Raw genomic sequence first — 72,089 nt, 5'->3', positions numbered from 1 at the left:
CTGTCTGTCCTTTGCTTCCAGTTCTCCCGATGACCTTCTGCCTCTGAAAACAAGCAGAAAGTTTGTTTCTGTTTCCAGAGTTGTCCGGCTACTCATTACTGGGAAGTCACAAGCCTTCAAATGGCAATGGATCCGTCTGCAAAAAAGATTTCAAACTTCTTACACTCCAGTCCTCGGTCTAAAGTGACTTAAATAAATCTCTGCCTGAAATGCTGGCTGAAAGATATTTAGATCGAGTCCTTCGGCTTTTATTTGTACGGAGCTCCTCACTAACTTTTTCCCTTCATATTCTAACTCAATCAGGGCACATAAGAGTTGCTCCTTCACCTCTTGTGGGAATTCTGGTTTCAAAGAGCAATTACTCATGTATCGTCTGACTGGAACAAACGCAGTCCTCATCAGAAATCTAATTTCTATAGTGATTCCTGCCTTCTGAGACCTAACCCTTTTTGTCTTACAACCCTCACCTCTGTCCAACAGAGTTGATAGTGGCACAGCTGTTTTAATTGTTTGCATTAGTAATCTGGTAGGATTGTGGGGAAAACCAGCTTGTAAAAGGAAAACCAGCTTGGCAAAAAAAAAAAAAAAAAAATGAGAACAGCAAAGGAGGCATACGCACAAGAGTGCTGATGTCCTCGACCCTTCCCAAGACTGCCGAGTACTGTGAATTCCTGTGTTCTGTTGTGAAACTTCAAAACTCATTTATTTTATGATTAATTATGGAGAATATTCAACTGACTAAATCATCTCCCCCTAGAAAATGCCTTTTCCTAATAAATACTTGCTGCTGAAGCTGAAATAGTCCTTTTAAAGTTGATAAGTGAAACTTTAAGAAATAGATAACTTTGTGAAAGTTCTCCAAAAGACAAAGGATGGAAGGAAAGGAGGGAGGGAAGGAAGAAGGAAAGAAGGAAGGAAGGGAGGAAGGGAGGAAGGGAGGGAGGGAGGGAGGGAGACCACGAGACTACGAGAGTCATCATATAAGCCTAATAACTTGCTATTAAATTTGGATACGGACACTATAAAAGAAAATATAGTCTTAGGCCATTTTTCAATACAGATGGCAAAATGCTAAAGAAATTATTAACTGAATAAATCTGAATTCATTAAGACTAGAACAACGTGAAGAAGTAATGAATGTCAAGGAACTGTTTACTGACCAAAGCACAATCAATGTAACCCCTCATAAGAGCAAGCTAACTGAGAAAAATAATTCCAACAGATGTAAAACAAAAACATTTAATAAAAGTTTTCACTTAATGACAAAAGAAATGAAATGTGGGGAAATCTAGAAGCAAACAGGATACTTCTGTCTTGAGATCTGCCACTGTCTCCATGTGACACCAGACATTTGGGGGTCTTTTATTTAATTTCATTTTTTTATTTTTTTCCCCTCATACCTATTGTCAAAGTCTCTGGATACCAACTGGGTGCTCAAAAAATTCAGATCAGTGGTCGGGAAGTGGTGGTGCATGATGCCTTTAATCCCAGCACTCGGGAAGCAGAGGCAGGTAGATCTCTGTGAGTTGGAGGCCAGCCTGGTCTACAGAGTGAGTTCTAGGACAGCCAGAACTACACACAGAGAAACTCTGTCTTGAAAAACCAAAAAAAAAAAAAAAAAAAAAAAATTCAGATCAATTCTTACCCTAACCTCAAGTTAATGCACTCAATACCACTTAGAGGCTTCAACCCAAAGGACTGCCCTCCAGTCTAGACTGATACTGCCAGTCTCAGACCACCTGTAATTTTGACAGCTCTAATGCGAAATTTCCATGAGCTAATGTTTGACAGAAGCAAGAAAGGCTCACAGAGCTCAGCAAGACGGTCTCTTCACACACTCTAGCTTATTACAAAAGAGACAATTTAGGAAGAGCTGAGGAGGTGATCCAAGGCAAGGTCCCAGAGAAAAGGCAGACAGGTCCCATGTCTTCCTTAGCATTACTACCATCACATAGATATTGTCCCCAACCAAGATGTTCCCCAAACATCTGTCCAAAGGTTTGGTTGAGCCCAATCTTCAGGCTCATTTATTTCCCTTACCAATAGGTTCATGAGTGGAGTTAAGTGTTTCCTTCTTCTAATCATTTGGTCTTATTAATGACCAGCTCCACGTGAACCTATCTAAAGAATCTCTCTTCTAAGCCACCGTATTAATATGAGCCCAGGCAAGTGTGAAAGGAGCCCACTCTGAAAGACAACTGGCAACTCAGGAAATTACGTTTTTTAGAAGATCCAAAATCAAACTTTGTTTTTACTATATTCAAAAAAAAATCTCCTTCGGGAGTTGGCTAGATGGTACATATGGAAAAAATTTAAACTTAATAAGATAAAGATACCTTTCACCAATGCTATTTATTGTTCCATACAGTGAAGAAGGTAGTAGCCAATCAAACATGACAAGAAAATAACTACCAATGATAGGAATTGGAAAGGAAAAGATGAAACAATTGTCATTCACAGATAAGTAAATGGTCTTCAGTGAAAAACCAAGAGAATAACCAAATTAATGTAGCACACAAGTGGAGTAAATGAAACCACTAGACATAAGATAAACTTCAAAAATACCCTAGTTCGAGAAGGCACCATATGAACTTCCAAAGGAGTGAAGCAACCAACAGTCCTTCCCAGCTACGACACCTATGAACAATCAATGACTCCGTGAGACAATAACACCACAGGTGCAGCGGTGGCCCACATACCTTGGGGGTCACCAACAGCTCTCTAATTGGACTGAAGACCTGCTCAACAAGAGGGATCACATGCCTGGTGCTAGAAACCCAGCTAAGTACTTACTGCTACAAAATCATGCTTATTGGAGGAGAATTTATTTTTTTACAATCCTAGTCTTAAAATATTAGTTCCCCTAAGTCTGACAAATAAAACCTTAGTCCTCGTCTTTAAAAGGCAAGCCAATCATAGTGGTGGTGGCACACGCCTTTAACCCCAGCACTCTGAAGGCAGAGGCAGGTGGATCTCTGTGAGTTCAAGGCCAGCCTGGGCTACAAAGTGAGTTCCAGGAAAGGCACAATGCTACACAGAGAAACCCTGTCTCCAAAAAACCAAAAAAAAAAAAAAAAAAAGAACTATTATACATTTTATATTTAGTTATTTATAAACTACAACTATGTATTTCATGTACCTTAAAGAGGCTAAGAGCAGGAGTGCCTGAGATCAAGTCTTGAGCGTGCCACTTACCATCTATGTGAATTTACATGCAAGGTGCACTCAACATATATTTAATACAATCACTACACATTCAGTTGTGATTCTTTAATACTACTACACTGGTTTGAACTAGAATGTCCCCACCAAAGGGCAAATTAAAGGCTTAATTCTTAAGCTGGTCCAATGGGATGGTAATGGTAACTTTAAAAAAATAGGGCCTAAAGAGGGTTCCTAAATCATTAAAGTATATGACCTAGGAGGAGATCTGTGACTCTCGTCCCTTCTTCTCTTGCCAATTCTCATAAGGAATTAAAAATAATCATACCTACAGGGACTGAAAAGATAGTGGTTAAGAGCAATGGCTACTGTTCTTTCAGAGGATCAGCTTTCAATTCCCAGAAAGTACCTGGCGCTAACAACCATCTGTAACTCCAGTTCCAGGGAATCCAGTTCCCTCTTCTGGCCCCTGTGGGTACCACACACATATGATACACAGGTGATACACAGACATACATGTAGGCAAAAAAAAAACCTGCATACAGATAAAATAAAAATAAATACATCTTTGAAAATAAGTGTATATGGGAGTGCTAATATTTCCCTTACTAATTATGTGTATACATTTTACAATGGAGTTCAGAGACAAATGCAGTTAAAACTAGCTAAAATTCTAATAGAAAATAATATGCTACACAAAATGTCAGTCTAAACCACCAAATAAGTAGAAACTAAGCCAATTAAAAAAAGAAGCAAACTGTATTCACAGAGAAACATAAATTTTTGAAGTTAATCAAATGAAACTTAATAAAAAGAGTCACATTAATGTGGTAAAGCTATTAATTTCCCCCAAATTTATCTATAAATTTAATGTATTTATAATTAAAGTCTCATCAGAATTCAGTAGGAACTTGAAGTAATTCTAAATATAACTTTAAAGTTTAAATAGTCGTGGAAAGCTTAGCAATTTCAAGAAGAAAAACTAAAAGTAGAAACTCACTTTAAAAGATATCAAGGCATACTATAAGGCTTCAGGAAGAGAAAATAGCCTAGATTAAGCTGTGTGTGGTAGAGCATGCTTATAGTTCCAACTACTTGGGAGTCTGGGCTGACAAGATCACTTGCATCCACAAGTTCGGGACAACTTGCTTAAGATAACAGCTCAAATGAAATAAATGAATAAGTATATAGCATAGAGCTGGTGTAGGGACACATAGATCTAATAAAACAAAAGAAAGTAACTGAATATATCATAGAATTTTTATCTATGATACCATCTCTTTCTCTCTATCACTGTATATGTGTCATCTTTGACAAAACGTCTAACTGTAGACACAAGCATGTTGATCATATCTCCCTAGATTATGCAGCATTAACATCCCATCCTAAAGTCTCAGTGGCTTTTGACAATAAACATTGTTTTTCAAAAACAAATTGGTGATCAGATAAAAGAATACATTTTCAATTTAATAAAAGTTATTCAATGGCCTGTATTGACAACACACAGTAATTTCTGTACCCCTTGATGAAGATAATGGTAACACCAAGGTCGCCACTTCTGTAGAAAAAAAACAAAACAAAACAAAACTATTTTTATTGAAAATGTTTCAACTTGAATTTGAAAGGAAAAAAAAAATCCCTCTTGGAAGAATTGGACAGCCCCAACTAGAATAAAAGTACCACAAACACAGATGACACAATACTTTGTCAGAGGAGCTTTATGTAGAGGGGGCACAGGTTAAACTGGCAGTTTTGATGTTGACTTTGCAAGCTGACAACTACCACCTATACACCCCTGGTCTCCTCCAGATAAAAATATCTAAACTCAGCTGCTCTTTTGCAACATTGGGAGTTTGTGTAAAACAAGGAAAGTGTCTAAATGTTTTTTGTTACTAGGCATTCTACTGTTCTTTGGTAGTTTAATGTTAAAACTTTCTCTTAATGTTCATAAACTGGAGACTTTTCACTGAAAACACCTGCATCTAGATATGCTCGCTGCTGACAATTTCCTTGATTCAAAGATCAAGCTAAGAGGTGCTGCGGGATGGTCTGTATGTCAAATGTGTTGCTCTGATTGGTCAAAAAAATAAAACACTGATTGGCCAGTAGCCAGGCAGGAAGTATAGACAGGACTAACAGAGAGGAGAATTGAGAGAACAGGAAGGCGGAGGGAGACACTGCCAGCCGCCGCCATGACAAGCAGCATAGGAAGATGCCGGTAAGCCACGAGCCACGTGGCAAGGTATAGATTTATAGAAATGGATTAATTTAAGCTATAAGAACAGTTAGCAAGAAGCCTGCCACGGCCATACAGTTTGTAAGCAATATAAGTCTCTGTGTTTACTTGGTTGGGTCTGAGCAGCTGTGGGACTGGCGGGTGACAGAGATTTGTCCTGACTGTGGGCCAGGCAGGAAAACTCTAGCTACAAAGAGGGCTTTGAGAGAGAATGGATATTAATATACATGTAAACATATTCAAGTAACTTATGTAAAAGACAACTTTTCCTGTGTTATACTGTTGGCATTCTAGGTAGGAGTTTCCTCGAAGACCTTGAGAAGTTCCATAATCCAAAATATGTCAAAACATAATACTTAGATGGAAGGTTTGGTGGTTTGAATGAGAATGTGCCTTCCATGGGCTCATATGTTTAAATGCTTGGTTCCTAGTTGGTGGAACTCTTTGGGGAAGGATTAGGAGGAGTGGCCTCGCTGGAGGAGATCTGTCACTTGGGGGTGGGCTTTGGGGTTTTAAAAGCCCATGTTGGGCCCAGCTCTACTCTTTGCCTCCAACTTGGTGATAAGACATAAGCTATCTGTTACCACTCCACCACCATACCTGTCTGTCTGTTCCCATACTCCCTGCCATGATGATCATTCACTTACCCTCTGAAACTATAAAAATCTCCCAGTTAGGTGCTTTCCTTTATAAGTGCCGTAGTCCTAGTGTTACTTCACAGCAATAGAAAAGTAATTAAGACAGAGAATTTTTTAGGTTGTCCTTAATATCCTTGTGAGGCTGATTGTAGATGAAATTCTAAACGGTCTTATTAAATAAGAAACACAGAGCCAAATACAGAGTCAAAAGCCCAAGAGATCAGAGTACTAGCGAAGAGCCAAGACCATTTTATCTTACCACCTGGTCACTGTTGCTTCCCCAGAGAGAGAGAGACCTTCTTCCTGCGTGACTTGTCTTTTTATAGCCTTTCTGTTCTACCTTCTCATTGGCTCTAGACCCAACCATATGACTTCCTCATCACTGCCTATCTATACAGACCTCCAGGACTCTATGGTTGGTACTGGGATTAAAGGTTCGGGTCACCACACTTGGCTGTGTCCTTGACTATGCAGAGACTCTGCCTGCCATGTGATCAGATTAAGGATGTAGGCTACAACCACCTGAATTCTGTTCCTGGTTCACTAATGATCTCTGATCTCCAGGCAATCTTTATTTATTAACATACAAATAAAATCACATTTCAGCACAATTAAAATATCACCACAACTGATTAAAGATTTTATTCTTTTCCACTCAACAATTTGAGTTGTTGATAAAAAAAAAAAAATCTGGTTGTGAGCCAGGGCAATATAATTGATAATGTTGAAACTATCTGGTTGACTATAGCTTGCCTGGTCAATCCCAAATCTATAACCTTGCATAAGTAATGGGGCCTCTGTGTGTCTCATATCCTTCACTTGTAAATGACAGTGACAGTTCTGACCATAATGGATTATGGGGAAGATGGAAGGAAAATGCTTATGAAATATCTTGACTATCACCTTACGCTTAGAATCAATGAGAACATGGGATAATTATTAGGGGCAATCTTGCAAAGGACAATCAGACTGCAACCCACAGATCCAGGGAGGCTACCTAGCAGGGAGGACCCTAGGATAGCTGTGGCTTATATTAAGTTTTGGTTTTACCCAATCACTGGGCAAGCTTTAGTGAAACATTTCAGCATTAGGATAAGAATTTGTACTGTATTAAGCTGATAAAGAATATGCTGACTGTACTTTCAGGAGGGGAGGCTAAAATATTTTTAGATTATGGATTAGCCTACAAAAAATGTCTGCTGTAAATCAAACAGTGAAGGGGAAGATGAATAGGAATCTCACTTACACAACTTAAGTAAAACATATCTTTCTGAACAGATGAAGGTAGGTTTCTTCTGTATCCCAGAATCTAATCAATATTTATATTATTTGGCTTAAAAGGCCTTATTGGGAAATGTTATCATTTTTACTATTTTCTATAGAGAAAATATTTTCCAGTTTCAAATAACCCTGGATTTTTGAATTATAACCTGTTTTTATGTTCAAGCTATCTGTGTATTATTTCTCCTGCGGTTGTATATAAAATGTTTTTACGTTAAAAAAAGGACAAATACTATAGAATTGTATTACATGAAATATATAGAATATACAAATTCACAGAGACAGAAAGATTAGATCTTATGTCAAGATGGAGAAGAAAGGAATATAGAGCAATGATTTCCTAAGTAGAGATTTTCTGTTTTGTGTGATGGAAAAGCCCCACAAATGATAGTAGTATCAGGACATAATATCATGAATGTAATAAATCAAAATAATTCATGTAATTAATGAATATCATAAATTATATGTGTGTATGAAATTGAAGACAACGATGTTCTAAAATAGAAAGTGGTGATGGTGTCATGAGCCTATAAGGATGCTGGACTAAAGTCTATCAAATTGTGCAAAAAGACATATGGTGATATTTTATTTGTGGTGAAATGTGATTTTATTTGTATGTTAACAAATAAAGTTGCCTGGGGATCAGAGCTAAAAGCAAGCCATTTAGCAGAAGTCCAGCAGTGGTGGCACATGCCCTTAATCCAATCACATGGCAGGCAGAGTCTCTGCATAGTCAAGGACACAGCCAAGCAGTGACCCTAACCTTTAATCCCAGTACAAACTATAGAGACCTGGAGGTCTATATAGATAGGGAGTGATGAGGAAGTCATGTGGTTGGGTTTAGAGCCAATGAGAAGGTAGAACAGAAAGTCAATAAAAAGACAAGTCACACAGGAGAAGGTCTCTCTCTCAGGGGAAGGATGGTAGCAAGTGGTAAGCTAAAGGCCAGTGTTCTGATCTCTTGGGCTTATAACTCTGTATTTGGCTCTGTGTTTCTTATTTAATGAGACCATTAGAATTTCATCTACACAGGCAAATTGTATACTATCTGAATTATTTGTCAATAAAGATTTTATAAAATGTAAAAAAAAGGAAAAAAATCTCCAAACTATTATGAATTCAGCATCATGAAGGAAAGTAAACCCATACCTGTCACTTGCAACTATCCTTAAAGAAGAATAAGAAAACCCATATCCAAACTACAGCTTTAGCTCATCTCACAGCTGAATGCTATTCTGAATTTAAGTTTAGTGAATTAGGTAAGTCAGGATTTCAGATTAAGAAAGTATTGAAATTTGTAAGTTAAGGACCATTATACCTGCCCAGAAGCTTCACTGACTGTCTATTACCCCCCAAAAATGAATTTAACTTTTCTTTATCCTAAATTCTCTATAATATACTCACTACTAATCTTTCCAATGCTATCCATCCCTTCCCTGCTTGACATTATTGCATTAATCACCACCACGGCTCAAATATATCACATCTTTGACCACATTAGCCTTGTTATGGACTCCCTTAGTTGACCTTTCTACTTGCCTGGAGCTCCCATTTCTTAAGGCCACTCAATTCCCAAGGCTTTCTGAGCATTTTCCTTCAACGAATTCTCCACGATCTATATCCTTGTTTTGTATACAGAGTGACTGAGACTTCTTTTACTTTCATTGCAATTTTTAAAAATGGCATTATCTCTAACCACACTTTAATGTCTTTACCTGCAAAGGTTCAGCTACAGAACTTTGTGCCTCAGAATCTGGCTTCAGACCTCACAGAGAACACATTTGTTTGCCTGCTTGTTGGTTTGTTTTGTTTTGTTAAGATAAAGTCTTCCTATGTAGTCGAGACCGGCTTCAAACTTACTGTGTAGTTCTTACTGGTCTTGGATCTTCCATGCCCAGTCCTCTTGCCTTAGCTATTTAGTGCTGGGATTATAGTCTTGTGTCAACACACCAGTGTCAAACAAATATGCTTTTTTTTTTCTTGGTAATGAAGCACTTCAAAGTAAATTTGACATTTATGTTTGTCTTTCATCTATCTCTTTCTAGCAAATTCTTCTGCCATTTAAGAACTGTTTAAACCAGTACTATATAGGTGCTGTACTCTGACTGCTTGAGGTCAGAAAGTAAACTATCTCTCCTCATATGTCAGATATGTTTATTTGATCAATGCCTGTCCTCTAAGTGAAAGAATTCTGGTTAAGAAAAAAAATCAGAAAATTTGGTTTCTATTTCCATATTGGTCCACACATGCATTTGTTACATTTTGTGTTGGCAGGGTACAATAGCTGACCAAACAACTTGGGGGATGGCAGATTTATTTTGGATCATTGTTTACATTTTTAAAATAGGGTTATTTATTTTATTTGACGTGTATGAGTGTTTTTATGCGTGTATATATGTGCAGCACATGAATGCCTGCTGCCCAAGGAAAATGGGATCAGGTCTGGAATTAGGGTTATGAATTGTGAGCTTCCGTGTGGGTGCTGAGAATCAAACCCAGGTCTTCTGAAAGAACAACAATGGCTCTTAAACACTGAGACATGTCTTAAGCCTCACATTCTTGGTGATTTAAAGGGTTCAAATCCTCCATGGTTGTTTGACCTCATGCTACACATCATGGGTGGCAACAATGTGTGGAGGAGATATTTTCCTTGATGAGGACAGGAAGCAGAGAGGAGCCAGCAGGAGACCAGGGTAAGAAATGCCTTGAAAGACATACTGTCTATTAACTACTGCCTCCAATCAGACCCTAATTTCTATGCTTCGATCACTTCCCAATAGTCTATTACATTTTGAATCCATTAATGAATTACTCTATTGATTAGATTACTGTCCCATGATCTGGAAACACCCTCACAGATACTTTTAGAGTTAAACTTTCCTGATGTCCTAGACAGTTCTTAATCCAATCAAGTGAACAATCAAAATTAATCATCATAATCAATTTCTCTACCTGTAAAAAATTAATGACATCTATTCTGACTATGCTACAAGGTTATTTGAAGAAAATGCATATAAAATGATATATACAGCCGGGCGGTGGTGGCGCACGCCTTTAATCCCAGCACTCGGGAGGCAGAGCCAGGCGGATCTCTGTGAGTTCGAGGCCAGCCTGGTCTCCAAAGCGAGTTCCAGGAAAGGCGCAAAGCTACACAGAGAAACCCTGTCTCGAAAAACCAAAAAAAAAAAAAAAAAAAAAAAAAAAAAAAAAAATTGATATATACAAATGGCTGTTCTCACTATAGGTCTGGTGTCCCATGGAATAACTAAGGTTACAGGTTCACTGACCTTGTAGATCAAGTATATTAAAGGATAATTTTACCTATTATCTAATTTCAATAACATTTATTTTAGAAATAGCTTATGAAAACATTAAATTTTACTTTAAGTAAATAATATTAGATATATAAAAATATATATAGCTAACATGAAGGGTATTTGGGGAAAGGGTATTTGGGGAAAGAAATCCAAATGTTTTTAAATTCCCTGTTTGTGGAATGTCTATTATGTGCCAAAGAGCATCCTAGGGCTATGAAAAGCAAAAGGATGAGCAGGATATCCACTTGTCATCAAGGAAGGAGAATCTATTCTCATGAAAGCCCACCATACACAAACTAATATAAAGGTGTTTTGGTGAATTCTCTAAAGGACAAGCTACACAGCACAAGAGACTCATTCTAACAGTATCTGGAAAGATTTCAAGAGGAGATCCTGTAACTATTCTTTGAGATAAGAATTTCAGTAAACTAGGATGAAGAGGAAGGTTTTAAAAAGAAAAACAAAGAACAAAAACCAAACCATTAGACTATCCAGGCATTTGTGGTATGTGACTGTAGCACTCAAGAGGTCTTAAAGAAGGATTATCAACAGATGGGGGCCGACTTCGGCTACATAGCAAGACTCCATCTCAGATAAACATATAGTTAATATTAATTATCACCTTGACAAGATCTAGAATCATCCATGAGATAAGCCTCTCTAAGTACCTGTGAAAGACTTTTCTTCTTTTGATTAGGTTATTTGAGATGGGAAGATTCACCATCAATGTCTTCAAGATTTTCCAGTGGCCCATACAGAAGAAAGTCCAAGAAACAAGTGATTGCTTTCTAACAGTGCCTCTTCATGTCTTGTTCATCTTACTGTCACGGCCCCTGATGCTGCTATCCTTCATTGACTTCAGAACTCAGCGTCTTTTAGCTTCCAGTTACCAAAGACCAGTGGCTCTCTGGGACTTCTCCAGGTCTTTAGCCTCAGACTGGGACTGCTAAGGTATCTGGCTTCATCATGACCTGAAGAGCTAAAGGGTTCTCGGTCTGTACAGTGTGCAGACAGCCATTGGTAGACCACCTAGTCTGCATTGTATACACCAATCTAATAAATTCCCTTTTTATATAGTCATACTATTGGTTCTATTGCTCAGACTAAAAAAAAATAAATAAATAGATGGATAAAAAGTTAGAATTACTACAGAAAAGTAGACATAGAAAGAACAAAGTGTATTCTGGGAAGAGAGAGCAGAGCTGAATTCCTTGACTTTACAGAGTTTTCCCAGAATTTGAAATAATAAGCAATGTTTATAGCAAAGTGTCTCCATGTAAATGAACCCTGTTGGAAGTGGATCTCCTAGCTAGAGTCAAACCTACCTTGTAACCTTTAGAGAACTGTGGAGCCAGAAACATCCAGCTTGACTTTGCCAACTTATGACTCACAGACACTTTTAAATAAGAAATGATGTCATTCATTAGATAAAGATAAACAATACGAAGGTAAAAAGTGAAAAGGCTGTTTCAGACTTTTCTCCATCCGTGGCCAGAGATCAGAACTGAATTTGAGTTAACCAGAGTCCAGACAGTCTTGAGTCTGATGTAGACAACTATAACCACTTAGCACTCTCCACTAGCAAGCCACTAGGCAAAATCTCCACATTGGTTTTTCCACTTTAACTGCAGTACAGTGCTGGGCCTTTATGAAATCACACACTGACGTTGTTTTAATGTGCTGTGTTTCAGCTCAAAAAGGAGTAAGTTCTTTGTAACTTACAGACTTTGTCGTGCGCCTAGAATCACATATGAAGACATGTGTTCACCTTTGCTCAGCATTGTGGGTAGTTTGAAAAATCGGGTATTCTCCCCCCCTCAAATTTATATAAGAGTTCTTCTTTATAAAACGGGGAAAAGGTCAAATTAATATTCACTCAGCTCACGACAAAAACAAAATGGACGTATGGTTTTGGGGTGCAGCACACTTAGCTATCTGAAAGTAAAGAATTCTTTAATACAGACAATATTGTTTGTCTCCTAAAATTGCCTCTCAGCTTTTGTCCTGCCTCTCAGGTTAGAGTAAGGCTTATCAAGCATCGGTCTGCCAGACTGTCTTCAATAACTTAGCATTTTAGGGCTGATTAAGAGGTTGGTTTAGGAAGAGTGCATGGGCTGAGCAGCTGGAACAGAGTTTCTAAGTGTTCAAGTCCCATTTCCTCGCGTTCTTACATTAAGCCTGGTTCTTTGCACTGCTTTCACTTTGCACTGGATCCAGACCGAGGTGTGTGTGACCCGGCAGCGCCTGGGGTGGTGCGAGCTACAGGGTTCCAGGCAGAGTCGGCACTCCTGGGCGGGGCGTGGACGCCGATAGGCGGGGCTTGAGTTCTGGTGGGCGGGGCCTAGGGGGCCCTAGGCGGGACCGGGCACGCGGGAGATTTGAACTTTCATCCCGCCCGGTCTGTGCTAGCCGGAAGTGAAGTTGCTTGGTTGTTTTTCAGTCAGGCCTTGCAGCTATCAGGAGCTCAGGGCGGGTTCCAGAGATGGTGGAAGGGCCAGGCTGTACTCTGAATGGAGAGAAGATTCGGGCGCGAGTGCTCCCAGGCCAAGCGGTGACTGGCGTGCAGGGACAAGCTCTGCAGAGCCTGGTGGGCCCCGCGTTGCCCCCAGCAGCCTCTCTGGCTGAAGTCTCTTCCCAGGTGAGTCAGTCCTACGTCCTGCTTGGAGTTTGCAGTGGGAAGATGAGTGAGAGCAGAAACAACCTGTTTCTGGCATCCGTGGCATCTGCATCTACTCCGGTCCTGGTGTTCTTGGGCCTGTGTTTTCCCAACATTTATCGTTACCCAAGAAGTGAGTCCTAGCCAGAAGCTGGCTAACACTGCCAGTGCTAGCTCCTTGGATGATATTTTAGTTATAACAAGCCGCTTCTGTAAGTCAGTCCTTAAAAGATGTTTTCTGGTGTTTACCGTCTACTTTCACTGACGGTATCATCAGATTTGTGCAGCGTCTGTTTTTCTTCGCATTGTAAGACTGAACTTTCCACATAAAATTCTAGCCCTTTGCTTGCCTGAAAAATCTGCAGTTGATAAGTAATATATAATTCTAAAATTGCACATGGAAAATTTAGCACTAAATACTCACTCAGCTGAATATTGCCATCTAATGAAAGGGCAGTAAAACCTAGTTCTGGTTTCCTTAAGTGAATTTATTTCTTTTTAAAATAAATTGGAGCACAGCTTCTTGCCACTCAGGCATACACTGCAGATGGCTAGACAGTCATTTGGTAAGAACTCAGAATTGTACTGAAATTATTCTGATTAAACTATCATGCTTTGAAAGCCCCTTAGACGTGTGGTTGATTGTTTTTCGTGGATACATGCAATATTGTGCTGCACTTCAATTTCTCTTGCAAAGCTTCGGTATCGCCGCTGGTCCAGGGAAGAAGTTTTCTGCCCTGAAATTAGCATATGTTCCCAATTTGAAGGAACCGAGGAAAACATATTTTCAAGCTGAGTAAAAAGAAATGTTTTGGATCTTTGAACAGTTGCCCTTCTATTTATTTTGACTTGATATGTCAGCAAGTGCTCTGTGCTTTTTTTTAAAAATTATCATGTTTCTCGAAATTATTTCAGAGTACTCTAGAGATCTATGTTAATGGTTTCTCTAAAGTACTAATGTTGATGAAGATCACTCTTTCAGCAAAATTTAGAATACTCTTAAAGTACCAAAGTACGGGAAAGTGAAAGTAAGTTTATTTTTATACTGTAGTTGGGAAAGTGCATAGCCATTCCATTAAGGATAACGTAAAGGATTACAAATTGTTAAGTTTTCAGAGGGAGAATGTGATTCTCTGTTAGGACATAGAGAGAGACCTCCTAGGGAGGTAACACAGCTGATATATGAAGGGGGCATATGTATGGAGATAAAGAGTTCCTGGAATGAAGCTGGGCCTCTGCAGAAGAATAGCATACAAGGGCCTGAAAGAAAATCAGTGTGTATAAAAGAGTGAGATAAGAAGGTGGTTTGATATTAAAGCTGACAGGCAGATTATAAAGAACTCCATATACCACAATTGGGACTTGAATTTCTTTGAGTGTAATTTTATTTTTTTGTGTGTGTACTTGTTTATGTGGTTGCCTGTGTGGCACAGCATAAGTTGGGACAACTTGCAGGGTTAGCTCTCTTTCTACCTAGTGTGAGTTCCAGGGACCAAGCCAAACGGACAACTTCAGCCTTAGGTGCCTTTACCTGCAGAGCCATTTCAAATGCTTCACGTTAGGGACTTTTTCTTTATCGTGACTTTATCATGATGGCTTAGTCATCATGAGAAACCTTGAATGGTAGTGGGATTTGTTTCCAGTTTGGATAGAACCCTGTATACTGAAGAAGCAATAAACTGGAAGAAATCTCAAGTAGGCATGGCAGTGATCCAGGTGAGGAGCTTGCGCTCAGCTGCTGATGGTAGAGATTAAGTACAGGAAGCCAGTCACCATATTAGAAGTAAAGACTGTATGCAGCCCTTAGCAATGCCTAAGATATGAGCATCCTCATTGATACCAGGGTTTATATTATTCAACAGTGTTTTGTGATACACTCTGCGCTAGTGGCTGGGGAAAATAAAACCAAATAAGGTTCCTGTTGCAAGAAACCAAGATTATGTTTTAAATAATCATCTCATTGGGATTTAGGCAAAATAGTATTAACAATTTCTTTTAAGTTTACGCTGATGACCTGTGATAAAACGTGAAGTACAGTTGGCCGTGAGAAAGACTGTACTATAATAAAGATAAACCAGATGCTACAGAAAATGAATATGGGGGCTCAAGGTGAGCTTAAATCAGTTGAACACTATCACATGTAGAAAGGGGTTGGGCCAAGGTTTGATCTCCCTTCAGGCTCCAAAACAAATACTTTTATGTATGCTAGAGCTACTCAGTAATAAAAGATTCAGTAATAGAGTGGTTAATGCAATGGCCCACCATAAGGCCCTGCACGTGATAGCAATTTCTTATTAACTGAAGAAGTATGACCTTGGGTTTTGGCGGTGTCCTCCACCACTTAAATTTTGTTCACCTCAGTCAATTATCTGCTCTGATAATTCTCTTCTTTCCTGTGTTCAGATGGCACCAAAGAGTGCATCTTGATAACCTAATATAAGTGCTTTATTAATGGTTGAGCAGTGATTAGAGTCCCTTGGCAACAGTACTCACTAAGCTATATTCCACAAATAAATAGCCCTGCATTTAAAGCTATTATGGATAATGCTGTAATAGAAAGAAGAACTAATTATTGGAATAGAGCCTTGTGATTAGGATGAAGGATCTAATTCTATTGACATTGGATTGAAAATCAATATGGAATTAATAATGTTGTGGCTTTCCGTAAAATTCTAAATACTCTCTTGTGGCTTCATTTTCTGGGCCTTTGATCTAAAAAAGCATAATAATAACCTTTGTAAATATCAGCAGTCTTTTGCATTTGAGAGGGATGTTGGATCTATACTAAATTTCATTAAAATATGGACCATTGTCACAAACTTCTGGCAAGATCATTATTGTAATAGATGATCCCCTGTTTCTTAGGCATATATGCCAAAGAGCTAAAGCTATTTAATGTTTCTACTGCTGGCTTGAAATGATTAGTTTTCTCAAAGCAGCATTTAAAAATAATTGCATACTGTATTCTTTACAGTACAATAAATATGAAAAAAATAACAAAGGAGAGCTAAAGAAATATTAAGTGGCCATTTAAAATAAAAGATTTGAACTTCAGATAATCATTCCTAAAACCAAACATAAAATGTCTTACCTCAGGAGCTACTGCCAGAATGAACCACTGACTCTGTTTATCATACAGCATTTCTCTTTGTTCTAATTTAAAGTCCATAGAAAAACCCACTTATTCCCCTCCCCCTGTGACAATTGCTCCTTGTTTTGAAGAACACTCACTGTAGAAGATCTTGGCATCTGCCAGTCATCCACACGCTGTATTACTTTTCTAAGTTGTGGCCCACTGTCTTGTCAGCTTAAAATCAAGCAACCGTGTAAGCACATTGCATCAAACTCTGCTGGAGCTGGTGGGACCTTATGGTAAGAAACAATATCAGAATGTAAATGAACATGTTCGGCTAATGAGCTTTGAAGAGTCAATCCTCCAATTTTAATTTTTGGGTTGATATAGTATTTTAGTGAAATCAGTATGTAATCTGCATGTGTTTTTAGTTAATCTCCTTTCACAAGAATGAAACTGTCTATTCATAAACATTCATTGATTTGAAACATGCATTGATTATTCTGATGATCCCTTAAGATTTCATACATCTATTTCATATGTTACCAACATTTAATTTATCTGTATGATACGTTAGAGCATCATGAACAGGCTAAGCATTTAAATAGTAGTTGGCTGGATGGAGAAAAGCCAAGCTTTGAATATTGTAAAATGGCTAAGTATTTTTTTTAAGAGTCTGTCTGAAGTCTCTTATTATGACTATGTGAACCTTTACTTGTATGTGTCATTTGGAGGCATGTATTGCTACATCATAGTACAGAAACCCCATAGTAAAAATCTCCCCGTGTTCAAAGTAGGAAAAAAAAAAAAACTATAGATTTTTTTTCTTGCCTTTTATTTGAAAGGACAAGCTAATCAAGTATCCAAAAGGGTTTCCTATATATTTTGTAGGACATGCATCATATACTTCTTGTCTTTTAAGTGGATACTGATAATGACTTTTCCAGAGACTCGAGGTCATTATTATTAGTACCCACTATTACATGGACTCAGGAAAGGAAGGAGGATGAAGTAGATTCTATTTATTCTACAGATGAGGGCCATGAGTTGTCTATGGCTGTTGTAGCTTTGATCCAACATCAAACAGATGCTGTAGAGAACATCCAGTCATCTGTACTTTTGTTACATCCTCATGTGGAGATGCTTGTCCTCATATCTTACTTCATTTGATCAAGGGTAAGTTAGAGGACCTAAAAGCTCTTTGCTTAGTAGTTAGCAAAATAAACATTTTTGTGATTGCTCCTCTTTTTCCTGGAGCACAGCTTTCTCAGCAGACCCGCTTACATTAGAATATGTCAGAATGTCCTCTTCTTTTACGAGGAGTGTATGAGCCCTTGATATCATCAGGTGAGGTACAGCTTATTTAGTCTTCGCAAAAGTTCTCAAGGGTGTAGAACACATTTTCATGTATGGTCCTAAAGACATTATTTTGGATCTTGGAAATCATTTTGAAATTAGGGTTTTTGAGGGTTTAGATTGATAGATAAGTGACCTATAATTTTAAAAAGTATATTACTGAGACTATGAGAGTGAATAGAACATTCTCTGTGGCAACAATATACAACTGAATGAGAGTCAAAACATTTGTCTAGGAAAGTCTTATTTTTCTCTGAAAAGTTCATCTTCCTGGTTCACCCACGGGTAGGCAAGATAAATGGTAATCAGCACAATAAATCATGGGCTGTCTCTGGAAATATATGTTGTTTTGAAGATTTCATATTATTAAGCCACTTGAAAATGGGAAGGTGAACCCTACTCAATCATACTTAAAATTGTGGCAAAGGAGATTTTCATCTCTATTTCAGACAAAGAAAGAAAAGGTCCAAATGTTCAAATAACACAGTAACAAGATTATAAGGGTCAACATGAGAAAGTCAAATACGTATTGGGCAATTGTGTATAGTTATAGCAAAGATAATAGCTTTCTGGAAATTAATTTTTGAATTTGTCTGGGCAGTAGAAGCTTATAGAAAGAGGTGATAACCTTTGATTCCATAGCAGGACGACTGAATATCTTGTAAATATCTTAGGTTTATTGCAAAAGCCTTGCCCATTCTGTACGCAGAAACTCACAAAATGAGATGGTACAGAAGAAGAAGCAGTGAAAAATATATGAAGGGACTTGTGAGAGCTAGTCAAGTATAGTTGAAACTTTTCTTTTGCCCTGAGTGTTCTGGATAGTTGATTATTTAAAAGTGACAGTGTCTTGGGAATCAGTTGTCTTGGGCAAAGCACCTGCATAATGGATAACCCAAATTTAAAAATGATCTTTACATGTCACTTTTCTCCAAAAATGAAATATCTGAGTACGCTTTTTAAAGCTGTGTTTGAATGCCAAGTAGACCAATCAGAAAGGGGGGAGGCACAGCGGGATAGGGTTCTTTGGGGATTGGTTGCTAACCATGAGTCAATCTGATTGGAAAAGGTCACATAGCATATAAAGTTCTCTACTTCCTGGGAAATTTGAAGGACTGATTATAGAACTTTACTTTCATGTAGCATTTGACAATCATTGTGTTTCTTCCACTGCAGATAATTAGAAAATAAAAGATTGGTTTTTTTTTCTTTTTCTCTTTCTTTTTCCGTCAAGAAATTTTGGAAATAGTAATTATAAAAAGGGCACCGTGGTGGAGACAGTAGTCGTATATTTTAAATCCAGTCCTGATTTTAGAAGGGAAAGGACAAAGGTTCTATTTAATTCCACGGATGTTACAAATCTCCCCAGACACTGTAGAAAGCCCCTGAGGATATTAGCTAAACAGAGTCCCTGTCCCCAAGGAACTTACATAGATGGGAGAGAAATACAAGTCACAGACATATAACAATTCAGTGTAATAAGTACCATGGCAGTGGATAAGAAAGCAATCTGCCAAGATGTGGCCAGCAGAAAGCTTCCCCAGGTAGGCAATGGGGAAATGTGAGAGCCATCGAGGTCTAAACTATGTATATAAACAAGGAAGGCATTTGTGTCAACATTTCCCTTTAATTCCTAAGTACCTCATTAGGTTACAAAAAAAAAAAGGCCAATTCTTTAAAACCTATTCAAGCTAAGGTCGTACAGCATCTGTGGCTGGATGAATTTCTGCTGTGCTGAAGTCATTTGATAGTTTCAGGTCATTGTTTTTCCCTAAGTAAATATTTTCCCTGTCTCTGTTCACTCCTTGCCTGCCCTTCTCCTACCTCCTACATTACACTTCGGACGTTCGTAGGGCTATGAACATTTTCTCAACGTGGTAGAACCTTTAATTTCATAATGGCTTTCGTCTTTGATGTCATAATGTATACTGTCTTTAGCTATGAAGAATAGGCTAAAATACCAGTAGAGCAAGTGAGATGTGTTTTACACCTTTAAGAATTTTGTTTGAGGCTCTCAGAGGCTCTCTCAGCCACGACAACATATTTCACTTTCCCCTGACAGCTGTGTGGAGATATATAATGGTCTCATGCATTTTAAGTATATTGGCCTTTATATTTCTGGATTCCTCCTCCTAGGCACAACAGAATTGATTTGCAAGGGCATATGGTCTCCTCTGAGTTGTTAATAAGTAAGTGGTCCAGGAATCATAAAGGTTTGAAGGACAATCCATGAAGGCTTTGTCTTATAATACTAAAAGGGTAAAATTTTCATGTTTAGATGTTCCTACAGTTTCTGATGGTTAACAGTAGATGTGCTAATGGATGCTCTAAGACAACCCTTGCTTCCTTGAGTGACTATACCGTGTGTGTGTGTGTGTGTGTGTGTGTGTGTGTGTGTGTGTGTGTGTTTATATGTATGCATAGAGGTCTATAGTGCAACAAAAATTTGTTGAAATCAACCCCTGAGTGTGATGCTTTAGGTCCTCTTCATAGACTATATGGGAACCATATTACCCACTTTATGTGTTCTGTATAGTAAGTTAGCACATGGTTAGAAATTACTTGAGAAAAATCTAGAATAGTTATTAGTATGAGGATGATTTGGATCTCTCCCTAACTGGTATTATTATAGCCCTGGGTATTTTAATAGCCAAAAGTTCAGACTTCCATTAAAACTCATATTTTCTTTTCTGTAAGATATTTCTGAGATATATGTCTGAATTATAGTGATGTAGCTTTAAGAGGTACCAAAAATTAGATATGAATTTTACTTAAATATTTTGGTCCTCCAGTTACAACAATAAACAGTGGTATATTGCTGCTGAATTAAACTTCAGTGTTCTGACAGTGGGACAGTTGTCCTTATAGGGTATAATATATCTGTCAGATATTGGCCAGGTTTTCAGAATTTATAAAATTAAAAAAAAATCAGGAGAGTTATGATGTAGATAAACACAAGATTAACTAGCTTAACAACCTAGAGCATTTTCTTCCAGTGAGATTAGGACAATTAGTTAATGAGCTTTAGTTAGGATAGGTAGGCGTGCCCTTGGTGCTATCCAGTGAGATTTCAAGGCCATCTTTTTCATAGATGTCTTTTGGCAGATTTTAAATGAGAGGATGGAACTAGTGATACCATTTGTGTGAGGACATTGGCTTCAACCTGAGGATGATGAGATGGCGTAACATTATCACATACTATACATAATTTTTGAGGATCCGGTCCCTGTATTTCTCTTAGTTGATGATCTTGTTTCCCAGTTTACTCAGAAAACTTAATCAATCAGTAGATAAGTAGGACAGGCATGACTCCATACTGACTATCCTTTATACCTGTATTGTCTGCCCTCCATCCTGATATTAAAGTGGTCTCCATCCAGACCAACACATTGCGTGTGACGTTGAGCGTTCTCTTCTTGCTTCCTAAAGACGGTGCTGCAAGTGTCCTCTTGTGTGATTGCTTTCCATGAAGGAATCTTTCCCATCAACATACAAACACAAGTCATCTCAAAATGAACAAAAATTTGCTGATCTCCAGTTCCTCTCATCACCCCTGTTTGTGTGTTCCGTACACATTGAGACTTCATTCTGCCTCTCTGCAGACACTGCGCTCTGTGATATCTCCATCCTGCTGCTCTGACCAGGCATTTGCCCTTCGAACGTCTCTAAATCTCCTTCTGTAAATTACTCCTGTGTGGCTGGGTTCAGGGTCCAGGCTCAGACTTTGTCTTACTTAGTTTGTCAGCAGCCTTTCTCGTGGCCTCTTCCTTGAAACGCTTTGCACGTGCTCCTGGGATGCCAGTCTTGCTGGGTTTTGCTATTGCCTTCCTAGCTGCTTCCTTGGTCTCCCTGTGGCTTGTCCTCTTTTCCCTGACATCATAAGCTTTCTTACCTCGTTCTTCTTCTTCCCAACAGCTTAGCTCCGGAGTACCCTAGACCTTTGTTGTGCCTGGGCTGTTTATTTGAACATAGTCCCATCCATCCCATCTAACATCGCTATTTTAGACAATTCCTCTGCAGAACACTGAACAAAATTTCTATCTTCAAGCACAAATAACTTCTTAAACCCCAGAATTCCATCTACGACTTCTTGATGTTTTCCTAACAGACATGTCAACTTTCTCTGTGTAACCTTGACTGTCCTTTCCCTCTGTAGACCAGGCTGGCCTTGAACTCACAGAGATCTGCCTGTCTCTGCCTCCTGAGTCCTGAGGTTTAAGGCATGCACCACCACCTCCCGGCAGCACCAAACACCTCAGCTTTAACATGTCTAAAACCAAACCTACTTTCTCTTTCCTGTGTGTTTTCCTCGGGTCTCTCTGTGACTTCTATCTTACTGGTCAGGCCCCAAAGTAATCATCTTAGATCTCTGTCTCTCCTGTTCCTCATTCAGTTCATTTGCAAATACTTTGACTTTCTAAATATGTTTAAAGACTTGGCCATTTTCAGTACGCTCCATCTCACTGGCCCAGATCCTTCTGTTTCTTAGCTGGATCTTTGCGGTTGTCTCATAAGTCATGTTCAGGCTCTTACTTTCAACTCCTTCAGCCAAAATTCTATCCAGCAGCCACTGAGTGCATTTAAAATACTAATGCAGATCATATTTTTGCTTCACTCCATTAAGGAGAAAAAAGCCACTCCTTAAATTGGACCTTAGGCTGCGCAATCTGACTCCTTTTATATTTCAAGGCTCACTTATCTTATCCCACTAGTCCTCAGTGCAGTGGCCACCCTGGCCTGTGACACAAGAATGGCATTGCACTGTTACTCCTTTTTCTAAAGCCATGGCTCACTCGCCTCATTTAAAACTTGATCGAATGCCAGTTCCCCAGTGAGGTTATTTAAAACTGCAAGCGGCTATACCCTCCTCGCAACCTTGATCTTCTCATCTCTATTTCTTTCTTTTTTTTTCAAGAGCTGAGGACCGAACTCAGGGCCTTGCGCTTGCTAGGCAAGCACTCTACCATTGAGCTAAATCCCCAACCCCAATCATCTCTATTTCTTTTTGGTTTTTCAAGACAGGATTTCTCTTCAGAACAGTCCTGGCTGTCCAGGAATTCACATTGTAGACTGACCTGACCTTGAACTCTTAGAGATCTGACTGCCTCTGCCTCCCCAGTGCTGGGATTAAGGATGTGTATCACCACCACCTGGCTTTTACTTCTTTTTGAAATATCCTAAGAAACTGTTCTGATACTTCTCTCTTGTTCTTTTCCCCACCAGAGTATAAACTCCACAATGATGGAGTGATTTAATTTGTTTGACTTACTAATACCTGTTCAGCTTCTAGAACCCAGCCTGAAATATACAAGGATGTCAATAAACTTTTCTGAAATGAAGTAATCCAATTAAATAGTCACGAATCGGCCATTTCTAATGGAAAGAGTTGTCTTTTTAGATGTCATGTGCTACTTTGGTTGTCAAGAGAGCGTCAGTTGTAGACAAAGCGAAGAGAATAACATGAACTGTCAGGGATTTTGGCTTCTACAGTTTTTACGTAAATGATGCAAGTTCTTGTCAAAGCTGTTAGTTTAGCAATTTGAGGAGACTTCACATGAGACAATCAGGACTCATTTACTACCTTATCCCGTATTGTGACAGCTACTGAGCCTTTGCCAAGAGCCATTATAAACCCTGGTGAAGTCAGAACTGGGTGAAGGAAAGAAAGAAAAAAGTCTGGGCCGGGAGTACATGGGTAACAAGAACCATCTAATTGTGTGAGTTCCCATGTAGGGAAGGGACGTGGGGCAACGTGGTACAGGACCCTAAGGTGAAAAACAGCAATGTGGCAGCTAACAAAAGCATATGTAATTGACCAGATATTAGGTAGATGTTAAGTTTGGTGTTAATTTGTAAAAACATGGGGCCAAATGAGCTCAAAGCACGAGTAGCTATCGCCCATTGAACCAAGGACTTGGGAAACATGATAGATCCAAGCGTGTGTGTGTGTGTGTGTGTGTGTGTGTGTGTGTGTGTGTGTGTGTGTTAAATTGGATGTGATTCATCCCTGACTCTGCTGGAAGCCCTAATAGAACATTCCAGAGAGTGTGTATGGTTAAAACCAGATACTAATGAAGAATTTATAGGGCTGAATAAGAGATAGTTGACATTGGAATGGCGAAGAAACAAGGTTCTGAGGCATTAATTTATAAGTGAAAATTTAAAATGACAGTCAGACTTTAAATCTGGAATCCTGAAAATGTGACCTAATCTGTACTTAGACAAAAGTTACTCATAAAAGATCTATGTCTGCTCTGTATTTCATCATCTTAAAAGTGTCCTGGCTAGTTTAAAGAACTTTATACATACTAATTGGTTGCTATGGAAACCTACCTTGAATCTGCTGTTGGAGTCTATGCTTGGCTTGAAGTGTATGTAAGTGGCTTAGAGACTCCTGGAGACAGAAAAGCAAGACTCTTGCTGTTAGTCAATCCAGGACAGTCACATATTCATATACCAAAAAAAAAAAGCAGATGTGAACGCATGTTTTCCCCTCACTGAACACTCTAACCTGCCTTGCTAATAGCTGATCATCATACAGAGGTCTTTGAGTTCATTTGTGAAAAAGAAGAAGATTCAGAAGCAGAAGTTCTAAGGACATAGTAACTCCTGGACTAGTAACTCAGACTCTAGAATCTTCCAGGTTCTTCCTGTGTTTTCTGCAGAACTAGAAGGCTTTTATTTTAACCATTATTTGTTTGTGTTTATTAGTTATTCTGAGCCTGTAGCTAATTCCCCAATACTGACCACAAAGACAGGACCTAAGCCTGTTATGGTAGCACACACTTTTAATACCAGCACTTGGGAGGATGAGACAGGAGGATTTCTGTGAGTTTGAGGCCAGCCTGGTCTACATGGTGAGTTCCAGGATAGCCACTGCTACATAATGAGACCCTATCTCAAAGAACCAAGGGAAATGAAAAAGAAAAAGAAAAGGTATAAAAGAAAGACTTAAAAACCCTTTAAGGGTCCCTGAACTTTAGGCAGTGGAAAATTCTGGCATGAGCTGTGTCTACTGTAATCTTGAGCCATGGAAGAATGGCTATTCTTAGCCTTCTTGCATATTTGCTTATCATTTCTCAGAAATAAACACTAGAGTTTCTTTTTTTTTTTTTTAACAAAGACCAATTTAGTAAAAATAAAGAATAAAAACATTAGAATCAGTCATTTAGAATAACACATATTCATGAGCCAAAAGTTTGAAAATGTGGGAGAATATTACTTCACCTGAAATTGAAGAGAAGATGAAACTTTTTTTCACCCCTGTTCAGAGTCTTCTGAGCCATTTTTGTCCCTTTGAGAAGAAAGAAAAAAAAAAATTAGTGGTAAATGACAGATTATCCAAGATTAAGAAGTAATGTGTAAAGTATAGCTGTAGAGTGTGTGTGTGTGTGTGTGTGTGTGTGTGTGTGTGTGTGTGTGTGTAATTGTGTTTTGGGGAAGAGGGCTGGAGTGATACCTCAACTGTTTAGAGCATTGGTGCAGAATCAGGAGGACCAGAGCTCAGACCTCAGCACCTGCCTAACAAACTGAGCATCCCTTTAAGTACCTGGCACCCAGCCCTGAGTGGTTAAAGACAGGACAGTCACTGGGGTTTGCTGGATTTTTCTCCTGGTTGAGAAAACAGGCCTCGGCTTCAGGGAAAGACCCTAAAGGACAAAAGACAGAGTGAGGAAAGAGATACCACAGGCCCTCTTCTGACCCCAATGAGTGTATCTGCAACCCTTAAGCACATGAGTCTAAGCTCATCTAGATGGACATAAAGAAAACTTTATAAATTATTATGTATAGATTGGGGCTAGATCGACCCTCACAGTGAAGAGCACTTGCTGCTCTTTCAGGGACCCAAGTATGGTTCCCAGTATCCACACTGGGTGACTCATAAATCCGTGTAATTCTAGCCCCGAGGGATCAACAATCTCTTCTGTCCTTGATGTACACCTCTGCACACACACTAAAACACACTAAAAATATTTTTTAAATCTTTGAAAAATGTGTGGTTATTATCTGTGCCTGTTTTACCGTTTGTAATGGTGCATTTATTTTTATTTTATATGTATGAGTGTCTTACTTGCATTGTGCATGTGCACCACATGTGTGTGGAGAGACCAGAAAAAATGCATGGGATGCTCTAGAATTGGAGGTAGTTATGAGTTCTTTGTAGGTGTTGGGAGCCAAAGTCAGTCCTCTGCAACAGCAGCAAGTCCTCTTAAGAACTCAGCTATCTCTCCATTCTCACTTATTTTATCTTATATAAAATTTTTATTAAATTTTGAGTGCTCATTAAATGATGCCTATGAAACATATCTGAATGATAAAACGGGATATAAGGAACACTAGGGTGCATACTTCCCAGCTTAAGAAAACAAACATTACCAATATCTAAACCAAATCTCATTCCTTACCTTCCCCCACAAAAGAACCTGTATTTTGTATGTATGTTTTGCTTTAGTTATGTTTGTGATTACATGAATTGGAATCCTAACTATATTGTTTGGTTTTAGAAGGCTGATGGGAAAGTGAATTTTCTTTTCTTTGCGTTAACATTATGGTTTGTGTGGTGCAGATCTTGAATTAGATTCCCTACTCTGGACACCAGGCTTTAATTCTCATCTTCCACAGACCATAGGAAGGGGAGGTCTCATTCCTTAGCTCTCCTAAGTGTCCCTGTGCTACAGGATAGCTCAGGGCTTTGCTAGTTCTCTCCAACTTTTAGTGTGGATTTTTGACTTAACTATACTTGCCTAAAATTTCACCGGTATGGAATACCCAGGGTCCGGGGATTTTGCTACATCCGGTGTGGGATATCTGAGGGATAAAAATCTACGTACGCTATGCTGTTATGTCTGTTAACTTTATTCCTCTAAGATAAAATTCCATCTATTCAGCTACAGCTCCATCAGGAATTGAGGACAAAAATAAATCTGGATACACCAAACTCTTTATCCGTCTACTTTATTTCTCTGGGATGAAACCCTGTCTACATAGCTTCAGTTCCATCCTGACACTCAGTTACTCTTGCTTCTCTTTTACTGTTCCTCAAAGTCCTGCTAACAACTAAGCTCTTATGCTTCCTGCCTCATCATCATCCTCTGTTTCTTCTTCCCTCCATCCTTCTTGCTCTCTACTCCTGGCTCAAGAGTTCTTTCTGCCTTACCATCTACATTACCTCTGTGTTCTTCTCTTCTCCCTGGTCAAGCCCTTCTATCCTACAGTGTTCTCTCTCTCTGGCCATGGGTTCTCTGTCTCCTCAGGAATGTTCCTCTACTCTACCTTCCACCTTGATATGTAAAAACCTCTTTTTGTTCTCAGTCAATTGTTCTGGAGATCCACTAGGCCTCAAGGGAAGAGGATGGTCTGAGGTTCATTAGCACGAGAAACAAAGCTATGCATCTCCTGCCAGCTTGTCTTTGCCTACATGACCTTATCCAAGTACTGGCTCCAGCAGGAAAGTTAGTTACCTGGAAGTTCAGCTGGTCTGAGAGCTGAGCTGTTTGCCAATTGGTCTGGGAATATTTGGACATGCAAGAATTTCATAGCAGAAGACAGCTGAAATATTAAAGCTGGATAATAACAAATATTCACAATAAATGATTGCCATTTATTTATTTATTTATTTATTTATTTATTTATTTATTTATTTTTTTCGAGACAGGGTTTCTCTGTGTAGCTTTGCGCCTTTCCTGGGACTCACTTGGTAGTCCAAGGCTGGCCTTGAACTCACAGAGATCCGCCTGCCTCTGCCTCCCGAGTGCTGGGATTAAAGGCGTGCGCCACCACCGCCCGGCCATGATTGCCTTTTGATAGACCCTTGGCCGTTCAAAGTATAGCTTTAATACACAGCTGACTCTCTATAATATATTCTTGTGGCCCGCCACACACCAGTATAGTGAAAATCTTAGTTTTCATCTTAGTTTTATTCATCACTTTTAGCAATCCAATCAGAATACTCCTTCAAGGACCTTGATTATATGTAGTTTTGGAAGTAGAAAGCTTTATTTGTTAGTTTTACAACATTCTCATAACTTTCCTATAATTTCATGCACGTGCATGCAGTGTGTGGACACACACACACACACACACACACACACACACGCAATCGTCTTGGGAAAAGGTCATCTTAATTACTTATAGTAACTTGTATTTTTCAGTTGAAAACATTGGCCATTTTCTTTTCCAGTCACTGCATAGTAATTGGACAAAATATATGTATATAAATGATTCTATTATTTGACTTCTTAGAGGTCACTTTTCTTTTAGGAATGAACCTGGTCGTAGAGTAATGGGAATGGATTTATGAATTGCATTTTAATTGTGCTTAAAGTTTTCATGTGTGTGTGTTACATATGTATGTATTTTCTACTAGGCTGCTACAATGAATACTAAAGATCCTGGCTGGCAATTTTTGAGATTGTTTAATGGATACGTTTACAGTGGCGTGGAAACCTTGGGGAAGGAACTGTTTATGTACTTTGGCCCAATAGCTTTACGGTAAGATAAACCTGTACAATACATCATGATGCTCCGTGTTTAAATGTATGTGGAAGCTCTGGCTTGCAGCTTGCCAGGTTTCACATTTAATCATGTAGAAAGTGTTCCAGATTTAAGAGAACTCCAATGTGAGAGGCTGGGATTCTATCATGGAAAGAAATAAGCTCAGGAAGAGTATGTTGTGATGTCATCATTACTTAGAGTCCGGTCAATTTGTTTTTCTTTGGAAGAAGACGTCAATAGGCTAGCTGGGCTTCTCCAGTACATCAGAGCAAATGTTAATTACTTTTGGTAACATAGGTTATTTTGCATTTGTGACAGCCTCTAGTTTGGCTTAAGCGCATGACTAGATTTTTTTTTTTTTCTTCTGTCTTCTTTCTCCAAAGCTCTGAATGGAATTTGGGAACTTAAGGAATTCATAAACTCCCCACCGAAATACTGAAGTTCTTGTGGAAATAGGCGGATAATGTATTAGCAAAAAAGACAAGCCAGATGTATATGGATATGGCCTTGATTGACTTGATAAGAATTAGGCTTGCATGACCAGCTGTTTAACGTACAGGGAATTGAGACAGGTCTGTGAGTTCATATGTCTGTCAAATTGTGGTGCGGTTTTAGAGGTTAACCTCAGGGTTGAGTGGCTTCCTGGAACTTTTTTTTTTTTTTTTTTTTTCCTGGTGTCCCTTTAAGGGATTGAGCAGCTATCACCTGAAAAGGAAAAGAGCTTTCCCTGGATGCTGGGCTTCTAACTGAAGGTGAATAACACCCAGAGAGGTGACATGGCTCTCTGATTGTTATTTATTGTGTCTCATCTACTGCGCATTTAGAGGGCTTCAGCTTTCTGTGATTGCTTCCCCTGTGAGGTGTTCTCTCAGCTGTCAGTAGCTTCTGTCCTTGGGCAACATTGTCACATCCTGGCTTTCCTTCGTCTGGAATTGATACCATCAGCATATGTCTGCTGGTTCATGCAGTAATGATATATGGCCGGTTGCATTATTACTTCCGTAGATTGATGAGATTGAAAGCACTTAGCTCTGGACAGAGTCATACACAAAGGGACCCATGGACGATAGTCGAAAACATTGATATGGTATTGATTCTTGGTGTTAGGTGTACATTTATTTTGGTGGGATGAAAGGGAGCCTTTTATCAAACGTTCCCCACCACACTGATAAGGAGGGAATCATTTCTCAGCGAAGAGCTGTCAGTAAGTGTTCCATGAAGTTCTAAACAAGGGCAGTCCCATCTTCAAGCTACGTGAACCAGTATCATCCCTGGAGAGTACCTTTCTATATATATGGGTGGGGAAAAAAATATTCACCGGCTTGCTTACTTTGAATTTCCTGCGGCCCTAATGATTATTCTATGTAGCAATTCAAGGTCACTGGCACATGTTGGAATCTGAACTTAGCAATCAAAAATCAACTACATTCCCTATTACAATATGACTTTAATTTTTAAAAAATGCACTCCTGACCTGTGCTTCTGAGGGAATAAATGACTCCATCAGAGAGAGGTGGCGTTTGTGTGGAACTGCAGGTCTGTGCACTCTCAATAGAAATGTAGTCTTTGGTCTTTGCTTGCTTTCTGGCCACAGTCCTTGTCTGTATCTCAGAGAGTGTATAGCAAGCAACATACTTAGAAGAGTTCTTTTAGTTCTCCATATACCAAGGTTGGCATAATCAAAATTCCCTTTGCATTTTAGTCATTACGCATGTTCATTCACAGGGAAATTATCAATCTTCAGGGATTCATTTGTTTATGAAAGGAGAATGTACTGTAAGAGAATAATTCTATGGTCCACTCTAAGAGAGCTAGCTGTGTAAAAAGCTCCACTTAAGAAAAATTCAAATTAGAGAATTTAATATTTCTGTTAGTAAAGGCTTCATCCAAGGGATCTTAATGGTACCATGGAATACTAAACAGTATTTCATATGCACTTTTATAGGCATGGTTGCAGTCTTGTGAGATGAATGTCTATATTAACACGCTTCAACTAAAACGAGGCGAAATAAGTTTTGCATTTATTGTTGTCTGGTGTGTGCATGTGTATGTGGGGGTGCATATCACAGCACACATGTGGAGCTGAGAGGACCGCCTTGTGGAGTCTGTTTTCTCCCCATTTTGTGTTGGTGCTGGCAAACTCAGGTCACGGTGCTTACATGGCAAGTGCCTTTGCCCACTGAGTCATCTTGCCAGCCCTAATTGCCACAAATACGACCACAATCTAAGAAATATAAACACATAGAATAACCCCACCACCAAATCTCAATTTTATTTACTTTAGACGCATATATGGCTAGCACAGCATGTACATGCATCAATGTGTCTATCCAGTTAGTCAGATCTACCACATAGACTAACTTTCAGCATCAAAATGGATGTAACTATTCCATTTATAAGCACTTGGTGCTTTCTGATTTCTGATTTATGTGACTGACAACTGACTGTGATTTGCAAACCTATTTGGAGACTAGAAACTATATTTGTAATATTTTATAGATTTTGCCATTGGACTTTCATAATTAGTTTTGTAGTTTAGTATGAACCTTCCATCTCATATACATTAGATAACATAACCATTCCTCCTAGTTTGCTAATCTGTCTTCGTGGGATGTATAAACTTGTAGCTGGAGAATTTCTCTCCAGCTCCCGACCAAGTCCCACCAGTCCCAGAGCCCACTTACAAAATAAATACACAGACTCTTACATTATTTAAACTGCTTGGCCATTAGCTCAGGCCTATCATTGTCTAGCTCTCACTCTTATATTTAGCCCATTTCTATTAATCTTTACTTTGCCACGTGGCTCATGGCTTACCGGTACTTTACATCTTCCTTGTCCTGGCAGCAGCTCCAGGCAGTCTCTCTCTTCCTTTCCTGTTCCCTCAATTCTCTTCTCTGTTAGTCCCGCCTATACTTCCTGTCTGGCTATTGGCCAATCAGAGTTTATTTACATATAGCCATATCCACAGCATAAACTACTTATAAAGGAGATTTGCAGCTTAGTATAGTTTTCATATTCCATCACAAAACATGTTGGATGAAATTTAAGTATGATAAAAATTTTATGAAACCATATATGTCAGAGTCATAAATACTTGGTGTTCACACACATATGGGTGTCTTTCCTGTATGTATGTATGCTCATCATGTGTATGCATGCCCTATGGGGCCAGGAGAGGACATTCAAGTTCCCTGGGATGGCAATTACAGATGACTGCAAGTCACCATATGCTGGGAACTGAACCCAGGTCCTCTTAAAAGCTGAGCCATCTCCCCAGCCCTTGGATTGTACTTCTTTGTGAGTGTGTGTGTGTGTGTGTGTGTGTGTGTGTGTGTGTGTGTATAGGTGTTTTCTTCCTGTTTCTATCCAGTTGTCCTGACTGACACTTTTGTTGTGGAAATTACCTTTTCTCTAGTAAATTTCTCTGCAAAGTTATTGAGAATCAGTTGACCTCATCTGTGTATTCCTGAGATCACCATGTTCTTTAATGGATCCAGGTATCCATTTTCATCAATAATACAGTATTTTAAAGTAAGTTTAAATATGGTAGATGAGTCATCTTGCTTTATTCATTTTTTAATGTTTTATTTGTTCATTGAGAATTTCAATATATATTTATTGTATTCTTTCCCTTCCCCTAACTCCTTCCAGACCCTCCCATCCTCTCCACTCAGCAAACTTCATGTTCTTTCTCTCTTTAAACAAACAAACAAAAAATAGAGTCTGATTTGTGTAGCCCAATTTACGCATAAAGTCTGGTTGGTATGTCTAGTGATACGCCATTGAAGAACTCTCCCAGAAGCTATCCATATTTGAATTTTGTCTGCTTTGAATTGTAGATGTAACAGTCTTATTAAATAAGAAACACAGAGCCAAATGCAGAGTTAAAAGCCCAAGAGGTCAGTAGCTAAGAGCTGAGACTAAAACCGCCTTTTTACCTCTTCGCTGGTGCTGCTGTCCTTCCCCTGAGAAAGAGACCTACTTCCTATGTGTCTGTCTTTTTATTGACTTTCTGTTCTGCCTTCTCATTGGTTGTAAACCCAACCACAAGACCTCCTTGTCACTGCCTGTCTACACAGACCTCCAGGTTTTTATGGTTGGTATTGAGACTAAAGGCATGTGTCTCCAAGCTGGCTATGTCCTTGAACACACAGACTCTGCCTGCCATGTGGTCAGATTAAAGGCATGTACCACCACTGCCCGGCTTCTGCTATGGCTTGCTATTAGCTCTGACCCCCAGGCAACTTTATTTATTAACATACAAATAAAATCACATTTCAGCACAAATAAAATATCACTATATTGAACTTGTGCTTGTCTTCTGCAGGCTATCCCAGTCTCTGTCAGTTCATATGTGTACCTATTCTGTGTGTGTGGGGGAAAACTCTGTTTCCTTGAAGTCATCCACCACTTCTGGCTCTTACAATCTTTCTATCCCCCTCCCCCCATCTCCACATAGGTCCCTGAGCCTTGGGAAGCATGTGGTGAAGGCATCCCTTATAGGGCTAAGTACTCTAAAGTCTCTTACTCTTCAATTGTTGTCCAGTTGTGGGTCTCTGTATTAAGAGCCATTTACAAGCAGAAGCTTCCCTGATTAGGTTTGAGTGACACACTCATCTATGTGTATAACAATAGGTCAGCAAGAGACATTTTGTTGCTTTGTTCATTGAGCAAAATGGTAGTAGTAGGTTTCCTCTAGGGTCCGTGACCTATTTAGTCTCAGGTTCTTGGCTTCATTAGCACTGTCTGGTATGGGTTGTGTCTCTTAGATACATTTTTTTAAAAAGTGTTTGTTTGCTCCCATGACATCCCTGCCACTATTGCACCAGAGGACATATTCATTGGGCTGACCATTTTTGCAGCTCACAGGGTTCATAGCTAGGTGAGATTCATGATTACTTTTCTTCTCCAGTGATGTGTATAACAGCTTCCAATACTATGAACTCTAACCAATAAGGATGAAGCTTCCAGTTGAGTACCCGCTGGATCTCTCCATGTTCTATGCCCTACATATGTGGTATCTTCAGGAATAGGGTCTTACTGTCAAGTTTGGTTGGTGATAAACAATAATGTTTGGGGGAGTGATCTATGGGACCAATTTTCCCAGTGACTTAAACACATCTAATCCATTCCTGGTATTGGTGATTTTATTTGGTTGCATATGATGTGTAGTTTGGGTATTGTCTCCCCCATAATATAGTAGCTCTGTATTAAATTTATATATGTATATATTTTAGAAAACTTCTATAGTAGTAGATATCCATTTTCTTTCAAGTTTATTTTTGCTATTTTAATTTTTATGGTTTTCCTAATTTTAGGCTTAGCTTTTTGATTGCTACAAAATTCTGTCTAAGGATATTTGAAGGTTTGATAGAGTTTGCATTGAATCTGTATACCAATAAGGTGACTGTTGTTAGATCAGCAATACTGTGTCCTGCCCTCTTAACACAGAGCACATGTTTATTAGGCCTGTTTTGTTTCTTTTATTTGTGTTCTTGAGTTTTCAGTTCCAGGCTTATTTTATATTTCTAGATAAGTTGGTGCTTTAGTTACTCTAAAGCATTCTGTTGCTCTAACAAAGATTATGACCAAAGCACCTTAGGTAAGAAAAGCCTTATTTTAGTTTACATTTCTGGGTCATGGTTCATCATTGAGGGAAATTGGGGCAATAATTCAAGCAGGAACTGAAATATAAACCATGGAGAAATACTGCTTACTGGCTAGCCCTTAGCTAGCTTTTTATATAGCCTAGGACCATTTACCTAGGGGTGGTACCATGTCAGTAGGTCCTCTTATATCAATTAGTGGTCAAGATGATGCCCCAGAGACATGCCCACAGACCAATCTGACCCAGGCAATTCCTAGACTGGGAGTTTTCCTCATAATGACTCTAGGCTTTGTCAAGCTGGCAGTCAAGGTTAACCAGAAAAACTGGCTATTGGTATTACTGTAAAGTGTACTTTGTTAAAGAGCTGGATTTTGAGTTGTTCGTCTCTAGGAAATTTTTTTTTTTTTTGGTTTTTCGAGACAGGGTTTCTCTGTGTAGCTTTGAGCCTTTCCTGGAACTCACTTGGTAGCCCAGGCTGGCCTTGAACTCACAGAGATCCGCCTGTCTCTGCCTCCCGAGTGCTGGGATTAAAGGCGTGCGCCACCACCGCCCGGCTCGTCTCTAGGAAAATTTTTGAGTGTGCCTTGACCTTGCACCCTGCAGTTTTACTGACTTCAATTATTCTAGCTTTCTTATTTGCATATTTTGGTGTTATATAGGTTCTTTCTTTGTTTTGTTTTGAGGCGATCTGTATAAACAGTTCTGACATCTGGGAACTGAGGCCGTTGACTCTTTCTTTCCCAAACATATTTTATTTCTCTTTTTTCCTAGATTGCACTAACTAGGAACCCTCCCGTGATGTGGACTGTGAGATAGCGTGCCCTCCTTCTGTTTGCTATTTTTTTTTTCCTGCATCTTTTAGCACCTTTCTTGTTTGTACGGTGTAACATCTCCAGCATAGCTGCACTAGGTGCTGGCGGACAGGATGAAACAACACAGGGTGGTTTGTGAGACCCAAAGTTTATTGAAACCGACAGACAAGGAAGCTAACAGCTGAGGAGTTGAAGTGTCTGCTCTGCAGCACTGCTGAGGTCCAGGGGTGGCCGGTTGGACCAGAAGCACTTTTGTCCCTCATGGGATCTCACCGGAATCCCTAGTCTTCTCTTCAGCATCCTCCTGCAGTGCTGCTGAGCATGGGTATAGTCCTGTGGCTGTTGGATGGACTGAGAGTACTTGTCCTTCCCATAATGTTCCCTTACGTTCCTCAAGTAATGCAAGGAGAAGGGTTTTTAAGGTTAGAAAACACGGTGTCCTCAGCTCAACTTCCTTTGTCCTCAAACACCCAGTATGTAAAGGAATAGCCGACTCAGCACTTGTTCAGGAAACAGGCCTGTTCTAAATAATACTATTCGGTCTAGACAATACCAGTTTGTTTTGGTTCTTTGGCTTTCCAGAGAGCCCTAGCTATGTGTTCAGGTCTTTTCATTGCCCCTTGAGGTGGGAAGAGAAAAGAGTGCTTTAGGGGCACACTCAGTCTCTGGCAGTTCATCTACATGGTGAATTATGTGGATTGAATTTTGAGTGATCCTTGGAATCCTACCATACCCTCTGCTTCGTTATGATGGGTTATCCATTCTGTACCTTGCTAGATCGTCTTTTACTGAGAATGTTTTTGTTTTCATGTGAGATGTTGTCCTACAGTTTTTATGTTCTTATGTACTTTTCTGTTTAATTCTAGCATAAGGACTGTTAATTTCCAACGAATTGTTAATTTCTCTGTCCTTTCTGATTTTTATGTAGATTTTTACTGATACATTGTTAACTTGCTTATTGTGATTGGAGGCCTTGGAAGAAAGGAGAAAGCAAAACAGATGACATAAAAAAAATGTAACAACCAATGTGATAGTTAATATTATCAACTTGACAGTATCTAGAATCATCTAGAAGATAAGCCTCTGGTCATAGCTGTGAAGGATTATCTAGATTAGATTAGCCTCTAGCCATGCCTGGAAAGGAGTATCTTGATGAAGTTATTTGAACTAAGAAAACTCAGCCCAAAAAAGAGCAGCCTTGATACTGGGCTGCATAAAAGGGGGGAATATAGCAGAGTAGAACACAAATGGCTTTCTTCTTCCTTATTGCAGAGACAGTGTGACCTGATTTTTTTTAAGCCCCGACTGGATACTGCCATGATAGGGTGCATACTGCCTTGGTAGCAGTGTATACTGCCATGATAGGGTGTGTACTGCCTTGATAGGGATGTATACTGCCTTGATAGGGTGTATACTGCCTTGATAGGGTGTGTACTGCCTTGATATGGTGTATACTGCCTTGATAGGGATGTATACTGCCTTGATAGGGATGTATATGCCTTGATAGGGTGTATACTGCCATGATAGGGTGTGTACTGCCTTGATAGGGATGTATACTGCCTTGATATGGTGTATACTGCCTTGATAGGGGTGTATACTGCCTTGATAGGGTGTGTACTGCCATGATAGGGGTGTATCCTGCCATGATAGCATGTATACTGCTTTGATAGGGATGTATATTGCCTTGATAGGGTGTATACTGACTTGATAGGGTGTATACTGCCTTGATAGGGGTGTATACTGCCTTGATAGGGTGTATACTGCCTTGATAGGGTGTATACTGCCTTGATAGGGTGTATACTGCCTTGATAGGGATGTATATTGCCTTGATAGGGGTGTATACTGCCTTGATAGGGTGTGTACTGCCTTGATAGGGGTGTATACTGCCTTGATAGGGTGTATACTGCCTTGATAGGGTGTATACTGCCTTGATAGGGTGTATACTGCCTTGATAGGGATGTATATTGCCTTGATAGGGGTGTATACTGCCTTGATAGGGTGTATACTGCCTTGATAGGGGTGTATACTGCCTTGATAGGGTGTATACTGCCATGATAGGAATGTATATGTATACACCCTTGAAGTTTGAGTCAAAGCCAACCCTTCTTTCCTTCTTAGATTGTTTTGTGAAGATGTCTTATCACAACAACACAAAAATTAGCAAAGACAGAGATGTGTGAAAGACACAGAGTGAGTGAGGATTTAGGATAAGTCAGATGGTCTAAAACAAATGCTTGTAACCAACCCAATGGATGAAGAGAAACTTTAATAGTGTTAAGTAGGTATTGTCCTTGGCAAACCCTATGTAGTAGAAAGCTTACAGAACGTTAAATAAAAACAAATATCCCTCACCCAGACCTGGTTGTTGTGTTAAAAGCCAAGAATGAAGAGAAATCCTGGGAACAACTAGATGAAAAGAGACACATGAAGAAACAAAGTTGAAAACTACATTGGGCTTTTCATCAGAAACTCTGCAAGACAGAAGACAGCAGGGAGGCCCTGAATTGCCAGAACAATAAACCTCTCGACTAAGAACTCCAAAGTCGCCGAAAGTATGTAGTGAAAAATGAAGGGACGATAAAGACTTGAAAGGAACAAATGAACAAAGCTATGAGGATCCAACACAGCAGACATGCAATGTGGAGAGGTCTGTCTGTCTCACGTAGGCAATAAATAGCTGGTGAAAAATTGAATCTACAGGAAGAAGAGTAAACACAGGAAATATAGCAGTCAATAGATTTTTTTTTTTGTCTTAAAGTGTGTCTAAATCAATGCCTTACCGTTTGTTTTATTTCTATTACTGGATGTTTAAATTCATTTACGGATGCAGTTTGTTAATCTGCTCACTGAGGAGACTCCTTATCACTGATGTTTTTTAGTTAAATATATTAAAATTTCTCATTTGTCCATGTGTCTTAATATATCAATCATTAATAGATCAATGAGTGATTATATAAGGTAAAATTACTATAATTAGTGTTTTAATTATTACATTATAATTAAAATTACTTTTTTAGCACCTATTTCACAGTTCACATTCAATCATTTAATTTTTGTGTATCTCATAATCACGTGTAAGTATATGTACTCATTATATTATGTTGTATATATGCATACACACATATTAAGATCTTAGATTGGCTTCACATAGCTGGGGAAACTGAGGCCAGTGGGAAAAAGAGCATCCTCAATTTTTGAGGGACAGACTGGGTTGGATGTGATGGGCTTGTTCCCTGGAGAGGATGAAGGCTGCCAGCTGCTGGCCCAGCCCATCTGTCCTTCCACACCCACTGGGACTTGTAGCTGGAAATTTTCCTGTGTCCCACCCTGTCTGCAGTCACTCAGACCCAAATAAACAGCTGTCTCTATCATTTCCAGAGTTTTTTGGAAATTGCTTGCAATGCTCTTCCTGCTTACTTAGATAATATTATATCCTTCTGAGGTCTTTGATGTAGTTGAAGACTAGATAGTTATAATTATAAATTTCCTTGGTTATGGTAAAAGATAAATTAGATAAGAAACTTTAGACTCACAAATATAGGATTGATAAAATATTTTAATTTTGCCAAATACAAATAGACTAGATATTGTAACTGTAATTCTTGCTTGATAACTGTTTTGTTATATGTAATTTTAACATGTTAAAGTTAAAACCTTCCTTTTTGATTAGATAGAAAAGGGGAAGTGCTGTGGAATGTCGCTCTGTATGCTGTGAATGTGTGTTGCTCTGATTGGTTGATAAATAAAATGGTGATTGGGCAGTAGCCAGGCAGGAAGTATAGGTGGGATAAGCAGACAAGGAGAATTCTGGGAAGAGGAAGGCTGAGTTAGGAGACTCCAGCCCACTGTCCAGGGAGCAGCATGTAATGGCACACAGGTAAAGCCATGGAACACATGGTGACATATAAATTAACAGAAATGGGCTGAGTTTAAGTGTAAGAGCTAGTCAGTAGTAAGCCTGAGCTAATGGCCAAGCACTTTTAATTAATATAAGTCTCTGTGTGTTTACTTGGGTCTGAGCGGCTATGGACCAGGCAGGACACAGGAAAACTTCCAGCTACAGGGACTCCCCAGGGCATCCTAAGAAAAAGTGTAGCCCTCTTCTCTTCCTACCTCGTATCACTTTGTGTGTGTGTGTGTATGTGTGTATGTGTGTGTGTGTGTTGTGTGTGTATGTGTGTGTGTGTGTGTGTGTGTGTGTTGTGTGTGTGTGTGTGTATGTGTGTGTTGTGTGTGTGTGTGTGTGTGTGTGTGTGTGTGTGTGTGTGTTGTGTGTGGTGGGGGCGTGCTACTCTGGGCTTAGCAGTAGCTGCAGACTGTGAAATGGACTCTAACTCTGAAAGGGCCCTATGTGATGTCAGCGTAGGCCCTGGCCCTGGAGATCTGTGTCCATCAGGCTCTACCCCACAGAGTACTTTGGTGGCCAAGACCTGCAACAGCCATGCCCTGGCCCTGGAGATGTCAGGCTGCCAGGCTTCATCACACAGAGCTCCAGATTACAGCAACAATCCACCCAGTCTCCCCCCACCACAATGATAAACTATTACCACGTGCAAAGTGTGAGGGCAAGTGCCTCCTTCAAGGAAACTAATGAAGTGTATTGCAAGCTGCCTTTGCTCTGGCACCCCGATAAGAACCCGCCAAACAAAGAGGAGGCCAAAAAATTCAGGCTAGTGTCTGAGGCCTTCAAGGTCACATCAGACACTAAAAAGTGATCCGTGTATGACCATGAGGTCTACGTCAGTCTTTTGCATTTGGTCTGGAAACAACAAAAATAGCGAATGGCCACAAGATTACGAAAGAGCGTGTTGTGGAGAGTGGCCAGGAGAGTGTGTGGAGGAAGGGGCCAGAAAGCTTCTGTCAGTGACGGTGCGTGGAAAGGAGCTCCGGAAGTGAACAAATGACAGCCAACCCGCAGGGTCCTGGGCCAGCTACCATCATGAGGGGCCGTAGTTAATGATTAAGGGTAATCAATGAAAGGATGATAAATGGCGCTGGTGGTGGTGGTGGTTGTGGAACTGGTTACCGAGTGGAAAGGTCACGATCACAACAGAACACAGTGTTAGTTTTCAGAGCTTTATTAGGAGGGAAAGGGGGGAGGGGAAAGAGAAAAGAGAGCCAGGCCTGGAGAGAGAGAAAGATGGTGTGTGTGGGGGGGGGGGGAGCAGAGCAGAGCAGAGAGAGAGCAGGGAGAGAGAGGATGAGGTCTGCATCGGGCTTTTTAAGACATGTAGGTAGTCGTCAACACACACTGATGATGCAAGATGCAAGACCCCAAACTGCGCATGTGCAGGAGTGAGGGCAGGATCCTAACGATAAATGCAACAATTGAGTTCATGTAGACACCTCTCCCATCCTTCTGGGTGGGGTGTGTGACGGAAGGCCCAGTGTGGGGCTGCCACAACTCAATCCACTCAGTCCCCTCTACCACAATGGGCAACTACTACCAATGGTTGGGTGTGCAGTCACAGGTCTCCCAGGGAATGAATGAAAGGTTTTACAAGCTGGCTTTGTGCTGGCACCTCAACAAGAGCCCGCCAAACAAAGAGGCCAAAATATCAGGCTGGTGTGTCTGAGGCAGATGTGAGAAAGCGATCGGTTTATGACGGTGACGTCTGTGAGAGAGCTGGTGGCAACCATGGCCCATCACCTGGTTTAGGGCTTTGGTAAGTTCCAGGCATTCATGAAGGCCTTCCTGTCTGCCACTAACCAGGGCCCTGGCGGGGCAGCCACACCCACTTTCTTGTCCACTTCCTCTGTGTGTTGAACCAGTCTTCATTCAAAGCAGACCTGGAGTTCATCTGGTCCCTCAGTTTACTGTTCATCTCTAGGACTGGAAGACACAGCATGGCACAACAAGGAAGAGGAGAATCATATCTGTCTGTCCCACAGGCAAGCTCCAACCCCTAGTGACACTGTGGGGTGTCAGGGAGGCCCTGAGTGCCTCCAAGGAAGGAATCTTTAAGTCTTACCTCACTGTGGGGGGCTTTAAGGCTCTTTTGGCAGAGCTGAAGGAGAGGACAGACAGGGTTGTGGCTGAGGATTCTGTTATTTAAATGATAAAAATGGTTAAGTCCTCGGAACACATTGAAGTATTAGGATGTCTAAAGTCTAAGGGCCCTTCCCAGACCAGATGCACATTTCATACTTCTCAGCGGAGCACTGTTCTGCTTGGCTGTGTATCTTCCTGGATGTTTTTCTACTTTTATATTTGTGTGTATGTGTGATGCTGAGGGTGTTGTGTAACAAAACTTTCCCTGGGAAGACGCAACACACTTGTCTATTCCCTCCAGGTAGGGAGTCCATGATAAAGTGTGGATACGACCAAAGTCCAGCTTGGTGAACAATTGAGTTTTATTGGAGTTGCTTACAGGAGCAGAAATAATTCAAAGATGGCTTTATCAACTCAAGCCCACTCCAGCATGGGTGACAGCTCACCAAGCTGGTAACTTGGAGCACACTGCCCAGACTCCAGGCAGCTCATCAGGTTGGAAAGTGTCCTTTCTAGGTGCCTCTTCAGGGCAGCTCAACTGGTTTGTTTCTTCCAGGGTGCTGCTCTGGTCTTGGGAGTCATTGCAGCTTGGCTTTGCCCCTGTGAGAGGGACTATCAGTTTGGTTTTTTTGTTTGTTTGTTTGTTTGTTTGTTTTGTTTTGTTTACTCTGGCAAGGAGGAGACTAGTGAATCTGGTCGGTTTCAAAGCCTTCCTAAATATATTTTGAGTTGTTTACCTCACTGCTTAAGGAGCTTCCCTGCAGGATGGAATATTTCAATCTCAGAGGAAACTTGTACAATGAAGGGTTGGATCCAGGACTCTCCACATGGTAGCTAAGCACGCCGCCAGTGAGTTACATCTCAAGCCCAACACAAATATTTTCACTTTTTGCATTACATTTTAGCTCATACATAAAGACAAAGAAATTGTACATATAATTAACAGTGTATGTACAAGTGGTTTGTTGATTTATTTGAGATGGGTAACGTATTAAAGTCTCGGGCAGGCTTCAAACATGCATTGTAGTAGAGGACTGTCTCGAACTTCTGACTCTCCTGATAGATTTATTTCCCATGTCTTAGAAACAAAACATTGTCATCACCAGGCCTTCTGGCTTATGCCTGTGATCCCAGGCACTCAGGAGGCCAAGGCAGGGGGAATCAAAAGTTCCAAGCTAGCATGAACAATTTAGTGAGATCTTGTCAAAAAAAAAAAAAAAAAAGCTGATATGTAGCTCAGGGATAATGCCAGAATATGTCAGGGTTTGGGCTTAAACTCCAGAACTGAACAGCACAGCCATGACAGCCTGTTATATACAGAGCAATGGGCTTTGTTTCATGCCTTCCAGCACTTCCACACACCCCAGCAAGACCAGGCAACATTTAGATTCTCATCACTTACATGGATGGACAGTCGGTCATGCAGGGAAGTCTGTTTCTAAATGGCCCATCAGAGTTCCCAGTCAGGCAGCAGTGCTAAGATTGTGTGTGTGTGTGTGTGTGTGTGTGTGTGTGTGTGTGTGTGTGCGCGCCCTAGGGGCTGGTGGATGGGGTTTGGGGAGGTCTTGCTTACAGACATCACTGAGCTTCCATACCTGTAAGACTGCGTTCTGGCTGCACTCGCCTGACTGTGGAGTGACTTCTCTGTACCGTTCTTCCTGTTCTTTTGAAGGAGGGTGAGTTCTTTTATTCTTTTTTCTAGCTGCTGTTGTTGTCTTGAGACTAGTCTCACTGCGTAGCCCCAGCTGTTCTGGAACTCACTGTGTAGACAGGGCTGGCCTCGAACTCACAAAGACCCACCTGGGTCTGCCTCCGAGTGCTGGGATGAAAGGCACGTGTCACCACCCCTGGCCCTATCACTATTTGTTCTTGGTTTATATTCCGGGTCTTTACATGTCTTGCAAACTTGTCTCCCACTCTGCAAACATTTTAAACATTAATAATTAATGTTGAACATTAAAAAAAGAGAAGGAACACGATCCTGATCTTACTGTTGCTGCATGGCTGAAGGTGTACTTTCTCCTTGACTCTGCTCCATTTGCTGCTCTCAGCCATCCCTGCAAAATCATGGTCCAGGATCTCCACTCTCCCTTCCCAGGCTGTAGACCACTGTTGCTGTTACCCTATGAAAGTCTTCTGATAGACCAATGGAGGCAAGGTTCTCGTTTCTTCTCAACAGGCCTTGGTGTGGACCATAGCATTACAGTATTCAGGCTCACAGCCTCATGGCAGTCTCTGACATGGCATCTGTGGGCGTTCTTGGGGTCCAGATCTTCCCCTTTCTCTTCCCTAAGGAGATTCTCTGCTGCATTCTGTGCTGAAGTTGGTTTCCAGGTTCATCTCCAGGGACCGACAGCTTTTGTTCCCACCTCATTCTTAACAGCAGGTGCTCTTTAGCCCTCACCTGGTGGCAAAAGGGTTTCCTGTCTTATCCCAGGCTTTTAACTCTTGTAAATCGGGGCCAAACATACTGCTTAGGCAGAGGAGGTGTCCTGAACCCTCTGCAGATACAGGTGGTATTTGCTTCTACTCCTTCGCTATACCTTTCAACACTTCCACTTCATGTTAGAGAATGTTCCAGAAGCAGACGGGGTTTCATAAGGATGCTTCCAGGGTTCAAAAGGCAGCCCTTTTCCATCTCCTGACTTGATGCCTCCCTTTCTATACCCAGCTCCTCCATGCCTGTAGGGGTTATAAACCATCACATTACCCGACATGTGATATTTAAAACTTTCCTAAAAAATTAGCTTTTCTACTTACCCATTTTCTTAATGGTGGCTTCCTCTTAAAAAAATCTCTTTCCTGATGTAATAGGGGCCCATGAACTGACATTTAGAGCATCAAATCTCAGTGTCGATTGTTTTAACAGCATGGGTACTTACTGTGCCTCAAAGATTTTCATGAAGCCTGTATATTCTTACTCTAAAAGGTAAGTAGCAATACACATGACATTTTTTTGTTGCTTGGAGCTCAATCATCACAATAGTTAGCTATTTAATAATATACATGCAAAGTAATACAAGATAGAGTCGTTTGATGTGTGTTTTGCCCCTAAATTGAATGTATTTATAAGACAAAGGTGTACTTGCTTTGTTCATAGTTCTTATTGGGGCTTCTCATGCCTTCGACTTGGGTCTTAACCTTTGAGGTGTTTGATGTGGATGTGGTTTCATTATGGAAAGTGATTTAGAATCCACTTTATGATCCGTGCAGCTGAAAAGATTTTAGATATGATGGCTTCTGGGCATGACAGTTGTACACCTTTCACTGGGGCTGAACCTCCATAAGCTAAATTATGAAGTACTTACAGGCACCCATTTTTCCTGTCAAGAACTATGGGGCATGTAAAATTCATTTATGATTGATAGTAGGGCACACAGAGTTTAAAACCCACATTTTAAAAGTTAGACTTGTTAACCTTGTACAATACTGTAACGCGGTGCTTTGGAATTAGAAGCGCACAGCAGTAACACTTGCTGTCGAAAGAACCGTATTTATTAACTCAACAAAGCTGTAAGGAAACATTGGAAAGGCAGAACACAGCATTTCATCTTGAGGATAAGTTTTGATCTTCATCAGAGGTCTCACAAAAATCACTTCTTTTTAACTGGACATGCTAATCAATTCTACAAAATCTGAAAGGTTATGAATTTTTCATCACTCCATTGTAGCTTTGAAGTTAACTGTAAATATTTATAAATCCATTCTTCCCGATATATATAAAAGTAAATGAAAAATGAAAGGAATTGGACAAGATTTTGACGCATCCTTCCTCCATATATGTCTATCACAAATCTCTGTGTGTGTGTGTGTGTGTGTGTGTGTGTGTGTGTGTGTGTGTGTGAAATGTCTCAATGCTTAGCTCAGACAGAGGGGAAGCGAGGTGTATATTAAACTGTAGACCTTGTTTTACAAATCTTCCAATTCACTGTAGCTAAGCTAAGGAATCTGAATGTACATGGCTTTGTAGAATATGTAAACAAAACATAATCAATTTTTAGGTTTATGCTTTTGAATAAGTAAATGTGGAAAGATGCTAGACTGTTTAGTGAACAAAGATATTTTATCTGACTCGGGGGGAAAAACAGTTATGTTCTTTTGGGCTAAGTGTTGGAACCTTTACAATTTCTCTAGGAAGTGACTTTAGCAGTTTAACAATCTCTTTCCCCCTCTTTAAAAGTAACTATCCTGTGTAACATTAATTTGTTTATAATTTTCAAAAAGCAATTAACACAACGCACGATATGCTTCTAATACGCAAAAATGGGCTGGCTCTGTTTCAGGATTCATTTTGGGATGAAAGGCTCCATCTTGATTAACCCACGTGAGTCTGAAAACAGAGATGGGGATTCTCCAAGTCTCCAAGTGCAGCTCACCAGTGACTTGATCTATTTCTTCGACTCTTCAGTAGAACTCAGGTAAAAAAAGAAAAAAAAAAAGGAATTTTTAACTATTTAATAAACAATAAAAATAAGATGCCAGGACAAGGAGTAGAGTTGTTTTTGTAACTGGACTTGACTTTTTTTTTTGTTGTTGTTTGTTTTATTTTTTGGTTAAATAACAGAAGAACTAGCAGAGATGCTAAAATTTTAGCAGCAAGAGTAAAGATTCTGAGGACACTTTGTGCTTTAGCTACCAAACCGCATAGCAGGGATCTGCAGTTTGGTTTCCACATCACACATGTTCGTTAACAAACACGGTATAATCCACAAAATGTCGTTGTAAAGGAACCTTCAAATATCGTTATTCGGGTCATCACTGTTTGTGGGGGTCCTCTTGCTCTGTTGATCATTGGCTACCAGGTCGAGAGGGTAAAAAGGCAGAAGGAATGACAGAAAGCTTTTTATGAGGCCCGTGACCATGAACGGAGACAGCCCTCCAGGAGACATACTTCGGTGAATCAGCTCAACTTTATTCCAGAGCATAAGGAATATGTAGGGTTGGGGAACTTCGGGTACGAGCCCTAATTTGAATTAAGTGGCACACTCCTATCACAAGGCTTAGTATGTGGCAGTAGGGTCCTACGGCAGAGCTCCTTAGAACAAGTCTTCTTAGCAGGGATCTGTGCCAAGGGTCAAGCTAAAGATGAATCGGGCACCTAGTTTAGAAACAGGCATCTGGTTTAGAGACAGCTTTCGGATAAGGTCAGCCCTCCAGGCCCAGGGACATTCTCCAGATGAGGGCAGGTCAAGAGCAAGAAGCTTTGCTGGAGAGGGAGGGGGTTCCATATTGCTGAGCTTAGAAAAAAAAACTGCTAGGCTTATGGTGGACTGTGACCTCTAACCAACCAGCGATGTATTCCAACAACTGTTCACCCAAAGATTCATATGCCATAAGTGTTTGCATTTATATCACAACCCAGTTAATGACTCTAAACTTAGAAGGCAGACTTATGATTAATGTGTTCTATATATACCTCTTTCTATAGAAATTCAACGGAAAGCAAACAGAGAATAAGAATGATGGAAGAACTGGACGTGTGTTCACCAAAGTTCAGTTTCTCAAGAGCAGAAAGTGAAGTTAAAAAGCAGAAAGGTCGGATGCTCTGCGATGTGGTACTGGATCAGAAAGTGCTGCCTGGTGTGGGGAACATCATCAAAAATGAAGCTCTCTTTGACAGTGGTCTCCATCCAGCTGTTAAAGTATAAGTATTTCCAAATTTGTTTCCAACTTGTTTTTAAATACGTAAGGATCCAGTGTGAAACAGAAGGCTGTGCTTAGCGACATATCTCTACATACTCCAGGCATCTCTTAAGTCTTGGCTTTAAGAGTTAGAACTGTGGTGTCTCAATTCTTAGCCTCTATAATCCTTAGCTTGCTTTGATTTTATTTTCCCCATACCTTGTGTTGGTTTTACTTTCAAAGATATTTTACTCATTACACTTAATGCTAAACAAAAAAGTGTCTCTTCTCCAGCTAGAATGTCACCCCTAAGGAGAGTAAGTGATGTTTCACTGAAATAGGGAAATCGCACAGTGCCTAGCTTTATACATATTTGTGGTATGTATGAATAAATAAATTAGGCTTACCATTTTTTATCCTATCTGGCATATTAAATATATACTCTACACCACATGCGTGGATTCTAATTTATAGCTATGAATAATAGAAAAAAAAACCTTTTGGTGAGTAAGGATGAAATTCAGGTAGCAGAGACTAAAGAATGAATGAGCAGAGAGCAGAAGACACAAAATTCACAGTCCTTGTTCAATTAGCTTAGATTGGCGTGAAGGGAAAAGCATTAGACTTTTCGAATGGGATACCAGGACAAGGAATGGATTTAGTTTTGTTGTTTTGTTCTCCAACTGGAGAGACTTGAGCTCTTCTTTTTCTAGGAGACAGAATTAGTTGAGAGAGGGGTGTTGAGAGAGGGGTATTGTGAATAGTGATTAACTGAGTAGGGTTCTGAGAAGGGAGAGATGGGGATGGCAGCATCCATCCATCCATTTGTTTCTAGGGTGGAAGTCAGCACTTAGGGCTCTTGCCCACATTTGTTCCTGTTAACTAAATTCAAACTGTTTCTACTAAGTAGAGCTTGTTATATAATCTGTTTTTTATACAAGTCCACATACACCTCTTTGTTTTGTACATAACTTCTCTCGCTGATTTGGGTAAAATCCAAATCATTAGTAATTAAAATTTAAGAGAAACTAGTTAATGATAATATTAGGTTAGGTTCTGCTTTTTAACACTTAAAACAACTTAGTTCAATGCAGCAATACTGAAATAGGATCTTGACAAAAATGAGCTTTTGAAAAATCACGTAGGCTTCTTTGGAGAATGTTTTCTAGAAGAGAACTAAGGGTCTGGGAGATGGCTTGTCTAGCATGTGAGATCCCAGTTTTGATCTCTAACGTTTGAGTTAGTAAGCGAGAATGATAGAGAGAATGGGCATGCATTTTAAATCTGTTGTTAATTCTCTGTAAAAGAACTGTTGAGGGTTTGTTAGAGTCACGAATAAATTATGAAGTATTGTTTTGCCGTTAAGGTGTGTCAGCTATCAGAGGAGCAGATCCACCACCTTGTGAAGATGATTCGCGATTTTAGCATTCTTTTTTATAGGGTAAGAAAGAATATTTTCAACCATACGTTCGTTACACCAGTGGTCTCCTCTTTTGACCTAACCAGGGTGTTAAAGCTGTGGGTCGCCCTCTAGTGGTGAGAGTGAAGAGTTTCAGGGAGCAAGAGTGACATCTTAAAGGGCAATTAGGGTCTTAAAATTTTAGATCATAATTTAATCTCACCATGCCTCACTCTGAATGTATTTAGTTATGGTTATACTAATTTAGATAGCAGCTACGTTAGTATTTTACTTGAATTCTTATTATATCTGGACATATAAAGCACAGACTTAATACTTAGGGATAAATACACTTGGATTCATTCAGGTTTTGCCAATGATTATGTGTGGTTTAGGTTATTTAGATAATTTAGGTTTTTTAAAATCTAACAAGAGATTATATTTCTGTCTCACAACAAAAGCTGTTCTAGGGATAACATAATAAGTACTCATTGACATGTTAGTTAGCAAGTTGTATAATGTTCATATAAACCTCAGTAAAAGTGGTTCATCTTTTAAACAATGGGTAATACCTAAGCCCATTTTCCCACCACATTTCAAACTGTGTGTTTTTACTGTGCTCAGAGATGAAGGGGATTTATAATGGTCTTCATTAATTGACCTAAAGTATTAATGAACCTCTTACCGTCCATGACTACCTTCAGTAATAATGGCAATTTTACAATGACCTGTGCCCATTTATTCTGCCAGAGAAAAATGACTATAGAAAACAGTCCATTTTGCCCACAGCAAATTGGGCATTTCACTACCATGCTGAAATTGGTATATGTTGTTTGTGTAGTTTCAGCCCGTATATAGTCATATTTCTGAATTTTTATGTTTTCATACTGCTGGTAGAAACCAAAGATATTCTCTCTGTAGGAACTTTCAACACTGAGTATAGAATAAAACTATGGCAGAAAAATCAAAACGTCTTTTGAAACAAAACTTATACCAAAATAGAGCATATTCTCTGTTAGGATAGTATTTGAGTTTTTATTTTCTTTTCTAGCAAATCTTTAGAGTTCAGAAAAAAAAAAAAAGTCCTTTATCAGGCCAACAAAGAAAATGCTCTTGTTAAATTTTATCCCCTAAAAATAACTTTTTTGGCTGTTGAAACTGAGTGAGTAGCTTCCTTGTTCTAAAAGCAATCAGATTTGAAGCTAATCTAGCCCTTTTCTTACAACCATGTAATTATGTTTAATTAAGAAAGCCTTAAAAGCATAAAAGAGATTTTAAAATATAGAACTTTTATATATCATTTAGATAAGAGGATAAAGCAGAGAGCAGCTTGGAATACTAATAAGTTAAAACATAATGACTCAATTATTTCATACAAATCTTATTTGATAGACATTACTAAATTTTGTCAATACCTTTTACTTTGATGAAAAATTATGTGGAACTATGTACAAATTTTTGACATTTGCAGAGATGACTCAATTTTCTGAATATAGCCCTCTTCCCCATAACAACAGACTTGAGCATAACAGACTAATTTTATGTATTTTCCTTTTTTTAGTGTCATAAAGCAGGATCTACCATTTCTAAACACTATACGGTTTATCAGCGTCCCAACTGTGGCCGGTGCCACTGCAAAATTACTGTGTGTCGCTTAGGGGAGAACAGCAGGATGACATATTTCTGTCCTCACTGTCAGAAAGAGAACCCTCAGTCTGTTCAAATATGGTAAGATAATTCAGATTCTCTCTCCAATGGCTAGTAATCTGAACATGTAACTCAAGGACTGCCACACTACTGATCACACGTAGTTACCACACAACAAAGAGATCGAAAACATGTATGAAAAATGATTGCCAAGGCATGGGTGAAAATGATTGTCAGACCCAGAGTCAACACATCGGACCTAGAACCAGAATTATTTGCTTTTAAAGTTAATAAGAATTGTGACAGGTCTCATTTGAAGAATGATTGCAAAGAACTCCAAGCCAAATCTTTGAAATTTTGGCATTGGGAAAGTTGGGATAGAATAAGTTAGATTTTTGAACGAGGTGTCAGTCGAGTGCCCAGGACATTTCATGGGCCACATGACAAGATGGGTAATGGCCGAGGGTTACCAGCGTGGGATTTTTAGGTGAAGCATAAAATGCTCAGCTCAGTGAGACTAGAAGCAGAAATGAACCGAGACCTGAGCTTTGGTGACCTATTGCTTTTGAGTGGGAGCAGACAAAATGATGTGATTGCAAATAGAAAGAAATAGGCCTTACTGAGCTGTGCAAAACCCAAGGAGGAGGGTGCGCCATTATTCTGTGGAGAGCATAGAGGCACGCCTTATGTTTTCATAACTATATCCACATCCACTGGCTTGCTCTTTTTCCTTCTGTGTTCTATTTCTGTATAACTCCTACTCTGCCTCCCAAGTATCTTATATCTCCTCCTGTCCGCCTGTTTTATTATAGGAACTGTCATCAGACAGCTAATTGTATTGGTTGTGTGGGTTTCTGATTTTATTTTTCATGGGACCGTTATATGTGTATTTGACTCCATGCACTTAACACAGTACTTAGTTCATAGAAAACCTTCACTATATTTGTCTGTTGAATAAATGATTAATGTTCTGTGTTTGTCTACATCTATAGCTCCTTCCAGCTTTTGAGACTGAAAGTTTTCCTTTTTCCTTCCAAGTAGTCAGTAAAAGATATTTAACCATATAAACAAGATATTTGTCAATTCAAAGTGTTTGGAGATGAGGCTTAAAGACTCATAGAGTTCCTGAAAGAGATTTAGATTTACTTGTTAGCTCTGCTGAATTAGAACCATCATGAGCTGTGTAATCCCTCTCCTCCATCCGACCCTAATCCTGTTTTTTTAATTAATTAATTTATTCTTAATGACTTTTTTTTACATCCTGATTTCAGTTTCCCTTCCTTCCTCTCCTCCCAGCTCCTCCCCCATCCACTCCTCTGTTTCTATTCAGAAAAGGGCAGGCCTCCCGTGGATGTCTACCAAACATGGCATATCAAGTTGCAGTAAGACTAAGACATAGACTCCCCTCATATTAAGGCTGGACAAGGCAACCCAGTATGAGAAATAGGGTCCCAAAAGCTGGCAAAAGAGTTAGAGATACTCTCTGCTCCGACTATTAGGAGTCCCATAAGACCAAGTAATACAATTGTAACATATGCAGAATGCCTAGGTCAGTCCCATGCAGACTCCCTGGTTGTCGGTTCAGTTTCTGTGAGCCCCTATGAGCCCAGGTTAGTTGATTCTGTGTGTGTTCTTGTGGGGTCCTTGACACCTCTGACTCCTTACCATTCTTCCTTCCTCTCTTCTGCAAGATTCCCCAAGTTCTGCCTAACGTTTGGCTGTGGGTTTCTACATCTGTTTCCACCAGTTGCTGAATGAAGCCTCTCTTGAGTACTGGAGTATAGCAAATTGGACAGTTGGAGTATAGCAAACTATCATTAGGCATCGTTATACTGACATTTTTTTTTTCTCTCTATTCGTGTTTGGTTCTATCCTAGGTCTCTGGTCTATCCAGCCTTTGGGTCCTGGTGCTCCAGGCAGTGTCGGGGGAGTGGGCTCACTCTTGTGGAATAGGTCTCAGGTTGGACCAGGCATTGGTTGGCCACTCCCACAATTTCTGTGCCACCTTTACCCCAGCACATCTCGTAGGCAGGACAAACTGTAGGTCGAAGGTTACGGGGGTAAGTTGGTGTCCCAATCCCTCCACTGGAAGTCTTCTCTGGTTATCAGAGATGGCCAGGTCAGGCTTTGTGTCCCCTATTGCTAGGAGTCTTTGCTAGGGTCACTCTTGTAGATTCCTGGGAGTTTCCATTGCACTAGTTTTCTAGCTCGTCCTATAATGCGCCCCTGTTTTCCAGTATTCTCCCTGTCTGGCACCTCCACCTGATCCCTCCTGTTCCCTTGCCCGCATGCCCCCAGTCCACCCTCAAAGTCTATTCTATTTTCCCTTCCCTGGGAGATCCACGTATTCCCCCCTTGATCCCTCATTATTGCTTAGCTTCTCTGGGTCTGTGAATTGTAGCATGGTTATTTTTTCCTTTACAGCCAATATCCACTTATAAGTGAAAACATATCATGTTTGTCTTTCTGGGTCTGGGTTACCTCAGTCAGGATGATCTTTTCTAGTTCCATCCATTTGCCTGCAAATTTCCTGATGCCGTTGTTTCTAACAGCTGAGTTATACACCATTGCCTAAATGCACTACATTATCTTTATCCATTCTTTGGTTGAGGGTCATCCAGGTTGTTTTCCAGGTTCTGGCTATTTTGAATAAAGCTGCTATGAACATTGTTGAGCAAGTGTCCTTGTGGTATGGTGGAGCATCCTTTACATATATGCCCAGGAGTAGTACAGCTGGATCTTGAGGTAGATAGAGCCCTCTCCTCCATCACATGCTAATCTTGTTTCCTATACTGGCCTTCAGTTTAAGACCTTGGAGACTCATTCACACAAGATAAATACAGGTATAGCTTTTAAAGTTTGAAAACAAATACTACTTGCCCCATTTTTAAGATTTCTGTGAATAAATACAGTCTTTATTTCTACTAAATATCTGGGCTCTTTTTATGTTAACTAAGTTTTTTTTTCGTTTTAATTTAGAGTTATTTCAAGATTTGGGGTTAGAGCTTGGTGGTAGCACACTCACCTAGCAATGCTTAGGTCGCATGTTCAATCCCCAGGTGCTGGAGAATCCCGCAAAGAGAGAGAAGGAGATGGGGAGAGTCATTTCAAGACGACTTAAAGAAGCCTGTGTAGATCAAGAGCAATGATCCAAATGGTTCTCTGCTCACAAAAAATCTCCCAACCCCATTAACTCTCATGAAGCCTTCCCAAATGTTCTGATTTCTGTTGATCACATCTTCTTTTAAATGCTGATATCATTTATTATTGGCTCTTAGTATACAGTCAGCAGAACCTACATATGTGACTATATTAGGTGAAACTGATTCTTTTATAGTCTTATAAAGTTTTGCTTTTCAATTTTTATGATGTATTATTTACTTTCATATTATATACAGCCTCTGGGAATGCAAGGCAGAATATCACACACCCCTCAGAGTTCTCAGGTAGTGAGATCAGTACGTCACGTGGTTAAAGCACAGTGGTGAAGGTGCTGGGGAGGACTGTATTTATTTTAGTGACAAGGGAGCTCTAGAGGCGGCAGCAGATCTATCCGGGGAGAAAGGACAAGGTCATCTTTCTAAGCTTAGTGTGGCTAGAAGTACGGATTCATCACCTCTAGAAGGGAACCAGAATGTGGGGAAGACAGGGAGGAAACAGCTCACTTATTTAGAGACTTACACAGGCGAGTGTTCAGGTGTTTTGTGCCTGTGTAAGGAAGGACACATTCATAGCACGCTGACCATAGCTTTCTATCTAGAATAGAAAGTGCTTGTAATTGGTTGCAAGCTACTGAGAACTTAGTGCGATCTACAAGCAAGTTCTTACCGTGGGTCTCGCCTGTCAAGAGGGTGGAACAACTTAAGGGCATTTAGAAGACATGAAGAAACCCTATGATGATTTAGTCTTGCTATGATATAAGCTTCTTTGGGGATTGATTGCAGTTGCCATGTACAAAATATAGGCTAAAGGGGCCATATAGTCAAATGAATATTGGGGTTGTTCCTAGGCTTCGCTGAAAGCTATAGGAACCGGAGCCTCAGGACTGGTGACCCAGATATCCATTGCTGTCACAGTGTGCTCTGGGCAAGCAGCTGGTCTTAATGCCTCCATTTCCCCAGCTTCTCCACCTTACACTGTTAGAAGCACGTACCAAGCTGCAGAAGATTAAGTTTAGGATTTGCTGATGGACTGGGTGTAAGATGTCAGGACATGTTAGGGTGAAGGGTAGAGTTTTATCCTGTTGTGTTATGAAAATGCTGAAATGAAAATGCTTTACTGAGACAAAGTAGATGGGTTCCAGACTAGGGGGGGGGGGGGCCTTGGGTTTTGTTCGTACTAGCGTCATGTGGGTTTTATGACAAATTACCACACTTTCAGCATAAAGCAGGAGAAATTCCTTCACTCAAGTTGGGATGCCAAAAGCTTGAGGAATTTCATCCTGCCAAAATAAAGTACTGACAAGTGTGCCTTCCTTCTGACAGTCCGGGCTCGGATCCACCCCTTGCTTCTGGAAGCCTCTAGTGGCTGCCAGCTTTCCTTGACAAGTGGTCATGTCACTGCAGTCTCTGGCTCTGCATCACCAGTACCCTCTCCTTTTCTGTGTGTCAAGTCTGCCTTTCCCCTCTTATTAGGACAGTACTTCCTAGGTCAATATCCTTAACTTCCCCTGCAAAAGACTCTTTCTAAATCAAAATTTTCAGTTCTCCGATATTATGACCTGGTGTCTTTGGGAGACCCTTCTTCAGTCTCCTACAGCGTGGGAAGTGTGAATTCTTGTCACATATCCATGGAGAGATAGGGAGAATTTATTACTGGGCAATGAAGGCATGGAGCAACAGCAGCAAAGAGAAAAGCCCCTAGATGAAGTTATGTACATCCTCTTATGGTTACAATAGGAGAAGATGATGATGATAAACCCTTGGGGCACACTGGGAATCTGAGGGTCACTTACATTGTGTTCAACTATGAACAAATGCAGCCCTGCTGTCTTTCAGAGTATGTCATGGCCAGGAGTTAGGTCAGGTAAATAAATTCTGTAGGGTTACAGTTCCACACACGTATTTGATACTAAGTGTTAGAAGTCAAGGTAAAGATAGAGGAATCATGATGAGATGTAGCTTACTTTCAGATTTCCTTGGGCTATTCATTATTTTACCAAACAAGCCTGGATGTAAGGGCTGGTGGGTTTGTATAGAAGGAGCAAGAAGTTACAAAAGTCAAGGCTCCCTTTGAGAGTCAGAGAACCTATGCTCTGAAAAGAATTAAGCTGCGTAGGTTTTTATGCAAGAGCTTTTCTGGGTGTTAATGCTTGGAATCAGTGGTGCTGCCATCATGGTACTGCTTAACTGCAGGGGACCTGGCACAGGAACAGTGTTAGAGCTTTAGAAGGGCACTTTCTTGTCACCCAGTAGTGGCCAGTGTTTTCTAGGTAGAGAATCATGATTTACATTCGTCACTAAAAGTCGGGTTTATCTTTATCATTTGTTTCTTAACCTATTAACTACATGTCTAAGAGTGATGACTTGGTAGATGTAAAAAGGGTTTGTGAGAACTAACACATAAATATCTTTTTTTCATCATTATAGGATTAAGCAATCAACATATTTCTTAGCAAATACTATTAAAAACCTAGAATTTCTAGAATTTTCTTTTCTGGAAACATGAAGTCATGTAAAGCTTTTCTCATTCCCTTTTTCTCATTTTTTGTGTTTGTTTTTGAGATTTTAATGTAATTATATTTTTCATTTTTGTTTTCGGGATTATAGTCTAATTGTATCATTTCTCCCTTCCCTTTCCTAGCTCCAAACCCTCCTGCATATCTGCTTTGCACTCTTTCAAGGGCCTGTCCTCAATTTCATTTTTTTAATACTCTGTTTATAGCATAACCTTTTCTGTTTCTGATTTAATTGAATAAATAATATTTGCTTTGGAAAGTACTATTTAAAATATTTGCAAAGTACTTCCTACTGGTTATAGCAAACGCTTTTAGTTAGCTTGTTTGCTTTTTTAAACACAGTACTTTTATACATTTTATAAATATAAAATGCTTATTTTAGAATTTAGCAGCATGCAGTAGGGCTTAGGATATAGTTTTCGTATCTATCACTAATGACTTCTAAATAATAATAAATGGAATTGGGGTACCAATGCTTCTACAACAGTTTCTAAAATATCCAGAATGGATAAGAATAAAGCATTAAGAATATAAATGATTGATTTAAAAATTTATTTTACAGCAAACTGCCAACGAGAGAAGCTGTAATCAGCTGGACTTCAAGGAGAGAAGACGGTCTTATGGACTCTGTGGCTAGGAAGTGTGAAGAACAGTGGTCCTGTGCGGTCTGTACCCTCATAAACAGACCCTCTGCTAAGGCCTGCGATGCTTGCTTGACCGCAAGGCCTGTGGGTAAGACTGACATTTTATTTTGAGTTCCTAAAGTTTGCAAGAGGATGCATTGTATAGTCAGGTCCACCTTGACACTCCATAACCAACTGAAATGCTTTCTTTCTCAGATGTTTAGGGGGAATTGCCAGCCTTTTTATGTAAACTAGGCTGATAGTCTGTTGAAAATATTAAAATAAAGAAAAAAAAAGACAGGGAGGGGAAACATGCTTTTCCTAAAACAGTATGTGCCTTTGTATCTCAAACCCTGAGATGATCACATCTGTTCTCTACTGTTTCTAATGAATTATTCAATAAAGCTTTGTTTTATGCAGATTTCAGCAACTTTCCAGTTTGTTATTCAGCCCGAGTGTTTCATAAATTGAAAGGGAAGAATTCTGTACGAATATCTTTGCAGGTGGAATTGGAAAAGGCTGAATTTTTTCTCTTCTTTCTCCTTCCTACCCCTTGTTATTAAAATCTTTACCCAGACAATTGTACTGATTTCATTGAAATCCTTCAAAATAACTCTTTATAGCTTCCAATCTCCCGCGTTCAGAGAATGTAAAACCTCAGAGGAAACCTGTGATTAAGAGCCATCTCACTGATGGGGCGCCCATTGTGTTCTCAAAGTGTTATTTCTTTCCCCAATTAGAGATGAGAAAGTTCGTTCTTGACTTAAGGACCCCTGCATTGTGTTAGCGGCTGTATTGTGTTTTGTTCCCTGGGCCTGTGAGGCGGGCATCACCCCTCCAACAGCTTTGCTAAGTCGCAGGAGGGACTCCACCTCCTTCGCTATCAGTCACCCGAAAGAGAAGCCTGGAAAACCCATCTTAGTTTTCTACGTTTATGTCAGCATTCTGAAATGCCTTTATATATCTTATCAACTCTTTCTTGTTAATAGGAAGATACATGCCATAAGCATAATACAGATCATGTCATAATGCTGATTCCAAAATTCCACAATGTTTCTTGAAACATATTCTCATCAGCATCGAGTGTCTATAATTCTTCTTTACTAATCTTAAGTAGACTTTTCATTTGGTCCTGTCAATCATGAATATTCCTGACCACACATTAGTCTCTAGCTGCAGAGCTTGAGGCCTTCTGGGATATCATTGTTAATTACCAATGCTAATTGCTTCTCCTAATATTAACAGAACTGATAGCTTAATAGTCTTTGGATATTTAAACATAAGAAAGCACATACAAATCCTTGCTAGCACCATCTTTTGGTTCCTATACGTTGTTGATATTTTATTTCCTAAGCCGATGATAACCCAACTGTAACTTGTCCAAGTGAGCTTAGTAACATGGTTGTGCATACTTGCTTAGTGTAATAACTAAAATTTTAAATCAATTCTATTTCAAATAGTCGGTATATGATATTTCTAGAATACTGTAGAATTACTTATCTTTTTCCAGATTCCGTGCTCAAGTATGGAGAGCATCCCATTGACTTTAGCAATTTAGTGAAGTACCCGTGTAATAACTTTGAGAACACACATACAGAAGTGAAGATCAACCGGAAAACTGCATTTGGAAGTACGACCCTTGTCTTGACTGATTTCAGTAATAAATCCAGTGCTTTGGCCAGAAAGAAAAACCCAAACCTGATAAGAGGTGGGGAATTTCCAAACCTTCCTCTTACAGATGCATGCTGTAGTGATCTACAGCACCCCTCTAAAGAAGGAACAAAGTCTATAACTCAGCCATCCAACAAGGTAAACATATCGCCTACAGTGTGTGCCCAGTCTAAATTATTTAGTTCAGCACATAAAAAATTGAAGACAGCTCACTCTTCAGAAGCAGACCTTAAACATTACAACTCTGGACTTTCTAACAGGTATGATGTTTCTAACTTTGGTCTTCACAGTATTTGCGTTAAGTTTTTGTTGTTATTGTTTGAAGTATTTTTAAGATCAGTAAGGCATTTGTACTGCACCCAGTTCTAAGAAGGCAGAAAATTCATCCATTGCTATAAAAGTTAAATTGTTTTTAGTAACATAAGCACTAAAAAATTATTATAATAATTTGCTTGCTTTTCTTTCTCTAGCTAATCGATGTTAGAAAAGAAAAGAAAGGGAACAGATTTTCCTGCGACTCTAACAAGTATTTTTTTTTCATCTTTTCCTGAATATAACCATATGTTCAGTATGACATATTTGGAAAATATCAGAAAATATATAGAAAACTATTTAAAACACCCACAATCATACCAATTATCTGCTGATGTTTTATGTATAGATATTCCTTGGTTGCCAAGGTAGCTGTATCCCAGTAAGCCTTTCGTAAGTTGAAAATGCATTACCTTCACCCAACCTTAACGTCAATCTAACCGTACACGACACTGTAGGGTCCCAGCTCTCTCCCTCATGTCATGTGCCTGATTGGGAGTTAGAGCTTGTCAATCATTGAGAGAAATTATTAGCCTTCATGCCACTAGCCCGAGTAAAGACCAAAAGTTGAGCATTGCCTTCTACTGTATACCTGCTTCTGCTTCACCATGGAAAAGTCCAAGCCTTGTGAGGAGCACTGTTGCCTACTGGGGCCCAAGCATTTCTTCCCAGTAAAGCAAGTTCTGAGGGAAACCATCATATACAGAAGTTTAGTGTGTGTCCTCTATTTTAAAAGAGAAAACCCCGAGATACCTTTGCCTGCATTCCTGTTTAAAAAAAAGTAGTTGTATCTGTGGTCATGTGGGATTTTCTTTTTTTTTTTTTTTTTTTGCTATTTTAACCAAAAATTCCCAGAGAGCATCCATGCTGCTTTTGTATCTGAAATGAAAGTTACAATTCCTGCAAAGTACTACACACACCAGTGGTGTTTTATGAAACTACCAGCTACATGGCCAGGAGGAGATCCCCAATTGTTAGCTGGGCTGTACCTCCCTATTGACCTCATTCCCTCTCCTTACCTAGGCTTCCTATCACAGTCCCATAAGCATCTGTCAGAGAACATCTTTCCACAATTTTTTCCCCAAATTGCTTCACCACGAATCAGTTGCTTTACTTATACATAGCATTTTGATTTTTAAAAAAATGATTAATGTATTGAAGCAGGAGGTGTGGAGGTGAGAAGACAATTTGCTGGGGTCTGCTCTCTCCTTCCACCCTGCAGGTTCTAAGAACCGTGCCCAGGTTTTCAGACGGGCATCGAACACTGGCCCGCTGAGCCATCTCACTGATCCTTCGTAGCATTTTAAACACAGATTAAAATAAAGCAAATAATGTCTTTTTCCCCCTGCATGTCTTTTCTTACCCATGGAAGACAGTTACCATGGAACCTGAAGTAATCTCAGGGGAATTCGGATTTGTCCGTGTTCCTTTATCTGTGCTTATTGATGGGGGGATTCTGCCTGTGGGCAGTGGGATGATGGACCGCCTGGTGGGAACTCCTAATCCAAACTCTGTGAATCCTTCAAGCTTATTTCATAACAATTCTCAGACAGCTTTTGCCTAGTATATGCATTTATCTATAACTTTTTATCCTACCTCAAAATCTTCTGTCATGAGTTAATCCCGATGATTTGAAAAACGGATTTTTTTTTTTTTTTTTTTGCAAAATATTTTGTTCATAATCACTTAACTTGGCTGATACAACTGCTGCTCGTGACATATTGGAATTAAGCTATGGAGGCCTGAACTTTTAGCTTACTAGCTAAATGCAACTTTTCCCTCTAGCCCTAATTGGTGCCTCATGACAGAAATTGGGTAGGAGTTGCAGTCTATGTTGGGAGGCTGTCCTGTAGAAGAAAAGAGCTTATAAGCAGTTTTCCTCTTCAGTGGTGTAACTGGAAGGAAGTGAAAATGCTTGTTTTAAAACAATGTACCATTCATTGTGCCCAGATGAAATATCCTGGCATATTATTTTTTTTCTTTCATGCAAAACAAAACAAACAACATAAAACCACCAGACAATTTAACTAGTGAATTAAGGATTTAAAAAAAAAACCATTAATGTAACCTTAAATTTAAATGATTTCTTCATAAGCTATTAACAGTAGAATCATATGATTAATCACAGTGCACAGCATGGCTTAGAAATGTTACAGCCGTGTGTGTGTGTGTGTGTGTGTGTGTGTGTGTGTGTGTGTGTGTGTGTGTGTATGTGTGTTGAATAGAAGAGCATCAGGAAGAAACCTCACAATCCATCCAGATCAACCAGCAGAGTAAATGTCATGTGATGAAATGAGTTTACCCAGCAGCCCTTCCGCCCCCAGCTACTCTGCAAGGAAGAAATTGCAAATTACTGTCATTTCTTTCATTTTTCTCCTTGTCTGGCAGCTAGAGTGTTCCTCTCATGGACAAGATGCCTCGCAGAGGCTCGCCACAAAACACGGTTAAAACAGGTGGTCCACTCAGAATTTATAGCCGGTTTATTTTCTTTAATAATCATAGGGTAATTAATTTGACTTTTGTTCCCTTAATTAGCGATCTCTTTGCCATGCTGTTGCATGCTTATTTTTGGGTTGGTCTCTAAATATACTTGAATGTTATCCAGTTACCAGATGCTAAATCAGATCATCGAGCCTATTTTTAAGCAGTTAACGATTAGCTTCTAAAACCAGTTTTATATCTTTGATCCAATTACTGTAAACACAGGAGAAACATGGTGATACATTTTCAAAGGAAGCACGTGTTCTAGCTGGAATATCACACAAAGGGTCTCATGGGAGAGTAAAAGGACACCTTTGAAGTCATCCCCACTTTTCCCATGTCTGCTCCCATTAGTTGTTTGGAAGGTCTGTCTAATGCTTTGCAAGTGTTTCTGTTTCACCTCTTGGAGTTCTCAGTTACCTCACTCATTTAATTTCTGTTTACTTTCATCTTTGAAATAATATTGGGTTATCAAATCTACATTCAGTTGGACTGGTTAATTCAAAAATTATTTCCAAGCAGTATTTTTATTATAATAAATCATTCAATATATAAATCAATAACTTAAATTAATGATGGCTAGTATAACAGTTTTTCATCACAAGGATATATATATATATATATATATATATATATATATATATATATATATATATATATATTTTTTTTTTTTTTTTTTTTTTTTTTTTTTTTTTTTGGTTTATCAAGACAGGGTTTCTCTGTGTTGTTTTAGTACCTGTCCTGGATCTTGCTCTGTAGACCAGGCTGGCCTCGAATTCACAGAGATCCACCTGGCTCCGCCTCCCGAGTGCTGGGATTAAAGGTGTGCATTACGGCCGCCTGGCTACAAGGACAATTTTTAATCTGTGTCTGATTTCTTTATTGTTTGTTGCTTTATTTTTAAGGTACTAAGAATAGAACCCATGCGTTTTACACATGCCAGACAGCAATTTTATCTTTTTATTATTTTTTGGGAACTTGTTACGCTTCCAGCATTGTCCATGATCCTGATGATGCCTACTCCAGCAAGGCCAGATTCAACAGACACCTGTTTGTGTGATGTTTCATTTCCATTTGTTTAGTTATTTTTGTATTAAAAAACAACGAAATTGAGTGGTTTTCACAGACTCACAAGCTTAAAATACATGTCTGAAAAGGTTTCGCCAAATCCTGGTCTCCCATATTACTATGCCGTTTATAAATCAATATTCAAATGATGAGTCTGAAAAGATTTTGCCAAATCCTGGCTCCCATATTACTATGCTGTTTATAAATCAATATTCAAATGATGAGCCTCATCGCCACAATAAAATCCAACTGTTCTTTATGCTAAATTTACCTATAAAATGCTCTGCTCCACTTTAGAAAGTTTCTAAATAATGATTGAAACAAAGAGAAACCGAGATATCCTCGATTAAGCAGAACACTTAATTAGCCCGGATAATGTTTTCCATCATAAAACAGAAGTTAGCTTGTGCATATTTAGAGCTGATGTGGTCGATGCAGGTGGCAGGAGGAGCTTGGTTACATTAACTCCGCACTTCACAACTTAATGTGCATATGAATCACCTGGGAGCCTTGTTAGCAAGCAGATGCCACCCCAAAGGGATTTGGAGGAGGGGCGAGTAGTTCTGTGTGTCTGAGGAGCCCCTGGGTGATGCTAATGTTGCTAGTCAGTGGAACAGATTCTAGGTAGGAAGGATAGAACATACAGCCAGCTTCAGGCCAAAGACGACACAGAATGGAAGACATAGAATGCAAGACAAAATGAAGAAGAGGCAAGGCCCAGAGCCTCTTGAGTCCTATCCCCTACTTCTGTACCTCAGAAAAGCTTCATAGGAAAAAAATTGATGTCTCTCCTTAGGTCTGTGAAATTTTGAGTTAAAACTTAAGGCAAGTGAATTGGGAAATGCTGGACTAAATGCTACCAAAGGCAGCACTTTAAAAATCATGCATAAAACGGTTTTATTGTTCTTCTTCTGTTCTGGGCGCTGTATCTAAGGCCCCTCTCACAGTAGGTGTGTGCAACAAAGTAAGCTCCATACCGAGCCCTTCCTTATTCCCTTAAGACAGGCTCTTGCTAAACTGACCTGGCTGGCCTTGAACAAACAAACCTCTTGTCTCATTCTTCTGAAAAACTGGAATTGCAAGCCTGAACCACCAGGGCCATGAGAAGTACATACGAACTGTGTATTTATGGGTGCACATTTCAATAAGCACCTTTTCGTTTATGTCTACTAATACCCTTAACCTCATTTTCTTCCTCCCTTAAATTTAATACTATTTGTGGCATCCCTTCTGTTTTGACATCTCTTGACTTCTCTGCAGCTGTATGGATTCTTAGCTTCTCTGGACATTATAGATTTAAATTGCCTATCGGGGCTGTTGGGGCAAGGGAGGGTGTGGGGAACAAAGGCCCGGCCCTTCAGGCTTTCCTATTCCCGATTTGGTGTGAGCCAACATTCTAAAATATTAGTGTCACCTACTGGCCGCTCTGAAGAGAGAAACAACAAAATCATACCGGTGAAATATTTAGCGATAAAACTGTTTAATAATATTTAATAGTGGTGAAATATTTAATGATAATAATATTTAATGATAATGCTGTCCATAGTGAGGCCTCTGGTTACTTTCATATCACACATAGCTGCTATATGAACATCCATATCTGTGCTTAAGTTCTATTCCAACAGATATTTTTAAAGTAATATGTTTAATTATATCTTTTATAAAGTTTAAGTCCATTTCACCACAAGTGAACCATCATATCCTCTGAACATTTCAATTAGGTACGCTGCTTGAAGTATCATTATAGAAACAAATACTGCAAAATTTAGTCTTGGAAGCCATGGAAAAAGGAAAATACTCCTAATTTTTAGGTATTAAAGACAGTTATTGTTGTTTTTATCGTTAGAAATTTCCCACCATGTGGAAAGCAGACTATTTTACTGTGAAAAGAATTTTTGAAAACAGGGATGTTATGAAGAGGTTCTGGTCTTGTTACAGTGGTTGCATTTGTTATCTTTTGGCGCTGAGGCTGGAACCCACTTTGCCCATGCTCAGTACATCATCTACAACTTATGTAAATTCCCATGTTCTTCTTTCATTGCCGTGATCACTTTTATTCTGAACTGGTCACTTTATATGTGTTACGTACAACATACAAGATATGGAAACTTAAAAATTATAATGAAACTTTTTTTTTTCCAAAGAAGAAATTGCATATATAGCTGAAGGACAAGATCACCTCCTGGTCTTTGTTCAAGGTGTACAGGCATGACCTCCAAACATTCTGGGTTTTAATTGTACAGAGATGACAGTCCCCTCTGCTAAGCTTTGGAAAATGCACATTTCTGCTCTTCCAAGCTGCTTGTTTCTTACGAAAATGTTATTGTGACTAACATAGTAATCTTGATCAAAGAAAAGCATAGAAAATTGTTTTGAAGTGGACAATAGATGGTCTCAAGATGGCCTCCTCAGTGCAATGAGAATTTCCACAGATGAGAAAATAATTAGAGATGATTGTATCCCAGCTTGCTTTGTGAGATAGGGTCCAGGTAGACTTGAGAATATCTTAGAGGAAGCAGAAGTGAGTGTATATGCTGTAATATATGGTAAGGGGAAAAATGGAATATCAGAAGTGAAAACTTAAGAAAATCCAATACACCACATAGAAGTTCACCTTTTTCTTTTTTCTTTTCTTTTTTTTCCAGAAATTTAAGGTTTGTGCCTTTGACATATAGTGAGTTTCAAAATCAATTAGAATTGCCTGAAAAACCATTAAGAGCATAATAACCTAGAGTTGCCTTCTATAGGTAGAAAACTAAATGGATGGGGCTGGGTGGTATGAGTGAGCCTTTTAGTGCTGCTAGGCGACTGTTATTGTGTGACCTGTCATTACAGTGGACTCCAAACCCGTACAATGGATGATGCTCACTCTGTAAATGCTGGCACCCCTCAGTGTAAGAAGCATCATCGCCCATGTGTTCTCCGAGTTGTGAGGAAGAATGGAGAAAACAAGGGGAGGCAATTTTATGCCTGTCCTCTACCCAGAGAAGCACAGTGCGGATTTTTTCAAGTATGTGTAAAATTTCCCATGCTTATTGTACCTCAAGTGAATTTTGTTTATTGTAGTGTGACAAATATCAGTGCTTGCAGCTTTACTTATACATTTGTTTATTTACTTACTTACTTACTTGCTTATTTATTTATTTATTTATTTATTTATTTATTTATTTATTTATTTATTTATTTGAGACAGGAACTGCCCAAGTTCTAGGATTACATTTGCACACCACTCTACCTGGCTTTACCTTTCCATTTTAAATGTCCATATTAGTATTCAGTGTAAAGCATGGGTGTTAAATCACTTAAAATAAATAGTATTGTTCAGCAAATGATATTAATGATAGAATAGCTATTGGATTAGTAAAGAGTTTCATATTTGTAATTACAAGTGTATCAATGTTGTTCTTGGTTCATAATGATAGGTAGGAAAGTACTGAGGCCAGATGTGGTCATTCACATCTGTATTCCAAGTACTGTGCAAGTTGAAACAAGAGGCTCTTGAGTTTGAGACAAGACTAGTATAATGAATTCCAGACTAGCCTGGATTGTGAAACCCTATAGCAAAAAAGAAGAAAGGAAGGAAGGAAGGCAGTAATGAAGGAAGGCAGGCAGGCAGGCATTAAGTCACTAAGAAATACTAAATAAGAATTCTTTACAATCCCATGACTTATGCATTAGAGAGAGTACATGAGAAAAGTCAGCATGCATGGCAATAATCGCCTTGGGTTTACAATAACCTTAGTGAATTCTACTATAAGTGTAACCTGGAGGTGGGGGTGGGGTGTAGAGGACATAGGAATGACAGCCTGTGATAATCCAGCCCCAGGTGAATCTTCGTATCTGGTCCAGGAGACAGGAATGTGTTTCCCTTCAGCCAGTCTCCCTGTCTGTTTTCCTCAGTGTACCATTCCCAACATTCTGATAATGTTATTCTGGTGTTTAAAGACACACCTTTTCCCTAGTTATACTCCTTATGACATCTAGTAGAAAAAGAAAAATGTTGATCCGTGTCTGTGCTGAAGCAGAACATTTCTGGTTCGTCTTATTGAGAAATAAGACAGACACCGGTCTGTCTGTCTGGTGTGCGAATTTTCTTAAGGACATTCGCAGGTTAAATTGGATGATTTTAGGTCCTACACCTAAGATATGCTTCTATCATACTAGATTCGTAGATTTCCTGAAGAGGCATTTTAAATGTCATGGGAAAATGGTGTTAGTAATTTTATAATGCTGATACTACCCCAGCCTCCTTCATTCCTTTCTTGAGACCAAATACTAAGAATAGAGTAGCTTTTGCTTAATTTAGTCTGGGCAAGTACCTGCTGGGGTCTTCCTTTTTCTAGGAGGCTAATGGGATGTAGTATTACAGTTATAACAAATATTTGATAATATTTTAACTAGAACAGATATATAGCCAGGACACTGGTGATAGCTTAATATCAAGATTCTGATAGTTCTCAGTTACTCTGAATAAAGGGAGGAACTTTTTATATGCTTTTAGATAAAGTCAAGTTTGGTATTAGGACAACTTAATGTGTGATTCAAGCAAATTTATAAATAAAATGCTTCTTATAGAATCTGACATTTAAAAAGTGCAGCAACTGCCGGGCGTGGGGCACATATGCCTTTAATCCCAGCACTTATAAGGGAGGCAGAGGCAGGCGGATCTCTGTGAGTTCAAGGCCAGCCTGGGCTACAGAGTGAGGTCCAGGATAGGCTCGAAAGCTACACAGAGAAACCCTGTCTCAAACAAAACAAAAACAAAAAGTACAGCAACTAATAGTTCACATCTATTTCACAATGTCACATTATAGTCACAGCAGTGAAATCAGTATTATCACATTAGACTGTCTGTTCACATCGTAACCTCATGCATTCCTTATACCCTGTCTTCTTCTCCCTTAGTGGGCAGACTTATCCTTCCCATTCTGCAGACATGGCAAGCGCTCCATTATGAGAACTGTGCTGAAGATTGGACCTAATAATGGGAAGAAGTTTTTTGTATGCCCTTTTGAAAAAGAAAAGCAGTGCAATTTTTTCCAGTGGGCAGAAAGTGGACCGGGAATGGAAATCATTCCAGGATGCTAATATTTTCACTTTTTAAAGAATGTCTGGCATATCAGTTTGTCAAACTCACAATGTTCAGTACCCGTTGTTTAGTAAAAAGCTTATAGAAAACCTGTGGTACATATAAGTTAAGATGCTGTAGTATCTGAGACGTATTCTTGGTTTCAGTGTGCCACCTTCTCACTTCTTCGTATTAATGAACACATTCTATTTTACCAGGTGGACAGTGCATTCCCTTTAAAGTGTCTATTCAATACATTTATTAATAATAACAATAAAGTATTCTTAGTATGGTTTTGGTCTCTCATAACTTCTTTGGTGAGCAGAAATTCCCATGTTTTTAGGAGATTATGTAATACATAACATTATAAGATATTCACTCTGTTATAGATACTAAGTTCCTGTTAGATGCTAGAGATACACTGAAACCCTTTAATGATTTTCAGTGTTTTCATAGAAAATTGTAGGGATCTAAACTAATATGATAGAAGTCACATGCATGAAGAGCTGTGGATTGATGTTTTCCTAATCTTGATTCTAATGTCCTTTGCTACCTTAAAAAGTAAGTACATTTCCAAATCTTACTGTATTACTTTAATGATGACCTGAAGTATTATCCAAAAGCCTTAATTTTTTTTTTAATTTGGCGTGTGTGTGTGTGGGTGTGTGTGTGTGTGTGTGATGCTGATGATAAAACCTGATCCTTGCTCATGGATTATAACATAAACCTCCATTCCTATGTTATCATTTATTTTTAGTTTTGTTTTAGCACTCCTTTTTGTTTTTTTTTACTTTAAAGTTAGACCAACTGTGTTTTTCAAGGGGGAAAAAAAAACTATGAATCTTAAGGTATTTTTGCATGTTTGTAGAAAAATCCTTTCAGAGAAGGGTCAATGTATTTTTTAAATAGGCAGCAAACCCTTTCTGTTCTACCATTAAATTGTCCATGCAGAACTATAGAAGTTAATAACACATGAAATGATGGCCAACAACACATCACACTCGTAGTCTTTTATGTGTTAACTCTGTCCTGAAAAGGCAAAGATAGAAACAACCTAAGATCAATGATCATTCCCCCAAGAGCTCAATGAGGCAACAAATCTGTGTGACAAAGCAGGAGCTGAACTGGACAACTGGTTCTCTCAGCTGGCTTGACATTAAGTAGAGAGTATGTGCCAGTCATGAAGAAAAAAGCAAACGACGTGCAGCAGAGAGAAAAAGGGCCACCATCCAACGACTTCCATGATGTTCCAGTCCTAAAGCGTGCAGCTGAAAATAAGGAAATACAGTCAAAATAGAACCACAATTGGTTTATTACAACAAACTTAGATCCTTAGGTAGTAGGAAGTGTGTACGAGAATTTTACTGAGGAACACCAAAGACTCAGTTGGATAGACAAAACTCACTATTTAGCAAGGCTGAATAGTTAAAATACACCATTATGATTCCCATCCAGATTTTGAATTTCAACAAAATTCCCCAATCAGAAGAGAGCTTTTCCTTCCATGTACCAATAACCTTTGAGTATCTAACCCTCTCGTAGACAACTAGATCCTGGATAAATTCATAATACTCAATGGTGTAATAGAGAAGATAGATTTTTAAGGAATGCTTCGTAAGAAGAAGCCACTGGAGGTGATTTCTCATTTCTTACAGCTTTTTTTTTCCCTCTGAGAGCAGAACAAAATCATAGGATTGGGTGTAGGAACCCCAGTTCATTCCCGTGTGGCTATCAGAGCCACCAGAAAGTAAAGGCAGTCTCCGAAAGGAGGTATTCAGAGAGGGAGAACCCCAAGTTCTGTCCTGCAATACTACCTAAACCATCACATCATCACTATACCATCCCTCTGTGGGACAGATAGACCATAGGGCGCATCATGAAAGAAATGAAGCCAAAGCTAATTGATGTTGAAGCTCAAAGGTGTAAGTAGGGATGGAGGAGAGAAAGGAGATGGGTTAGCCAAAACTAAGATTGTAAGCCTTATGAGAACCCACTGCTACATCAGCTAATTTAAAAAAAAAGAAATTAAGGAGGATGTACAGAGGTGCTCTTCATGAGTGAACAGTGCTGCTCTCATAAAACATAGTTTTTTAAGTGTAAACTTCAGTACAACATATGGGATGCCTCTTTTTGAGTTATTGCTCTAGGAGGTCCCAGTGGCTCCCACAACAATACAGAATATTGCCACTGTTCTTGGTTGCTCATTTAAGATGGTAAGATGCTCTCACTTAAGACACTTCGGTTGCAGGACTTCAAGAAATCAATTGGCACTGACTAGGACACTCCTTCCCTACTGGCTAGCTTGCATGGTGATGGGACATTCTCTGCAGGCTTCTGGAATGGGAAAGAAGTGTCATCAATGGTCTTATCTAGTTCTGTGACCTGCCAGATGAGATGTGTGTGGTGATATTGTGTTCCCCAATATATTGTGCATCCTAATAAACTTATCTGGGGTCAGAGAACAGAACAGCCACTAGACAGACACAGAGTCCAGAAAATGGTAGCACACACGCCTTTAATCCTAGCATTACAGAGGCAGAGATCCGTCTGGATCTCTGTGAGTTCAAAGCCACACCGGAAATAGCCAGGCATGGTGACACACACATTTAATCCCAGGAAGTGATGGCAGGAGGCAGAAAGGTATATAAGGCATGAGGAACAGAACTAGAGCCTTTTAAACCTTTAGGCTTTTAGCAGCAGTTCAGCTGAGATCCATTCAGGTGAGGACTCAGAGACTTCCTGTTTGAAGAAACAGGATCGGCTGAGAAGTGGGCGAGGTGAGGCTAGCTGTGGCCTGTTCTGTCTCTCTGATCTTCCAGCATTCACCCCAATACCTGGCTCTGGGTTTGTTTTTGTTAATAAGACCTTTTAGAAATTCGTGCTACAGATGTGCCCACTGATGCAATATTGACATGAAGGTTATGGGTATAACCAATCACTTTCTGATTAGATTTAGGTGTGTTCCACAGGAGATAACTCATGCCTGGTACTATAAACCTGGCCAAAAGCCTGTAGAGGTCATAGGCCCTAGGTGGGAACCTACTGTTATTGTTTTGCTAAATAGTCATATTGTCAAACTGTCTTCTAAATATTTACAATTATACCCATAGATAAGTGCTGCTCTTTGCCTTGATCAGAGAAAGCTTATTTTGGCAGTAGGCAGCAGTTAATGCAGAAGTTCCTAACTGGTCAAAATACTGAGAATTCATGAATAATAAGACTTCTGTATCAACTCCCCATGCCCTAATGCTCAAGTAACGTATGGAAGAGAGGACAGAAAGAGTTTAAGAGTGGAGGTATCTTCTGGACACCCATGATCTCACAGTAGCTGTGGTTATCTGTACAACACCTGCACAAAATCAAGTGAGTCAGACCTCAATCATAGATGAGGGGCAGAATCTCATGAGGCCCCACTCCTAGCTGAGGAGATATTGGAAGTTGATGGCTTCTGAGGAGAGTCAATTTTCTTTGGGGTATGACCACTGGTAGATTTGCTGTGCTCCAGTGGGTGGCCTCACACTCATACACAACAGGGTAGCAATAATTGAACCCAGTGGGATATTAAAAAAAACAAATAGGAAGTTGGGAGGTTGACATGTTGAAGTCTAGGGATAGTTGGAGGGGAGATTGGGGGGTCGATATGATCAAAATCGATTGTATACTTGTATGAAATTCTCAAGGAATAAATTAAAATACGTAGATAATTTTTAAAATTCTAAACCACTAGCCAAGACAGTTTGTAGTCAAATCTCACCAGATGAACTCCCCGCTGAGAGGAAAACATCAAAACTGTTTAGAGACAGAGAATCTAAAGCATACTCCACATCATATCCACAGTGTTCGTGGTATAATGCACAGAATGCTATCAAAAGAAAGCCAGGATCTGTATCCATTTCAGAGAAAAACCAATCAGGACCAACTCCAGTATGGTCCAGATATTAGATGTTTCTAAAAGGGATGTTAAATCTGTTATTGTAACTGTGGTTGTGATTTTCATGGAGGAACTATACAGGATGAAAACACAAATGAAGTAATTCAGGCAACCAATGAATCCCACAAAGCAGACTCAGGGGCCGGGCCACTGCATTCCAGAGACTGTATGTGCCAATCTTTCAGCTTAACTTGTGGAAGAAGCTGTGTAGTCTGGTAGTCACCTCCTTGGGTCTGACTGTTGTTTTCTGATATTTCAAGACAGTATCATCACCAACACAAGTTATTTTAATGACAGACAAAGAAATATGAAAAGAAAAGTATAAAATACGAAGAAGACAATAACTTCAAGAGCCATTGTTCACTGAATCCTTACTGAATGAACACAGTTGCTTTCTTGAGCACTTTCTGTGGATTACTTCTTTTCATCCTCTTGCCCACCCTGGCAAGTCAATTTTGCTTTTGTTGCTATCAATATTACCAGTAATTTTCCAAGTCCGTGAAACGAAGCCTTGTACAAATTAAATAGGAAAGTGTGTTTCATTAAGTCATAGTTTAAAGAAACTTTACAAAGTGTTAAATCCCATAATCTAAGTAATGTATTCCTTTTGCCCCTTTAAGCAAAAATGGCCGTACCCAGAAGTGTATGTTTTATTATAGCTAACAGTCATAGACGACATGAAAATAGAAGGAAAGAAACACACAGATGATAATAAATGCAAGTAATAGGATGAGGTACTATGGGTTTTCTTCTATAAAATTTATAGAATGTGTTCCTTCATAATTAAAAAAAAGTTTTTTCTGTTTAATTTCTATTTTCTTTGGAAAAATATTATTTTCATATACTTTTCTAAAGCTTTTTATTAAATTATAAGAATCTATACATATCAAAAGTATTCATTAACACTAAGGCATGATTGAGGGGCATCTTATTCAGGACCTTCAAAATAACCATAGAAGCAGGGCGTGGTGGTGCATGCCTCTAATTTCAGCAGTTGGAAGGCAGAGGAAGATGGATCTTTATTAGTTTGAGGCTAGCCTGATATACAAAGCAAGTTCCAGGCCACATGAGGAGTCTACCACTCCTCCCCCACCCCCAAAAGGTAAATAAAATAAATTTAAAAATGAACAGTGGAGACACTATAACAGATTGGGCTCTGAACTCATCATGGCAACTTGGAATTTATAGCTTCCGAGAAGTGTGGGGAGCAATGGATGGAGAATGACTAAGAAGAAACATCCATAATGAAGAGGATGCCAGCTAAATCAATCTAACAGGATTCTTAATGAAGACAAGCCAGGGTGGTCACACAACATCTGGGACTTGGTAGATGATGGGGAGCCTGTTCAAATATGGAACATGAGGTAATTCTGACTAATCGGACGGAATCTTTGCTAAAACAGAATTTTATAAGGAAATGCATAGATGGGTACAGCAGATTCAGATTCACAGCTGATGTTTGGCCCAGTCAGATGTCTTTGTCATATCTTACCAATATTTACAAAAATGGTATGGAAATGGTTACAGATTCTGCAAAAGGTAAAATCATTTTTCTTTGTACATCTTTGCAGCACCTCATATTTTGAGGGGTGGGAGGTTAATACTATAGCTGACTCTCTCCTTCTTTCTGTAGTGCTGTACAACTATAGTAAGAGTTAAACCTTCCACATTTCTTAATGTTAACTTCCATAAGAAATTGTACACATTGATATAAAGCACTGGCCCTGCTTCAAAGAGAATAAAGATAGTTTGACCATGTGACCAGGGCCCTGGAACAATTTGGGTTATTTCACATGACATGTGTAGCTAGAGTTTTCTCCAGTCCTGCTTGGCCCACGGTCAGGACAAATCTCTCTCACCAGTCCCACAGCTGCTCAGACCCAACCGAGTAAACACACAGAGACTTATATTGCTTACAAACTGTATGACCATGGCAGGCTTCTTGTTATCTAGTTCTTCTAT

General features: G+C 39.5%; 1 protein-coding gene across 1 annotated transcript; it reads left to right on the top strand.

The window, feature by feature from the left end:
* Nucleotides 1-13,009: 13,009 nt before the first annotated feature.
* Nucleotides 13,010-66,490, top strand: Neil3 (nei like DNA glycosylase 3). The gene is made up of 10 exons (XM_059244517.1): nucleotides 13,010-13,272; nucleotides 28,086-28,210; nucleotides 44,912-45,046; nucleotides 46,057-46,270; nucleotides 47,617-47,691; nucleotides 49,211-49,377; nucleotides 55,536-55,705; nucleotides 57,107-57,527; nucleotides 63,964-64,138; nucleotides 66,034-66,490. Exons 1-10 carry the CDS (start codon nucleotides 13,117-13,119, stop codon nucleotides 66,214-66,216), a joined length of 1,821 nt encoding a protein of 606 aa, XP_059100500.1. The 5' UTR covers nucleotides 13,010-13,116; the 3' UTR covers nucleotides 66,217-66,490.
* The last annotated feature ends 5,599 nt before the right edge of the window (nucleotides 66,491-72,089 follow it).

The sequence above is a fragment of the Peromyscus eremicus genome, chromosome 17 (genome assembly GCF_949786415.1).
Source record: "Peromyscus eremicus chromosome 17, PerEre_H2_v1, whole genome shotgun sequence".
NCBI classification, from domain to species: Eukaryota; Metazoa; Chordata; class Mammalia; order Rodentia; family Cricetidae; genus Peromyscus; species Peromyscus eremicus.
Note: the sequence above shows the minus strand (reverse complement) of the source record. Positions and strands in the feature narration are given on the sequence as shown.

Excerpts from the sequence above, each read along its gene's own strand:
- Neil3 (XM_059244517.1), top strand. The coding sequence starts at position 13,117 with ATGGTGGAAGGGCCAGGCTGTACTCTGAATGGAGAGAAGATTCGGGCG. Across the intron at positions 46,271-47,616 it reads GTCTCCATCCAGCTGTTAAA|GTGTGTCAGCTATCAGAGGA; the intron begins GTATAAGTATTT and ends TTTGCCGTTAAG. Across the intron at positions 55,706-57,106 it reads CTTGACCGCAAGGCCTGTGG|ATTCCGTGCTCAAGTATGGA; the intron begins GTAAGACTGACA and ends ATCTTTTTCCAG.